This window comes from Arvicola amphibius, chromosome 7 (genome assembly GCF_903992535.2).
Source record: "Arvicola amphibius chromosome 7, mArvAmp1.2, whole genome shotgun sequence".
NCBI classification, from domain to species: domain Eukaryota; kingdom Metazoa; phylum Chordata; class Mammalia; order Rodentia; family Cricetidae; genus Arvicola; species Arvicola amphibius.
Window position 1 is genome coordinate 13,371,696 of NC_052053.1, and position 72,089 is coordinate 13,443,784.

The 72,089-nt window shown below is 40.7% G+C and overlaps 1 protein-coding gene across 2 annotated transcripts; it reads right to left on the reverse strand.

Annotated features, from left to right (window-relative positions):
* Nucleotides 1–689: 689 nt before the first annotated feature.
* Dync1i2 (dynein cytoplasmic 1 intermediate chain 2) lies at nucleotides 690–52,454 on the reverse strand. Of its 2 annotated transcripts, none has more exons than XM_038338152.2 (16): nucleotides 52,316–52,454; nucleotides 49,959–50,075; nucleotides 47,055–47,172; nucleotides 35,453–35,543; nucleotides 28,052–28,167; nucleotides 18,851–18,946; nucleotides 18,478–18,640; nucleotides 18,270–18,369; nucleotides 17,715–17,840; nucleotides 16,544–16,690; nucleotides 16,047–16,160; nucleotides 15,622–15,755; nucleotides 14,328–14,472; nucleotides 5,183–5,323; nucleotides 2,933–3,058; nucleotides 690–1,341 (listed from the first exon to the last, which is right to left on the reverse strand). In XM_038338152.2, the coding sequence occupies exons 2-16, from the start codon at nucleotides 50,064–50,066 to the stop codon at nucleotides 1,228–1,230; spliced, it is 1,839 nt and encodes a 612-aa protein (XP_038194080.1). In that variant the 5' UTR covers nucleotides 50,067–50,075; nucleotides 52,316–52,454; the 3' UTR covers nucleotides 690–1,227. The 2 variants fall into 2 exon arrangements, with proteins under 2 accessions (XP_038194080.1, XP_038194079.1); XM_038338151.2 differs by lacking the exon at nucleotides 52,316–52,454 and adding an exon at nucleotides 52,093–52,248.
* Nucleotides 52,455–72,089: the final 19,635 nt, after the last annotated feature.

The window sequence follows — 72,089 nt, forward strand, 5'->3', positions numbered from 1 at the left end:
AACTACAGTCTGGGTCTAGTACTTCTGGCCAATAATTCCTTACGCCACAGAGTACTACGAATGAAGAAGTTCTGTTATGGAGAACTTCTGCTATGTACAAGTTCTGTTATGGGTAAATCTCTCAATAAATCCTTATTATTTAATCAAAATTCAAAAGTTCAAATTCTAATTCTAATCTTTTAGTTCAGAAGGATCTAAAGGTAAGGACCAAGAGAAAGGACAACTAGCCTTCCCTTGTCCCGAGCCAGGTGACTCCCGCACCATGCAGACATTTGTCATCTGCCTTGCATATTTGTAAGCTGAGGATTTAAGGGCAGAGTGTGGGTTTTGAGCACAGCGCCTTCGTGGCTGCTGCATCCACAGGCAAGTGTCTCTCCAACATGGTTTACTGTCAAAGAGCTTACATGCACAGTGTCGCAATCAGTGCAAACAAAAAAACTGAGCATTTATCAGATGGAAGGAAAGTAACAGAGTCAGGCAAAAGCTAACCAAAATGAAAGTTTCCACTGACAAATTACCCAACACTGGTTCACAGTGACTAGGGAGAGCTACATTATCCCTGTATGGTGTGTATTTAAGGGCACATGGGAGTTAAGCTGGTTGTTTGCAAGTACCTTTAAAAATTTAACAAAAAAAAATTGTGAGAGAAAATTTCAAATTTCAAGAAGTAAAAATGAAAATTTGAAAAGTTAACACATATTCATTTTTATTTATAGATAACTACCATAGAACTATAGAGAAGGAAAAGGGCATCAAATGAAACTTGAAACAGGTAGGTGAATGCATGCTGGGAGAAAGAGTAATGTTCCTATACAGTGAAGGCAGTGGGGACATAACAGACGAAGAATTGTGTACTGTACTGCATGATAAGGAATCGTGGTTATTTAGAGATATGCAGAACTTACTTAGTCTGTGCTTTAGTAATAATTATATATAGTATTACAAGTTGAAAAGAACCCATAAGAATAATTAACAATATATACCTATGTGTTAGAATCCAGAAAAGGCTGCATTCTGTAAAGTCGTCAGCAGTATTAAAAATGACACCAATCCAAAACAAAATGAATATAAAAGGGGCATTGTAAGCTTTGCTTCCTGCAGTAAACCCAGTTTATCCAGGGAGTTTCCTTTTAATACTCATTTAATCAGAAGCATGCAAATAGTTTAGGATCTACTTAATCATCTTTGCCACATCTGCTAAGGTTGCATACAGTCCACTGTTCAGGGCTAGGCAGGGATTCGAGCAGCTGCCTCCTCCTCTGCATCAGCTCGATTTGCGTTAATTTCTGCGAGTGTTCGGCCAAATCTTGCCCATTCATCACTGCGGGGAACAGCGATCTGCTGTTAAAAGAAAGACAATGTTTGCTGAGCAACAAAATAAAAGATGATCTTATCTACTAGTACTCTGTTTTCAAATAACTTTCCCATTAAAAATTAATAATTGACCTAAACGGCCTTTCCACAATCACAGAGACTCTAACAACAACTTACAACATTTCTAAACAAAAGACAGTGTTTGTAAAGCAAGATGTGACAGCTCAGACACGAATGTGCTGTTCCCACCACAGTGCAAGGGTGGCAACAGCGGTGCTCTGTGATCCTGCTGGTAGAGAGGGGTCCCTCCCAAAGTCTGCAGTGTATTTCTTCTCTGAGTGAGAGTTTCTCTGTGTAGCCCAGGGTGCCTCTAATCCGCGATTCTCTCAGGGTTTTTGGGAATGTAAGGTACTCTGTCTTGAGTAGTTAACTCCTTTGTGAGAAGCTGTTGCTACTTAGCAGTGTTGAATCAAGAGCAAAGAAGAAAATCAAGTGCATGGTGCTGTTGCCTCCCAGGGGCAATCCAAACTTCCCTACAGCTGCTTTTAACCACAGAGACTAACACTGCCGTGACAGGACACAGTCATCCAATGCCGTCAGTGAACAAACCTGCTTCCCCATCTACAGTATCTAATAGGGCAGTTACCAGCCACGTGTGACAACTGACATTAACTTAGTTAAAACTACTTCACAATCACTCTGAGCTTGACGAACCACAGCTCTTCAACAGGAGTGTGCAGCTAGCAACTACCTATCAGTCAAGGCAGACACAGAACATCTGTGCACACTGTCCGACTGGCCGCTCTAAATGAGCCAATCTCTCGTCCCCAGGATCTGAGGATCTGACTGCTAGGCACAAAGTATCAGGACAAGATGGGGAATATTAACGAAGAAAAGGTCCAGAAGGCTCTGGTCAGAACCAAAAAAGAAAGAACTCAGCCCTGAGTGTTGTGTCCCTGGGTGCCGTGCCTAGTCCAGCAAAGTGACAATGAGCTCGCCTCATCCTGCTGAACTCTGTCTCAGTTACTGAAGAACTGTGGAAAGGGGCTGGAGAGACGGCTCAACAGCTAAGAGCACTGGCTGCTTTTCCAGAGGAAAAGACCAGCGTTTGGTTCCAGCACCCACAAGGTGATTCACAGCAGCCTCTAATTCCAGTTCCAGGGGATCCAATGCCCTTTTCTGAGCCCCACCCCCACCCCCCATCCCCAGGCTCTTGCATGCACACAGTGCGCATACATATACATAGGCATACATAAACACATTAAATTTTTTGGGGGGGAAAAACTATCAAAAGATGGCATCTTTGATTCCTACTCTCTGGCTCAAACAGATCTATGAATTTTATCTCCACACCAATTCTATAAAACTAAGTTCACTTGTAACCCACTTCTCCTTTCAGCCTAGAGACTTTCCAGCAGAGCAGGAGTCTGGAAGCGCGGTGTGTGTCACACAGCACCACCTTCACATCTGCTGCATGTGGGCTCGAGATGTTCAGTTAGAGACGGCCCCAGAAGCTGCCTCTGTGGGGAAGTGCACAATCACGTAAACTATCCAATGCACGAGGCCCATGACAAACTTAGCTACCACAACATCAATGTCAAAATTATAGGCCCCATACCTCTCCCACATCATAGATGACAATCTGTCCTTCAGAATCGCCCACGGCAATCTCTCTCCCGGAGTGGGTCCATCTCACACGGTTAAGAGCAGGGTTTCCTTCCACAGAGATGCTAGCAGTAGGTACCTAAGTTATTTAAAATACAGCACAGTTAAAAGTTTCATCAAAGTTTCTAAACACAAAGAACAGTAATTCTTCTCCAATCTGTGTTTTTAAAAAGCAGATGTTCGTAGATAAAAGATAACCCCAGCACTTGGGAGGCAGAGGCAGGTGGATCTCTGTGTTCAAGGTCTACAGAGTGAGTTCCAGGACAGACAGGGCTACACGGAGAAATCCAGGGTCGAAGAACAAAGCCAAACCCCCAAATCCCAAATCAACCAAACAACAACAACAACAAAAGCATTTCCCCACCTTCCCTCTGTTCAGAGATTTATTATGATAACATTAACTTCAACCCTTAAAGAGGAGTTGGGGAGATACCCAGTCTTATCTAAGAAATTCTCACACAGCTGCAAATATCTCATCAGTGGAGGGTTTTTGTATTTAACTTCTTTAAGTAGTCAAGCTGTTTAAAAATATGAGACTAAAACCCATTTTAAAATATTTAAAGGAAAATATTCCCAACGCCCTCATAAACAGATCACAATTCAGTTTTAGAGGGCAGGAAATTACCGCTGCCCAGCAGAAACCGGATGATCTGATGGACAGCAGCTCTAGGAATCAGTGCATACCGTTGGTACGATAAGCTTTCCCAAGCCCCATCCCAAAGAAGGGAGGAGATAACAGCAACAAGGGCAGCAGGCCGGCACTCAATTATAGTCATAAACCTTTGGTAGCAAAATCTAAACTAAGAAAGTAAACTTGGGTAGCGCACAGTAGTACATGCCTTTAATCCCCATACCTGGGGTGCGTGTGGAGGATAGAAGCAAGTAAACCTCTTAGAGTTCAAAACCAGCCTAGCTTACATAATAAGTACCAGGGTTATGTACTGAGCTTGCCAAACAAGCAAACACATAAACAAACTGGTACCATTATAGAAAATGTACAATCAAATTTAATTACACAGCTTACACTTTTCTCCTAGCAGCATCTGAATGCCCCCCCCTCCAAAAAAAAGCACAGAACCAGTAGATAACAGAATTAAAATTCTTCCATTTCCAACATATTTCTCCTTTCCTCATCTTTGTATAACCAAGCACCTGACTTTCAGGCACCTGGAAAGATGCCACCAGGAATCAGATGAAATGAGAGGGCTCACCTCCACAACCACTACTGACAGCTGGTAGCATCACTTCTGCTAACCAGTGACCTGTAACCAATATAAGGACCTAAGAACATTTTAAGCCTTTATCAACTGGCTAAGGATAACTCACAGATAAATTTGGCAGATAAGGATAACTGCCAAATTTGGTATAGCAATTAGGAAATATGATGGTTTCTACACTATCATTATCATTTATGGCACTGGGAATTAAGCCCAGGGTCTTGCACATGCTAAGCAAATGTTTTACCTCTGACTTACATGCCAAGACCTTAGGATTCCCACCCACCCCCAGACAAGGTTTCTCTGTGTAGCCCTGGCTGTTCTAGAACTCTCTCTGTAGACCAACCTGGCCTCAAACTCACAGAAATCCACCTGCCTCTCTCTCCCGAGTGCTGGAGCTACCACCACTGGGCTTCGGACCTTGCATTTTTGAGACAGGGTCTTGCCACATAGGTGGCCTCTAACTCATGATACCCTTGCCTCTGCCTCCCAAGTGCTGGGTTTACCTGTATGGCCACCATGCCCATCTCCACATTCACTTTAAGTTAATCTTAACCCTTCATGGAAAAAAAGTCATCCAAATCTATTTCCTTTCTTTCCAACAAGTCAGGCGAGCACTAGCATTTATGGGTGATACAAAACCCTTTCAAGGCTAACGGGAAATTCAGAATTACGGTTAACATACTCTACAATCTGTAGCTATCTTTGTCTCGCCTAAGAATGAAAGCGTACGCCAAGCCCCGTGGCCATCTCCTGGACAGCAGACACGACGATGCTTTTCAGAAGGAAAGAATGCCCCGTGCTCATGGCGGTGGCGCTCCTCCCTTCAGCTCCACACAGCGTGCTGTTTGTTGTGTGGGTACAAAGCTTACTCGGTTTCTTTGTGATGAAGCTACAATCACAGAGCACTTTTACATTCCTCGGGATAAAAGAAATTTCACAAATTATTCAATAAATCTCCGATTTTCTGTTATTTTTCTGCTCACCTCTGTGTCATTGTTGAGATTCCACAGATCCAGTCTCCCCATGCCATCCACACAGGCAAACAGGGCTGGGTGGGTGGGTGACCACATAACATCATAAACATAGTCTGAGTTATCTTCAAACGCGTACAAGGGCTTGTTATTCTGAAAAAGAAAAACTAATTCTTAGCATTGTCAGCATCGACACGCACACAAACCCTCAACTACTGATTGTTGAGACACAACAGATGCTGTGGGCGAACAGCTTCCCACCAACCCAGCCTGGAAGTGGTCCCGTGGTTTGTGCCACTACAGAGTCACCTGGCAGTATACACTAAGAGCCAAGTATCGGGTTGCAGTTCCTTTTAGCTTGTAGCGTAGTCTTACTGTTTTTAAGAGGAACAAAATATGCTTCAAAGCACCTGTCAGTGAGCAGCTGCGGAAAGATGACAGCCCTGCCGCTGCACTTCTTGGATCACCTGGAAATCTCCCCGCAGAAGCAGAGGAGGACACAGGACAGAGAAAGCAAAGCCTCACACACAGTCTCCAGCAGAAGGAAACAGACTCCAGCTGTAAGCAGGGGGAGCCAAGCTCTCCCAACCACAAGAGCTGCACAGCCCTAGCATCTGCATGGAAGAAGTGACTGACAGCTGCGGCACAGACGCTCACTTGGTGCCCTGATGAGCAGCCCGAGAACAGCAGAAACTAGGGGAGTTCGGCCTCTCCCCATGTGCAACGAACACCACAGGTGCTGATGGCGCAAGCTCAGTCTCCTGCTGTCGCCTGCGCCGCACAAGCACTTGAAACTGACAGCCTTGAGTGTGAGTGTGGAGCTGGAAGACACTGTGTGGGAGGCAGCTCTCCATCTCCTCTGTGGGTCTTGGGGCCTGAACCCAGGTTGTCAGCCTTAGTGGGAAGTAAGGAAAGCACCTGCTAAGGCCATCCTACCAGCTCAAAAATAAGTTTTAAAGTGTGAGTTTAAAATTTTAAGATATGACAATGTCAATAGCATGATTATTGTAATAGCCCAAAATGCTTGTTTTCAACTATAACAAACAAACAAAACCAAACAGAGAAGAGGATTTTCCCCCTTCTTTTAAAGGCACTGTTATAAGAGTAAGGATCCAGCTTGCCCAGCCTGGAATGGGCACACAATCACCAGCTAAGCTATATAAAGCCACCCCAGGGGTACACTTCAGTGGTATTTCTGGCACGCCAAAGATCCTAAAGCCTTTGACTACTGAGGTGATAGTATACTTCAAACATCGCATTTCCAGGCAGTTTTAAGGGTTATCATCAAAAGCCTAAAACAAAGCTGTTAACAATCACATTCATGCCAGGCAGTGGTGGCACACGCCTTTAATCCCAGCACTGGGAGATAGAGGCAGGTGGATCTATCTCTGTGAGTTCAAGGATAGCCTGGGCCATAGTCTATAACGTTAATTATAGGACAGCCAAGGCTATACAGAGAAACTGTCTCAAAACAACAACAACAAAAAACCCCTCAAACCAATCATATTCATACATTAAATAAAAATGTGTGTGTTGGGGACTGGGTTTGGGACTGGGGGAGTAGCTCAGTGATAGAACACTTGCCTTGCATTCTGGAGGCACTAGATTCAATCTCAGCACTGAAGGAAACAAAAAGAGTGATGGCCAACATGCTGGACATAGCTCAAGGGTAGAACAATTGCCTGGCATGCACCAGACTCTGAGTTTAAGCCCAGTACTGCAAGAAAGGGCAACAGAATGAACATTTCACAGCACGGGTTGTGAACGGTGCTCACGGAAGGGTGCTTAATCACAATGACGCAAATGAAAGCACCCAGGGAAGTCACTTCACGCACTAGAGATTAAAGGACAAACATCAGAAAACTCTTACATGCGGACAAGGGTGCAGAGCAATTGGACCTATACAGACTGCTACGGTGGATGAGAACTGTTTATGGACAGCAAAAGACAGCTATGACATGGCATGGTGGTACACACCTGTAATCCCAGTACTTGGGGAGATCCTATGTTTGAGGCCAGCCTGGGCTACACAGCAAGACTCTACCTAAAAAAACACAAGGGAGAAAAAGACAACTCTAACTGTGCTCCTAGCAGAATTGAGGGACACACACACCATCAGCAGAACAGACACATAACACACACACCATCAGCAGAACTGAAGGACACACACACCATCAGCAGAACTGAAGGACACACACACCATCAGCAGAACTGAAGGACACACACACCATCGGCAGAACTGAAGGACACACACACCATCAGCAGAACTGAAGTAACACACACACCATCAGCAGAACTGAAGGACACACACACCATCGGCAGAACTGAAGGACACACACACCATCAGCAGAACTGAAGTAACACACACACCATCAGCAGAACGGACACATAAACTATGTTTTATTTACATGGCTGAAAAAGGAATGATCTCTAGCTAGACTCAGCAACATGAAATTCACATCACGGTGTTCAGCAAGCCAGAATGAGAACCTACTCCTTTTTATAAACTATAAACTATTAAAGCAATATGCAAATTGGATTAAAACATTTATGATAATAAGAAGATTGCTAATCGTCTCAGGAATCGGTCAGATCAAGCATTTAACTTACTCAGTGGATTGTGACACAGTTTGGGTAAAAGATCACAATTTTACTTCACTTTTTTAAAAAAACTGTTTGTTTTTTTTCAAGCCAGGGTTTCTCTGTGTAGTTCTGGCTGTCTTAGAGTCACTCTGTAGACCAGGCTGGCCTCAAACTCAGAATCTGCCTCCCCAGTACTAGGATTAAAGGCCTATGCCACTACTGCCCAGTTGAAAAGACCACAATTTTAAAAATTATGTGGAAAAAAAGCAAAATGTCCTTCAATTTAAAAATGTGACATTTTAAAACTCTTTTCTAGTTTAATTTAAAAAACCAGAGTTATCTAAGGATTAGCCAGAGTTTTATCCCACAGAGAAAATGTACATATTTAACATCAAATAATACTTCATAGTAGAGTAATTTAGTATGTAATACTGCAAATTAAAATCCCAAGTGGACCTGTTAAAAGATCTTTGAAAGTGCTGTCTTCCCAGACTTTGAAGAGCACTTGTGTCTTACAGGCAGCAGGGAGAGCTGGAGACCCAGCCTGTTGTTTCAGTCCAGTCAGCAACCAGCTTCAAGGCTTTGAGAGAAGTCACTCATTCTTCTAAGCCTGTTTCCTTGTTTATAAAACAAAAGCTTCACACTGGTGGCTCTGAAGCTGGCTGCATGCACTGGCCACCTAGAGAGTTTCCAGTACAGTGTGTGGGTCTGTCGGGCTCTGGTCTCACAGGTCTGGATATCACAGAGCATTTTAAAGTCGAAAAGCTGCTCCAGCACATGACCAAGAATGAGAAAGTCTGAGCCAAATGATGCATAATAGGTCTCTTACTCTTACTCATAAACGACCTGCAAAAACATTTGCCAAGAAGAAATCAAGACAAAGGGCTTCTGTGGAAACAGGACAGACACGACCAGACAACTGAACAGAAAGAGCGAGCGCTGCACGGGCCGGGGACAGGAGCTCGAGGTCTATGGTGGGCTGAATGGCGCCGCCCTAAAATTCATATCTGCTAGTCCTTGTAAATGTAACCACGTTAAACAGGTTATACTGTTAAACAGGAGATGGGCCCCACATCTCCTGTGACTTGTGTTCTTAAAAGAGGAAATTTGGAGCAGAGACCTAATGAAGCAAACAGTTCAGAAGGTTATGTGGTGACGACAAAGGCAGAGACTGGAGGGACACAGCTACAGGCCAAAGAACACCAAGGACTCCTGGCAGTCAGCAGATGCTAGGAGACAGTACAGAACAAACTCCCAGGCCCGCCCAGGGTCAGCAGCCCACCCACACCCCTAAACTGTGCCGACAAATTTCTGTTCCTCTAGGCTGCCGTGTGGTAAGAACCCAATACAGATTTTCTTTTTTTCAAAGCTGGTAATTGTTAAGTTCTAGATTGGTAACAAGAGTCTCTGCAGTCAATATACCAGGATTAACAGTGAACTGGAAATAACTATGACCTCAATTTAGATGATGAGAGAAATAAACAAATTTCCGTTGACAAGAAATCATTACATGGTTGGAGAGATGGCTCAGAGATTAAAAGCACATAGTGTTCTCAGAGGACAACACCCATGTCCAGCAAACTGCCTGTCACTCCTGCTCAGGGAATCCAATGCTTCTGACTCATTGTTCATGCATACATACCCACATGCATACATACGCACACATACAAAAATCATTACAAGGTCGAAAATAACTTCCCATATTACCTGACTAAAGATAATCTTTGCAGAGTATATCTATTAAAAGTAACGAAAGACCAAGTCTTACAAAGCAAATGAAGATAGCACCATTTCAACATTGGTCATAAGAGAAGTAGTCTCAGACAACAGACTGTGAGAATCAACTACCCCATGGCAAGGCTATCTTTACTTGAAGATGAATGAATCAAGCTATCTTAGCTTGATGCCACTGAATATTCAAATGCTAGAACTTCTTTTGTTCTAAGTCCTTGTTCCCCAAGCAATCTTCTGATTATAATTTGGCTTCCCATGTGGGTAGTCTACAGGGGAACAATGAGTTGGTCAGGCCAGCAGGAGTGTCTGGGACTTGTGGCAGTTAAGTTTCTGGCAGTAAATTAATAAATTGACATTCTCCAATGTACCAGTGTCTTAGGATCCTGTTAGTTACAGTCGGCATTCCCCTGTCTAATCAGTTTCCGTAGCTGACAAAATTGACTTTCAAATAGGCAGAGGAGGCTAGACACGGGCCTGCAGCAAGTCACAGAGGTAAGCGCCACCAGGTGGGACTTGGGCAGACCATCAGTTAGCCTTCCCTCAGACATGGCCTCAATCAAAGCATCTTTTCATTTTAACTTGTCTGCTACATAAACACTTCTTTTTCTAAGCACTGGTAGGCTTCTTAACCCTCCTTAATGCTAGTGCTGCTGAGAGTTAAGCAATCGCGCTGCCAGATTAAAGATGGGCACTGAAACACTGGATTGTGAAAAGTTCAAGTAGCAAATGGATTATGAAAATCTAAAAACTATTTTAAGGTATGACCCTACTAACAATCCCAACTCTGCCATCTCATAGTAAATATGGTTCTGAAACTATAATACATTATGCACACATTAAAATACCATCTCCTGTAAATATACTTTTAAGAATAACTTATGACAGGTTTATTAAGATGTGCTTGGACATTCATCTAATTACCATGTTAGAACTGAAATTGCCATAGTTCAGGCCACCCCGAGAAACTGCCATTGGTCATTCGTTCTCCCTGCTGTTTTCCAGACCCACTAATGCATTTCTATTGTGAACTTTCAAATTTGGTGTTTTGAGATTTTAATAGTATCTTCTAAATATTTTATAAGCAACATCTTGGGGGAGGAGGAGGGGAGGAGATGGAAATCTTTAATAGAAAAATATGAGAAAAAAAAAGCAACATCTTGGCTAAATTTCACCAATATGAAAGAGCTGGGCATGGTGGTTCATGCCTTTAATTCCAGCACTTAGGAGGGAGAGACAGGAAGGTCTCTCTGAGTTTGAGGCTAGCTTGGCCTACCTGTGAATTCCATGACAGCCAGGACTAAGTAGAGAGATCTTTTCTCAAAAATCAAAAACAAACAACAAAAAGTTCATCAATATGTAAATTTTTTTAACAATGCAAATAGCTTAAGCCAAAACAGTCAAAGCAATCTGATAAACGGAACCATGGGGCTAGGTATTAAATTTTCCAACCAAGCTAAGATTAGAGACTTCTACGCTGAAGACTAAAGTATTTGAAGCATATTTGAGGTAGTGCCATACTGAGGTTTCTGCATGCCACATTTACAGGACTTACACAAAAAAAGAAAGAGGAGGAATCTTGTTTTGATATTGGGGCAGAGCCACATCTTAATGGACAGAGACACCACAGCATCTAATGATTCATCCTTCCCATTTACAGGGCTCAGTTCCTAGGGCAGGAAAGTACTAAAAAACGAGAGGCAGAGATGCAGGACTTGTGAAATCTGTTCAGTGCATGAATGTGAGCAACTGGTTTTAACAGCTTAAAGTGGTGAGCTGGGTGTGGTGGTGCACACCTTTAATCCCAGCACTTGGGGAGCAGAGGCAGGAGGGTCTCTGTGAGCTTGAGGCCAGCCTGGTCTACAGAGTGAGCTTTAGGACAGCCAGAGTGGTTACAGAGAATCCTGTCTCGGCAGCAATCCCCCCCCCCCCCCAAATGATTAAAATGGGGCCTTAAGAGAGGGCTCTGTGGTTTATAATATTACATCCTCTTGAAGAGGACCCAGGTTTAACTGCCAGCATTCATATGGTGGCTCACAACCACATCTAACTCTAGCTCCAGGTGATCTGATGCCTTCTGGCCCCCGCAGGCACTGGGCATATGTGGGCCATAGACATACAGACCAGCAACACACCACACACATAAAATAAATAAATTAATCCAAAATATTTAAAACTAAAAATTTAAAATGGGCCAGGTAGTGGTGGTATACACCTTTGATCCCAGCACTCTGGGGGCAGAGGCAGGCAGATCTCTTTGAGTTCAAAGGGGCCTAGTCTACAGAATGAATTCCAGGACAGCCAGAGCTACACAGAGAAACAAAACTGTCTCGAAAAACAAAACAAACAAAAAAGCTTAAACTGGAATTGGAATAATGTTTTTAAAGTGGTTTTTAGACACTGCCCACTATTCATTAGCATTCATAGTTCGTGAGCATGTATGTCTACTACTCATCATCCCAGCTCAGGCAGGGCCTCGATCAGATTATTTAGAAGGGTAGATACACACCAACAATGGAACTAGGAAGCGTAAGTTCAAGTCTGGCCATATATATAAATTTACCTAGCAGACTATTGCTGTTTGACCCTTCACAGAACAGAACTGTGTGCAGAAAGGGTAGACTAAATGGTACTGATTCTCATTCTTTTTATCTCCCACACTGTGGACTGAACCCAGGACCTCACGCACAGCAGACAGGTGCACTATCACCAACTATGTGACGACAACGTAGGCCAAGGCAATTCTTCTGGGAACATTTTAGGGGGGTTCCTGCTCATATATGATAGAAAACATACTATTCTATGCAGGCCCATGCACTAGGAAGGGTGTTAGAGGCAGGGAGAGGTATGTATCATATTTGAGAATGAATAAAAGAAACAATAAAACAACCTAATTAGCAAGGCAAAGAGCCATGTCTGCCTATTGTTCTCAGTCGAATCTCTTCTGGGACAGGGGAGATGGCTGGCTGGACAGAGGTGCCTGAGCGTAGGTCTGACGATCCGAGTGCCATCCCCTATCCTGCACAGTGGAGGAGAGAGCCAGTCCTGAAGATGTCCTCTGACATGTACTTGTGTGCAGTGGCACAGCACACAAATAAATAAAAATAAAAGAAAAACAAATAAATAAATAAAAGCAACATCTATGTTGAAACAAAAACAAAACAAAAACAGAAACAAAACTATGAACTAGTAATGAAGATCTGTGTAGAACGAGAAAAGCAAATGCCTTTTAGTCTGCTATCACAGGGAAGTTTGTTCTCCAAGAGGCAAGACGAGCTGAGCTCTTCTTTCTCAAATCCTGTTCATGTACATTCAAATTTCAAGCAGAAAGGAAGCTAGCAAACTGAAAATCTGGCATGTAAAAATCATTCAGTCAGTCACCAAATGAAGACTATTTCAATAGCCAAAAAAGGAAAGAAGCCGGCCAAGAACACAGCAACAACACAATATTTCTCTGGACTCTAATAGGTCTAGTACATGAGAAAGCACACCCAGAAATCTTACAACTTACATGGATATATGAGACCTACATCGAAACAGTAGGTTTTATCCATGTCATTCTGGATCTTGCTTTGTTCTATAGCAGGTTATGTGTTTTCTCACATAGGCAGAGCGCTGTAGGTCGTGGCTATGAGAACTTCTTTCTCTGACTTTGTGCAGTGTGTGACCCAAGGATGAAAGGGATCCTGATTAGATGCATTTAGGCTCTGACCCCCAATAGAATCATGCCTGTTCACAGGCTGGACACTGTGTCAAGCACTTTTCTAGACGTTCCCTTCATTAGACTTCAGGTAAGTGCTATTTTTGTGTCTGTTAGTGTCAAAGCTGGAAATGCTCAGTTTAAGGTAAGCTTTGCAAAGCTGTCTTTAAATCATTTCATGTGAGACTGGAAGGGGCCCCGAGACAGGACAAGAGTGAACTCTGTGAGTGTGCTCTGGACACTAGGCCAGAATTACTTAAATAGGACCTCACTACAGTACAGGGCACAGAACTTTTCTCAGAGAATGCCAAGAACCACAGCAAGTCTAAACTTTGTTCCATGGTGAAGGATTCAAAGAGTCAACATTAAGACAGAGTAAATGGACAGGAAAAATACAGCTTAGCATGAGCTTCCGTAGGCTTGGACACACTGAACGTGCAGTTTTCCTAGACAGCACTATGATCCTGCAGAAAAACTAGAAAGCAAGCAAGTTAAGTTTAATTATAAAACAAGGCCAAGCAAAACGACCAAGTCTATATCTATCAGGAGGTCATGTTCCGTAAGCCCTGTCTATGGGAACCACTGGAGGACTAGAAAGCATTTTCATCATTAAGTGGTATTTCAAGTAACTGGTTTACTAAGCCCCAGTAAACAACATTAGTTATACTAGAATAAGAAAACACACACAGGCCTTCTAACGACTCAAGTTCATTGTGTAGCCTTACTGTACAGGACTTACTGTATATTTCCCATCAGCTCTGTGAGCCACTGCAGTCCTGAATTAAGGCTTGTAGCTCTCCACAGAGCAAATGAATAGCTTTTGTGTGGGGCTGGATGAAATTATATGAGGGAGTAGGGGAGATACCCAGGGGCTTCTCCCCAACTCAGTTAAGAGCACAGATGTGTGCTTGAAAAGTCTGAAGTGGCCGGAAGACTGATCTTCAGTTTTTTGTGAGGTCACCCTGTTTGTTGGCACCCTAATATCAGTGCACTCACACGCTGTGTAACTTCTTCCCACACTCTCTGTACTGAGGTACAGTTCTAAGACAGTTAAGAGCCAAGACCCGAGTCTTCCCTCAGTATTAGAGCACCACCTTGTGTCAGGAAACTGGCCGAATACACAGAAAGCAGTACTTCAGATACCTTAGTTGTCCAAAGTTTTACTGTCCAGTCAAATGACGAAGTGACAAACAGATGTGAGAAGTCTACTGCTCCGACGGCCGCATGACAGTGGATTCCAGTGATGGGTCCCTGATGTCCCTCAAACATCTCACTGATTCCAGCTTTGCTAGTTCATAAAAGTGAAAATGTTAGGGAACTCTCTTGTAAGTATACCACATATTTTCTGATCATTTTTATTTATTTCTTTTTTTCTTTTTTCTTTTTTTTTTTTTTTTTTTTTGGTTTTTCGAGACAGGGTTTCCCTGTAGTTTCTAAAGTCTGTCCTGAAACTAGCTCTTGTAGACCAGGCTGGCCTCGAACTCACAGAGATCCACCTGCCTCTGCCTCCCAAGTGCTGGGATTAAAGGCGTGCGCCACCACCGCCCGGGCTTTATTTCTTTTTTTAAAGACAGGGTCTCACTATGTAGCCTGAGCTGCTCTGGAACTTATGTAGGCCAGGATAGCTTCACATGCAGAGATCCACCTTCCTTTGCCTCCGGAGTGTTGAGATTAAATGTGTGCACCATCACACCCAGTCAGTGTATCTATCTTACTGAGGGTTTATATACCAGATCTTGACTTAACTTCAAACACAATTCTATGTTCATAGTTCATCTGCATAACTTATGCCAAATATTATCAAATATTATTGGATTCAGATTTGATAACACTACCGAAGTAGTGGAGACATTTTGGAGCCATAAACACCATGCTGTTGACAAGAGAACTCAAAAGTTCAGTATGCGTGCTGGTAGAATAAGGACACAGATGCTGTGTAAAAGATAAGCTTTGAAGTGAAGGTGATCTATACTGGAAATGAGGTCCAGATGCTCAGTGGTTTTAAAGAACAGCTAGACAATTTCAGAACAGACTAAACGGCTGGTGAACCATTAGTCAGTTTAGCCCATGCAGTGCTGCCACTCCACTATTATCAGCAGGCTTGCACTAAGGCAAACAGAAAACAGGTGACAGTCACAGTTACAAACCTGAAGGCCAACTGTGGTATATGCACACTGCATTTCTAATTGCTGAACATGCCTCCTACCAGTAGCTTCTGTGAGCACATGCACACACAAATCCTTACAATGTACCGCAATCCACGCAACTCAAAACACATGAACTCAAACTACTCCTGTTAAACAAACTTAGATTTTAGGGGCCTGAATTTAATGTCACAAGTCTAGGACAGGATTCTACTTAAATAAGAATCAAGTGGCTTTAGTGAGTTGAATTGAGAGAAAAGTTTCGAATAGCGGCAAGTTCCTGCTGTGTTTACCTGCCATGGCGGCAAGCTGTATATACAGAACCTTCCTCACTGCCCACAACAAAGTTGTTGACATCTCCAACAGGGAAGGACATAGACGTCACAGCTACTGCCTTTGACTGTTTATGAACCAACTCCATGCTATCCTACATAGAAAGAAGTAAGAAAATAAATTATTTTGTAAAGCTTTAATTTCAATTCTTCAAAAAAAAAAAAAAGCTTCTACTTTTAATTGATTTGTAAGTTATTGCTTTACCTCAGCTAAATGAAAAAGGCTTGATAAAATATATTCAAACTATCAACACACATTCAGGTTTATAATCTGTATAATATAAAAACAGCTATAAATGATAAAAATGTTATAAATGAAACTGGGGTTATATACAGTTAAAACTTAACATTTACTCGAAAACTCCACATTCCTAAGTCTGACCCACCTGCGGGTGGGAGAGCATGTCCAAGCTCCAGGAGCAAATTTTCCCGTCGGTAGAGATGCTAATCAGGTTATGGGCATTTTGTGTTCCAACAACATTCACACAGTAGACAGGGTGCTAAAAATGTGAAACAGGGTTTTCAGAGGTTATTTCAAAACAAACAAACAAAAAACCCAGAAAAGATTAGTGTAATTACAGACATTCCATTTCTTATCAAAACAGTTTTGCAACCTGACAACTTTTGTTTTGTTGTTACTGGGCGCTGAACTCAAGACTCTGAGCTTTGCTGGGACAGCACTCAATCACTGAATTACAGCCTCAGCCCTGGGATCAGTTTTAATGTGAAATTGGCTGCTATTCCAACAATTAACAAAAAATGACTTCCTGACATATGCACCCCCACATACAAGGTAGCATGTTCGGAACCCATGCTGCTGGAGACTATTACATGGTCAGTAGTGAGGGCGCACAGAAGTTGAATGGAATAACTCTGTACTTACTGTGTGTGCAGCAGCTGACAGCGGAGTTCTCTGCACGGGAGTTCTTTTATTGCTGCGGTTATCCCAAAGCACAATTTGGCCTGAATATGTACCACCAACAACAAGATTCGGATGGAATTTCGCAAATGTAGCAGACATTACAGCTGACTGCAAAGAAGGAGAATTTTTGTATTTAAGATTTAAATGGAAGTCAGGCATGACTCCCAGCGCTCAGGAGACAGAGGTAGGCAGATCTCTGAGTTTGAGGCCAGTTTGGTCTACAGAGTTCTAGGATAGCTAGAGAAACCCTGTCTCAAAACAAAACAAGACAAGACAAAACAAAAAACAAACCAACCAAACAAAAACATTTAAGTGGGAAAAATCTGAGAAATTAGAAAAACAAATACAGTATTTAAAATATTTCCCTCTCTACTGCTTAAGGTATTAGAAGTTTTAAAAACAATCCATTCAATTTTAATTTTGTAAGAAATTAAGAAAATAAGAATATTTTGTGTTCAAAAGTCAAATATGATGTTTACATGTTTACACGGCTATCAAACAAAGCAAAAGTTGCTTCAGCTACAGTTCTGAAAGGAGAGCTGGCCTATGACGGCCTCTGACTGTAATATGACAGTAAAGAGCATGCTAGTTTGGGTTCAGAGTGTTTACTTTGGATTAGGACACTATTAAGATTTTAATATATACAACCAGAAAGAGTCACAAATTCTAATCTTTTGCTAAATCCACTTAAAAAAATCTACATCTGCTTCCTACTTCAAACCACATGTTTTTACTTAAAACTCAGAGTTGCAACTTGTCAGGCCATGTCTAAGTGATTCAGCGGGCCATGTCTAATTATACATTCAGCAATAAGTTCTTGAGAAACTCCCTGTGGGAAAGAGAGCTTCCAAAAGATTCCTTTATACGGTCAGTCACAATAACGGAAGTCGCAACTGCAAAGGCCCTTAGGTGTGATTTAACATGGTAAGAGGCATCAGGAGAGCTAGAAAAGGCAGCTCATATTGAACTGAGAGTGTTCAGCTTTCTGCTGACATCTGTTTGCAAATATGGAGTGGTTTGGTAAATGCCAATCCAATGAAATCATCATGTTGACAAGAGAAGAAAAAAGGCAGTTGTCTACATTCATGAATGAATTCTTAAACGTGGGGAGACGGCTGAAAGGCCATCTTACCTGGCAGTGGAACACATACTCTGGGGTAGTCTTTTTGTACTTCATATTCCACACAAGGGCCACACCATCAGGCTCATGTGGAGCCTCTTCATTGTTATTATAGGAAGCCACAAGCAACTCTGGATACTGTTCACAAGAATCAAATAGATAACGAAGTTGAAGAATAATAAGAACTATTATGCCCTTAACTATCATCAGATTCTTCTGAAAATTATCATTATAGTTAGTCTCACCAAGATATTAGCCCAAGTTTAAGTTAGCACAGTTGATTATTTAAAGTTTTTAAATGTTAAAACAGTTCATTAAAATGTTTAAATTTTATATAAAGTTTTCAGTGGGTAATTAAATTAGCAAAATTGGATTTGGGCATAAAGCCCTGAATTTTAAATCTCAAAGCAGTTCCAATTCTTCCTTCCAATGTACACAAATTAAAGTGATAATGATAACATTAGAACCATCACCTGTTATTATTTATTTTAAATGATACATACTGACTTAATTACAAAAGTTCTATATGCTAATTAGAATTAAAAAGTGAGCTTTGCTATACTTTACCTGGGATGACCAATCCAAACAGCTAACAACCCGATGCTTTGACCAACGCTCATCAAAAAACTGTCGATTTAATGATAGCTTAGCACCTGCTTGAATCTCTCTGTAGAAAAATATCCCCCCCCACCCCAGACAGTGTTATAGCGTGTCACTCTTCATATTAACATACTTTAAGACTGTGGCAGCAATGCTCTTAGGGATTAAACATTACCCTTCTTTGTCTTCCAAATCTCTCCCACTGTAGTCAAAGAAGATGTTAATCTGCTCAGAAAGGGCTCTTTCTACAATTCTTGTAGAATGGTCAAAGAAACTTAAAAATTCCTCTGAGTGTAAAATTTGTTGCTTTTCTTCTTCTGTTAGTTCATGAGGGGGAGCTGGAAAAAAAAATATATTTTTTTAAGATGGTTTCAGGCCAACCAAACCCTGTCAATTACAGTTTGGATCAAGAAATACCACCCATTCTTTTTAAATGAGACTCGCCTCTGTGATCCAAGGCATTTGATTCTACTTTAGCTCATAAACAGTAAAACAAGTTTTAAGAGGAATCAGCAGAGAAAACCAAAGCTTTAACTACGTTAGGGTACCTGTGCTATCATTCTCTTCGTCTTTTGTTAAGGTTTTCTCTTCTTCGGGTTCAACAGGAGGTTTAGGAGTTGTTACGTCATCTTCCTCCTCCTCATCTGAACAAGGATGGAACAATAACAAAGATTAGCTTAATACAAACAGCCGGCGATTGATTCTGAGGCAGTATCTCAGAAGAATCACAAGCCCCTAAGATGAAACAGACCGCTGTTATGACCCTTTACAAACCATGGGAATTTTACCAACACCAACTTAACGAATGGAATGGAAACTCTAGATTTTTAGAGATACCAGTGGGACCTCGTCAAGAGTTATCCTAAATTCTGTAACTACATAGAACATGAGCAAGGTATGTAAGTAGATGGATTCCTCGCGGAAGTCTTGAAAAGCTTACAAGCATTACTATTCTAGTCAGAACAACATGTGACTCCTACACAGCTCTGTAGAGCATGCTGACACATTAATGCTGCAGAATGAAGAAAATCAAACGTCTGAAACGGCCCACAGAGCTTGGCTGCTTACTTGTGAGCTGAAACCATCAGTGTCTGATGGGTCTTCCTAGGACATAAAGATGCTTACATTAACTCTCAGGTTGCTATCTGAGAGGCAGATTTTAAAGATAATAGCTTTGAGATCACATTTTCTATTCTGTCATTTTAAATGCAAGTCTCATTATCCATTACTGTATAATGTGGCAATAGTACTTAAAACAGTTTTCTTTAACTTGAAAAAATATTCGGAAATATATAATGCTTATAAGACTTTTAAAAAGTACCAAATCTCATAAATCCCCAAACCAGCATATAGCTTAAAATAGTTTATTTAAAAATGTTATAGTACATATAACCCTGTCTACCATCTCTTTCAGCTACAAACCAAGGTAGATTTCATCCAGAAAAGATGTATTTTTACTGCCTAAGCACATCTTAGCTGTCTATTAGGGAACGGCAGCAGGCATCTGCAACAGAGTGCGTCTCAAGTAATGAAGCCTAGTCAATAGGGGCTTTCCTTGTCTGTTACAGTCATTTCCCCGACCCACGTACAAAATGATCTAAGACACATACGCACAACCGACACAAAAGAACGGTCAAGGATGGGAACCAGCTGCCAAGTCACAGGCCCAGCAGTCAGGCCAGCTGACTAGACAGCAGCAACCAGATGGCACTGCTGGGATTGTGTCTTTCTGCTGCAAGGTGGCAAGGGGATGGCATAACATTCTTCCGCTTGACTGCTTCCAATCCCGTGTCTCTCCCCAATGGTGAGCCTGTGCAATTACCCACACTCCAGGAGGCTACAGACAAGCCTTTACCCTGCAAACAAAATGCAGCTTGTAGGCCACACCAGCTGCCAAACCACACACAGTGTTAGATTTAGAGAGCTAAGAAAATCTTTCCAACTCTATAGTATAAGCAATAAAAATATAACTGTACCTGTGCACAGAAAGCTTTAAATGACACTGTGTAACGCACACAATGATACAACCTCCAACTTAATCAGAATGATAATGACGTATGCCAATCCTACATTACTTGAAATTGAGCGATTTTTACGTCTGACAAGTTTACAGAACTGGGATAAATGGCACGAGTGATTTCAATATATGCTCATACTTTTGAACCAAATGGTGAAGGTTAAAATTTTTCCTTTCAAGGGCCTCAATCAGCCACAAAGGAAAACAGTAATCACTGTCTTTTCAGCCAGCCCGACCGCATTTGTCAGCCCTTTCTCCGTCAATGCAGCCAGAGCAATCAACCTGCCAAACATTCAGAATGGAAAAACAATCTGAAAATACAGGGTATAATGCACCTGCCAGTGAAAATGGCCATTTCAAGAAAAGCTAGTGATCTCAGTGACCCTGCTGAGGAGGCGGTGGCGCAAAGGGGAAAGAACACGTAGAAGAATTCTTAGTGATCGCCACTCTCCTGCACACTGACACTTCCTTACAAAGCATGCCAATTACAGCTTTTGTGCTACTTAAAAAAATGAAAGCTTTTTTTGGGCAAAATAATCACAGAGAGAAACAGAAAGACACTACTCCTTCTTAGATGAATTCTCATACACAAAGGATTATTAATCTGAAAACAGTGTGTCTGATGGTGACTCTACCCTTACTGTTCCAACATCAGGATGTGACTCCGCCATAAGATAATCTGCAGGGATACTGACGAAACAATTTAATTACATTTACATATAAGCTGACTTCTAGAATAACAGGAGATCATATTGTCATGAAAAATTTAGTATGGATGTTGCTCTTATAACGCTGTGGGTTTCTTTCTTTTCTACATTTAGTGTGAGAAAAGAATGAACCTCAATTTTTGCCAATACCTTCAGCTTTCCTAATCAATTCTATTAACTAGCGGGTTCACTGTATGTAAATTCTAAAATTAAGGATATACACTTTGAGTCACGCTGGACAAGTCATTCTCAAGCAAGGTGGATTATAAATGCGGGCTCCGGCCCACGTCTTCTACCCCTACTCTGCTGTGCCACCTTCAAGACAGGTGTCAAATTCCTGCCCTAATGCAGTCAGAACTGTAGTGCTAAATGACCTTCTAATTTGCATATTTAACAGAATGGCTCTTGTTTACAGACACTCTTTCCTTCTGAAATATTAAATATAGATCAAGTACATTAGCTCCTGGTCTGTCTGTCTGTACATAGCATTTGCTAAACCATACTGTAGCTAGATGATTAGCAGCAATTCTGTAAACACATCTCTTGGAATTTTATTTTAGAATCAATGAACACACATCCTTTTCTACAATGATTAAATATGGATTTAAAAACTATAATTAGTACTTAAATCAAGCTTCAGAAAGGTCATTAAACTAATTTTCCAGGAATATAAAAACAAACAATAGGCTGCTTAAAAAATACTACAAAGTGAATTATTTTTGTTATAAAGCATTTCCTACTCACATATATATGTGAAAGTTCCTCTGGAGCTAACTAAGAACTTCTACAGCCAAAGCTATCAGAGGACCACCAATATGGCCCTAGATCTAATACCACAGCTGTAAAGACGGTCTCAAGGCACTCCCTGTTATGTGGGAAGCTATAACATACTTAAAACTGGAAGACTGCAAGTGAACAGGAAGACTGCCAGGCTACATCAATTGGCTGATGAATATTCATGACTACATGCTAAGTGGTTAACTCCATGCTTTCCCTGACAGAGAAGCTAAGGTTACAGACTGAGCAGTAAAAAGTGCAGAGAGATAGCAGTTACTTTCAAAATGACACATCTGTCAATGCATGCTAAAGCTAGGTTTAATGAACCACTGAATTTTTACTGCGAGTTAACACCAAAATTGTGAGGCATTTCGGTGAGATGGAAAGAAAACTGTTCTGTAAATTAAACTGCACCTAGAGACAACACCAAGGAGTGAAGTTCTGGTTGCTAGAATAATCAGCAAAGCAGTGGGTTAATCAGTTAAATCATCTGTGAAATGGGTGCTTCTGTTAAACTGAAGGAAGGTGTCTTCTGAACAGGGCTCTCATTTACATGCCGTTCATACTTCAGAAATGTTTGAGAAGCCATATTCTTTTGAATAATTCTATAGTAACCACATTTAGATAGTAGTATGCAAGATCTTAGAATATCCATAATAAACAAACACTGCAACTTATAAATCCATCACTTATAGTTTTCAATATAAAGCTAATAAATCCCATCGCTAGTGCATTGCTGTTCAGGAAATATAATTGTTGGCAACCAGTTCATTGTTAGCATTATTATACTGACATGTATCCTTTTAAGATGATTTAATATCTTATGATGAGTTACTAACTTAAATCAGGGAATTTGTTGCTCATAAAAATGATTCAGCTTATAAAAATTCAACTAACGAATAGTGCTGTAAACATCTACTATCAGTGAGGATTCCCCAGTAATTAATTTAAAAATCCAGACTAGACAGGAGCAATTTTCCCTTAATATTTTCTAAATAACCTTAAGATTTATTTATTTACTTATTATTTATTTAATGTGGGCAGGTATGTGGGCAGGTACATGCCTGGGTTCATGTGTGCCACGGTGCCCATGAGAATGCCAGAGAATAACTTGTGGGAGTTAAGTCTACCATGTGGGTCCTAGGGATAAAAGTTGGTCATCAAAATAGGCAGCCAAGTATCTTTACCCACTGAGCCATCTTGCCTGCCCCTATACATCTGTCTTCTTACTCCTTCAAATCAAATGATTATTTAAAACAACCTGCAATGAAACAAAGTTGTATCAATGTACTGATAAGATTCATTCCTTCTTCCTGGGCGGTGGTGACACACACCTCTAGTTCCAGCACTTGGGAGGCAGAGGCAGATGGATCTCTGAGTGTTAGGCCAACCTAATCTATATAGAGTGAGTTCAAGGACAGCAATGGCTACACAGAGAAACCCTGTCTTCCTGTCTTTCTTGCTGTTTGAATAGGATCACTTCTATTTGCTTAATAATTTAGATTTCAACAAGGGAAATAGAGCTGGCATCTTAATAACAAATATTTTGAATTTAGATATGTTGGGAGGAAAAAAATATTTTAGTTTGTGTGTATGATTGTTTTGCCTGCATGTATATCTGTACAGCACATTTGTGCAGGACCTGTGGAGACCAGAAGAGAGTGCCGGATCCCGCTGGGACTGGAGCTAGACAGCTGGGCTCACGGGATAGCTGGAATGCTAAAAGTCAAACTCAGGTCCTCAGAAGAGCAACCAGTGTTCTTAACTACATCTCTCTAGCCCTCTCAACATAGCTTTTCGTAAATAGAAAATTTGCATTTTATTTTGGCTGAATTGGTATTATTAGTAATCCAGTTATCTGTGATCTCATTAAATATTACTTTTTCACCTGGGTCATAGATTTATTCAGAATTAAATTCTTCAATTCAAAATTAAGAACACATGACATAATGTCCTGCTCTATTTATATTCTCACATATTAAAGGTTAATGTTAATTCATTAAATAATTTACTTTGAAGCTTTTTAAAACTCCATTTCAGATAAGGCTAATACTAAATTATTAACTAGAAGACCCACAAATTTAGTCTACAAGTGGGAAGTGTGGATTCTAGATAATAAGATCATACAACAAAAGATCATGAGTTGTTCACATATAACAAGCTTCTGTGCATTATAAACACTAATCAACATTAATATCTGGTTCATTAAACCAAGAAGCAATCGGTGAGAAATCCCTCCACATATGAAGTGGAATGTAGAAAGGCTGCTCCGCTTCTGACCCCAGAGTTTCTCTCACTGCAGACTCGGGTTCATCAACTAACTTTCTGGGACCTCGGCTTCCAAAGACTGTAAACTGCTGGGTAGGTTAACCAGCCTTTTTGGATTTCTTTATACTTTAAATCCTTTTTGTAACTAAAAAACAAAAATGCAACAACAAAAATCCACACCGAAGAGGCAGATAATTAAAAAAAAAAAAAAAACAATGCTATCTTCAAAAGTTAAAACTTTTAAGAGGAAAAGGCAGAAAGAAAGAGTGTGCCTGAGGGCAGCGTGCTGCCTTCTGGAAGCTGCCTGCCTGCAGAGAAGGGAATTGACTGAGGTCACATGGTCTTAGTCAATTTCATTCACAGTAGGTGCTTTAAGGCAGCTAAGCACCTTGATTCAGAAACAGCACCATAACTCAGTGTAAACCTGACAGTAAGAAGATAGCTAGATAGAGAACAACAACGCGAAAGGAAGCCGCCTTTTAAAAGGGCAGGATCAGCCGCGTAAGTGAAAGGCAGGCTGTGAGGCTGACGGTTTTCATCCCGCTCCTCCCGCACTGACCACACCGCCGGCCTCTGAACTGGCTTGTTACACGCCAGTTGTGAGAGTAAAAATTTGTTTCATGGCGAACTTTTTTTTTTTCTCAGATAATTACAATTAAAAAAAATTGCAGTGCTGGGGCTTGAACTCAGTGTTCCATAATGTGAGGCAAACATGCTACCACGAAACAAGACTCTGAGTCCCTTAAGTAATTGTTACATGGTAACCGTCTGGCTCAGTTTGAGGAGTGCCGAATTAAAGCAATGGATGTGGTTAAACACAGTGTTCTCATTATAAAATCTCATTTAATGTTTCTTCGTCTTGCCTCTAGAATTTCTACAACATGGGAATGAAATTTAATGTCATGAAATTAATTGTAATGACATTAAAAAAACAAATTATCTAATTTTTGTAAGTAGTTGCAAAGGCTATGATTGGCTTCACATCGTGAGAATATGCTTCCCATTCTCCTTCTCTTGGATACTCCAAGCTCTAACTAAAGCACAAAACTAAGGAAAAGGTGATCTAGTGCCTTCATATGCAGATGGCAGACAACAAACTCCGTGAACACTTGTCAGGCTGCAAATAAACAAACATGGGTTTTTATAAAGTAAGCCTCTAAAGGTAGTCTACACTGGAGAACTCTACAGGATGCTGAAGTGGGCGGGTGCACCCTCTGCAGTGGACTCCATTCACCTATCTTCCCTTTCATTTCCATCAGCGAGGAAAAAGTCTATTTATTATCGGTGAAAGGGCTTCGTGCTTCCTCCTTCCCTGGAGGTCACACTAAAACAATGCTCCTCTGATGCAGACACAGCAATGCGCTGTCTGAGCCACATTCTCCTTTTGGACGAAGTGTTGCTAAACTACAGCTCTGCACCAATAAACTTGGCCCTTGGAGTTAGTATTTTTTGAAAAGGAGATACAGTGAGAAAAGAGATGGTTTTTTTTTTTTAAATTCATTATTTATAGCTGTTTGTATTGGACTGTAACAAAACTTAAAACTACTTAGTATAGGTTACTAACAAAAACACAAAGTTTGCTGCTTTGTGGCAACATGAGAGACAATATATATTTTAGAATTGGTTAAACGTGGTTTGAAATAGTAACTAGCTGGTAAGCCTTGATAACCACCTCTTATTTTTAAGCTTCTTTGTGTGTAAATAAGTATCAATGCTTGGGCTGGAGAGAAGGCTGCTCTTCCAGAGGACCTGAGTTCAATTCCCAGCAACCACACAGTGGCTCACAACCATCTGTAGTAGAGTTTGGTGCCCTCTTCTGGCATTAAATCATACATGCAAATAGAGCACTCATATACATCAAATAAATAAATAAATCTTTAAGAAAAAAAGAATCAAGGCTTAACATTTGGGGTTGTTGCATGTGTGTGTGAGCAGGCATGAATGTGTTTGTGTGTGTATACACACATGCACTACATACAGGTACCACCTGTGTATACATGACAACAGAAACCAAAAGAGGGCATCAGATATCCTGGATGAGGATTTCTAAGATATTGTAAATGACGCAATGTGGTAACTAGGATCCTCTGGAAGAGCAGTAAGAGCTCTGACCTACTGAGCCATGTCTTCTAGACCCCAACCTTCAAGATTGGTGACAGGGTTAGAAATACAACACCTAGTGTGTGGTGAGCACTGTACAGTTAGATTTTCAGCCACTGATTTAAACAGAATTTAAAAATTCTCAAGATTTAAGTATTTCGAGGATTATTATAAACAGATAGCTTCAATAATATACTTAAGAGATGCTGACAGATTCAACTGAGTTCAGATCAGAGAGCCACAAAGAACACAAAGTGAGCACATGCTTAAGTCTCTACAGTGACACAAAAATGGAATTCAAGAAGGCTGTCCAGGAGGCTATGTAACAGCTTCACTTCTGAGCCTAAGAACACACATGAAAGCAGGAGAATGAAGTACCCAGGTGAAGCGTATTCTCCTAAACACGTAACACTGATTACCGTGGGCAGTCAGTCCCTACCACATGCTACACACAGGCATCACAACAAGAAGAAATCGTTCCTAGGCTCAGGGAAAAGTCGGCAAAGTTAAAGTATAATACTGTTAAAGGCCACTCACCCTGCATAATTCCAAAATTGGGGAAAAACAAAATAAAAAAAGTTTTAATCTTGAGCTTGTGGTCCCTCAACTTATCTGTAATTTTTAACTGAAAATTTAAAGATAAATTAAACATTAGGTTACATTTACACACTTGATTTTCTATAATTCATTAGGAAAAATTGTTCCCTATACATGAGCCATTAGAAGAGTAGTTTATAATGTGCCCACAATGCCTTATGCAAAATTCCCAAATTGTCAACAGTTCCAAAAACCTAACTTACTTAGTGGCTAACACTGACAGATCATAAGAAAAGCTATTTGTAATTATTATTTATTTCATTTAGTGTGCTTCCAGCTTTTATTTCTGGAACGCCAATGTCCAAGATGCTGCTGGAATGTTAATGTATGGTAATATACTTTACCACTTTCCTGAAAGCTGAATTGTTACAAACCCAATACATATATTGCCTTAAAAGGTTTTAGATAGAGACTGTGGACCACTCAGAATCCTATTTAAGTCTCCTTTATGTGTAACATAAACTCATTAGTTTAGCTGGCTAAAAAACTTTGTGCTTGATCCATTAGCTTTTTAATGATACTTTAAAAATTAATCCTCATACACACAGACAGAATATTGTATACATAATAAATAAATAAATATTAAAAAAAATTGAAAAAAAATTAATCCTCTTAAAAATAAGTACTCTGGTTTAAGAGCTGAAGGATTCCACATTTAACATAAGGATCTGTCCACAGGGCTTTGAATCACACCTATATTAAAGGCTACTCAATAACCAACAGAATCCTTAAATAATAAAAGGAAGCTTAAGAATTAGGTCTATACATGTTCATGTATTACATTTAAAAAAAAAAAAGGTCAGGCAGGACCACGTGTGTGCAGTTAACTCCAGTGTTATGAAGGACAGAAACAGGAGGACAGCTGGGGGTTGCTAGCTGCCAGTATAGTTCCAGGTTCAATGAGGCAGAATCTGTGTGTCCAGGTAATGAGGCAAAGTGACAGAGGACACCATCCTCCTCTAGACTTCACGTGCATGCATATACCACACCTCCTCACCCCTAAATGCCAAACATTATAGATAAAGAAGAGGCTGGTGGTGGTGCCCGCCTTTAATCCAGCACTCAGGAGTCAAGGGCAGGTAGATCTCTGTGAGTTCGAGGCCAACCTGGTTTACAAAATGAGTTCCAGGACAGCCAAGACTACACACAGAAACCCTGTCTTGAAAAGCAAAAGCAAATACAAAACAAAACCAAAAACAAAAATAAAAGGTAAGGAAAAGAACAACCCAATCTACTCATTTAACACAGTCTTAACGACAATCATATTAAGGGCAGACACTCACCTTCTTTGGGTTGAGCTGCAACGGGGGTCTGAGTCTCCTTCGTATACGTGACGATTTCTCGAGGGGGAAAGTCAACTTGAGTAATTTTGGCCATTCCAAGTTTAATAGGTCCTCGTCTAAATGAGTGAATAGAAATGCTCTTAAACACAATGAAAGATAAATTTTACAACAATCTTGCTATTTTCAAAACTTAAGAACTGAACATTCACGTGTATCTAGTACTGAAATGTAAAACCCTGCGTTACTAGAGAAATGAGAGGTGATAGATGAACTGGCTTTATCTTAGCAAAAGCATTAGAAGGCAGCACAGACAAAAGATAAATCACTCAGGGCACCTTTTTTCATTTTAAAAACCAATTTGGTGGGTTTATTCTTATCAATAATTTATTTATTTATTATGTATACAATGTTCTGCCTGCAGACCAGAAGAGGGCACCAGACCCCATTACAGATGGTTGTGAGCCACCATGTGGTTGCTGGAAATTGAACTCAGGACCTCTGGAAGAGCAGCCAGTGCTCTTAACCACTGAGCCATCTCTCCAGCCTGGTTTTCATTTTCAAAAGGTGAGTAGTGCCATTTCTCAGGACACGGAGGGGTGTGGGGAGTGACAGTTTGAAAGGATAGGAGTTTCGGAATGGACTGCTAAACACGGTAGGTAGGCTGGAAGAACCAGCAACTATGATTCCAGACTTCCTTGAAGAGTCAAATACCTCACCCAGGCCTTGTGTAGTTCCACTCACCAGTGCTAGATTCTGACTTTAAGACTGAAAAGCAGGCTTCTGTTGAAAGCCTGTTCTCTTTAAACAAGTTTTTATAGTGTGCGTGTGCACGTGTGCATGCGTGTGTGCGTGTGTGTAGGTCAGAGGACACCTCTGAGAGTCACTTCTCTCCATCACCCTTATGCAGGCTCCAGGGACTGAACTCAGGTGGCCAGGCTAGCATGGCAAGTGCCTTTCCCCCAAGCCATCTCGACAGACATTTTTTCTACTTCTTACTTTTAGTAGACATTAAAATCACATCAGTGTGGATTTTAAAATAAATTATTAATTTTTTTCAAACTCTACATAGTCAATATTATCTGAGATTCATAGTGAACAAACTAAGGTTGAAATATTCTGAGTCTAAATAACAGGTTTCTTGAATATAATGAAACCACAGAAGTCACTTCTGATGGAGTGAAAGGGAGGGAAGAGCAGGACAGTTGAAATATAAACCAAAAGAAAAATATCTCTTTTTAGCTATTCAGGGAATTTTCACTTGGTTATTAGGCATTTAAATTATAAACTAAAGTATGCTTCCCAACTGCCAAAAGTTCTTAATCATGAAATTTTCTTGAAAGGACATCTAATACAGACATTGTTGCAACTTTCCTAGTATCTGAAATAAATGTCTCACATTTTATAAACATATCTTTTTCAATTTTTGTCACTGTTAATACATATAAATATTTTTCCATTTTAATGACTATATTAGATTCTTTATTTTAAAAATGGAATAAAATTAACACACTGAAAAAGTAATTTGTGAGCCAGGCATGGTGGCACACATTTGTAATCCTAGTACTTGGGAGACATGAGCATTGGTTTCAGTAGTTGAAGCCAGCCTGGGCTACCGAAGACACCATCTCAAAAGAAGAAAACTAAAAAAAAAAAAAAAAAAAAAATTTCTTGCTCTAAGGTACTCTATGTGAGCCATGAAACATTTTTAAAGTGTTTTCTACTTCAGGAATATCTTAGTCATAGGAGAAAAAGTATTCTCAAATACCTAAATGGTAAAATTTAAGAATACTTGAAGCAATCTAGAGTAGTCTAAGAATAAAGTTTGAAATAAGAATTTTATACTCTTGACTTTTAAGATGCAGACCATTAAAGAATAAAGCGCTCACTTACCTAGAAGGATAAGGAGGGCGGGCTAACATTATTAGGAACAAATTACTACCTTGAAAGCACAATAAACCTAATAGCAAAAGGAAACAACATTTTTTTTTTTTTAAATTCTAAGACTTTCTAGAAGAGCAAAGGTAATACCTCACTTCTCCAAAAGCAACATTTACTGAAAGTAAGGAACCAAGGGAAGGAGAGGGTGAAGACAGAGCAAGCAGACTTCCCTGTATTTAATCTAGGCTTATTTATTCTTTGTCAGATGCAATGTTCAAGTACATATTTCAGAATCTGCAAATCCCCAAGGGAAAAGAGCTATCTTAGTCAGGTACAATGGCCACAGCAAATACTTTTATTTATACTGGATTCCAGAATGAATGAATGAAACATTCAATAAGCAAACAAGCAGAATCCAGGGCCAGAGTATAGAGACTAACGTATCTTTTTCCTTTCAGGACTTTAGACTTTCTGATTTGTTTTATTATAGAAAAATTAATTTTCATATCACGTAACTCAGAAAATATTCAATTACAAGGATAAATTATTCAATTAAAAGGATAAATGAGGTGTCACAGTAAAACTTAACTCTAGTCTTAACTAGACACAATATTAGAAACTTAAGCAAAATAAAATTAGAACAGTTTAACAAAAAAAGCAAGTGAATTATTAAAGAGAGAAGATAATAAATCTATGCAATACCCCAAATCGGAATCTGAGTGAAGCTGAAGAACTGATGGATCTGTATCCCAATGCAGCGTCCTAAATGGTTGTAGGACAACCATGAAGCATTAGTGAAAAAGGTCAGAAGTTAGTCAAGCAAATGCATTCTACAAACAGCTAATACTAAAGCACTATTCACAACTAAGAACTACGTGTATTTGTTAGTAAGACTCAAACAAAGCCCTTACTCTAGGTATCACTCCAATGCTCTAGCGCACACAAAGAGCATCACGGTGGTTAAGAATGCAGACATATAACCCAGAACAATTCAATGTATCTTCACAACGTGGGAAATTAGTACTGCGCCAAAAGGGACACAAACAGCTATAGTACACAAACCAAATATACATTATTTATAGATGGTAAACAAAACAGGTTATGAAAGAGTTAAAAAGAGTTTTAAGATTCCTAATGAATAAAAGATTAGTAAAAATAGTTAACATATTCTTGCCCAAAGCTTTAAATGTGTGCAGGAAATTGCCATACTGGTAAAGGAAATGAGTCAACACATAAGCCTTTTGGTAAGAAAACCAAAACTATTCCACTGGGACACAAAGTATGACCTTGCTGTAATTCACGGGTTAAGCACTGCCTTGGGCTCACATGTCACTGCTTTAGAAAAGAACTAAGATTTCTTTATCTGGGGGAAAAAAAACAGATTTTTTTCCCCTTTCAAAAGGATTTACCTAACTTTTGGAGAATCTCAATCCTAAATAAAGTCAGTGCTGTTTTATCACTGCCAAATGGACAAATCTTATATCTGATCTTTTCCACCTAAGATAAATCTAGTCTTTATCAGACAAAAAGGCACTTTATCGCATTGGCATGTGTGTGCTGGCAATACTGTCAAGTCCATAGCTCCATATGGAAGGCAACGTGCAGCGCTACACGTAACACCAGCATTTTGTGGGGTATCTGCTTCTCATTTATACAAGTTATAAAATACACAACTAATTTTAGTTCTATAAATTTTAATACAGCAAATGGTTTCTCAGCTTGCCTGCATAATTTACCAATGAAAAACAATTAGAGGAAATAAGAGAACTCCTTCCTCTTACAAAGAAAGCACTTGGGTTTTAAAAGGGTTGTATGTATGCAATGAGAGAAGAGGGCACAGTGAAGACCGACTTTGTACTGAGCAAGGAACAGCAACAAACTTCGGCTTTGTTAAAAGCAGTTTGATGAGTTGGTCTCCAAGGAATGTTCTGTCAACAGCCTCTACATTATACAAGGGCTGACCAGTAACATAAACCTTCTTGTTGAGAATGTCATTTTAATCTAAAATTGAGCAAAACTTCATTTCAGAATACAGCAAGTACTAAAAAATACTCCATTCAAAATAAGTGATTATATGTATTAAAAGGTTTTTTAATCATATAAAGTATAATCCTAATTCTTAAAAATAAACTAATCAAAAGTAGGGGGAAAGGGGGGTGGAGAGATAAGTCTGGATTGCCTGACTGAATAGCTATTGCCTAAATTTTACAACAAGTGATGAAGACAGTAAACAAATGCGAAACTGAAAGTGCAGCCTTTCACGCTGCCCTGTAAATGACCAGCAGCAGCACAGAAACGCCTATCGTTTAAACAGCAGCCCGCTGCTGTGTCCACGCTATCTTTGCTGTTTGTGAGAACTAAGCTTGGCCTCCCTGGCCAGCGAGCGGCTGCAGGTGCGTGCACAGGGCCACTAAACAACTGCATGCATTGCCTGGGGCATTGGTCCTCACTCCTCCACCATCCCTGCTGCTCAGGGTGAGCTCATTTCATGTCACTTTCAGATCTGAATATTCTATTTAAGAGCCATGTATTTAGAAATGCATCATTTTACTACAGTTTTAAGCATCTACAAATTATCTTTCCATTATGGAACTTGGAGATAAATCAACAAAATTCAGGTTTCTATTTGTATGTGTGAAATGGACAAAGAGCCCTCTTGAAAGTTCTTTCAGGTAAGTCAGTGCTTTCACAGGACACTGAATTAGGATTTAAAAGTTCTTTTCTTTCCTGCTAAACTTACATAAAAACTATTTTCTTCCTCTAGTAAGAACAAATACCTTGAAAATTCTCAAGATACTTGCTTTCTTATATTATAGAAAGTCATAAAATATACCTTACATTAAGCCCAAGATACATAATCTCCTTCGAACATTTTGAAAAAGCATCTTTAAGCTAATGATTCAATCACTAGAGCAGCATTCTGAGAAAGCAGAGAATCTATCTTCCATGGTAACCTGCAGTAATTAAGATGAAGCTGGCAATTTTATGAACATCTGTTTGTTCAACACACCAACAGTTTTCTCACCAATACTTACCTCCCAGACCAATTACAACAGCCCAAGGCCTCTCTAGTTTCTAGGTTACTCATGGAGGATAACACTTTTTAACTCATAGTAACTTTAAAAATTAAGTAAATGTTACACACTACCTTTAAAAACAAACTTACTGACAATGCTTTAAAATAATCCCTCTATTCCTATTTGAAATGAGGAACAATGAGCTCATGAAGTATAAATTATTCAAATAAAGATAACATGTAATACTAAAGAATTTAGAAAATACAGTAACATGTGAGAAATATTTTCACTGTTATAATGTGAAAAAACCTTTTCACTTGAAAATATCAGCTGCTTATTAGATATTTAAAGGAATACTGACGTATTTGCATAGACGAGTGTGGAAATGCCAGGCATGGTGGCACACACCTTTTATCCTAGCACTGGGGAGGCAGAGGCAGGTGAGTCTGAGCTGGAGGCCAGCCTGGTCTACAGAGCAGGTTCCAAACCACCCAGGGCTACATGCTGAGGCCGTCTTAGAAACAAAAACAAAGAGCATGGAAGCATAAACCAAATAGCTGTAGTCATAAAAATTAATTTAGATTAAACTGCCTTCATTATATGTATTTTCTACATAGAGTAATATTACTTGTCAAAAGAAAGCTTTATTTTTTTCTTAAATAAAAGTTTTCATTTACCTGCAAAAATAGTACTGCTATATTGGTCACTTTCAGAAAGCACATCTCAAATTCAAGTTGGCAAGCTTTTTGTACCTTTTATTTTTAGATTTTATTTTTATGTATATGAGTGTTAGCCTGCATATTGTTTATGCAGCACATATGTGTCTGATTCCAGCTGAGATCAGAAAAAAGCATCAGACTCTCTGGAACTGGCGTTAGAGATGGTTGTGTGCCACAGTGTGCATGCTGGGAACCAAATCTGGGTCCTCTGCAAGAGAAAGATGCACTCTTCACTGCCGAGTCATCTCTCCAGCCCATTTCTGTGCCTTCGATTGTTAACGACAATCCGATATTTCGGAACTGAATATAGTGCTGACTTTTGGGGCCATCCAACCCCTTTTATTTGCAGAGTTTGTTGTGGGGTTTTTGTTTGTTTCATTTCCCTCTCAGAGTTAATTGTCTATTTTTATCTTTAATCAGAGATGCACACACACACATGCACGGGGGGAAAAAAGATGAGAAGTTTTAATAACCTTTTTTCTTCTGCAGGGGATCGACAGCTAGGGCTTCACACACGCCAGTTAAGTCCTTATTGGTGACTATAACTTGGCCTTTAAAAGGATGCTAAGATGTTTTTTCTGGGGAGGATATTTTACTTTGGCCCCAAATAAGGACTCTGAATCAACTGTAGATTTGACCTGTGGTGTTTACGCTTGTCTCTGCTGCAGCGCCGACTACGTGCACAAGCAGGGCACAGGGAGAGCTGACAACACTTTCCTCAACATGGCTTTTAGAAAAAGGATGAAATACTACTAAATTTCTGAAAAACAAATTTCAACATGTATGCAGAATCCTAAAAACAAACATGAAATAAAGTTTTTATTTTGCTTTTTGAACGTGTTCATATTTATTGTACATCAAAAGATTTCATTTCTTTGATCCCATGATAACATTTTGAAAAAGATCTGATAACTTCTACCTTCTCGACAAGGAAACAGAACCAGAGAGGCTAATGTGCTCAATGCCACCTGTAGTTTTGCTTTGAGGTATGGGGCACACACGTATACAAAACCCAGCTTAATTTACTCTAACTGCACAAATACAGTCTTATGAGGCAGACATAAGCTCAATACAACCTCTAAGTAAGCCAGTGTTTCCTTGGTAGTAATTCTTTAACACTGATAATTTATGTATTATTTTACAGTTTTATTTTATTTATGTGCATGTGTATGTACCTTGCTTGTCTGTATGTGCACAATGTGTGTGCAGTGCCCGCAGAGGTCAGAAGAAGTTGGATGCCCTGGAACTATAGTTACAGATGACTGTGGGCTGGCAGATGTGGGTGCTAGAATCTAAACCGAGTCCTCTGCAAGATCAGCAAGTGTTCTTAACTACCCAGCTCTGATATTTTATGTTATGGTTATTTTTATCTTATTTAACAGAATTAGCTACTTAATAAAACAAAATTGGGCTGCTTAATTGAATTGTTTCAATGTCTAATAGCAATTAGGAATGAAGCATAACAAAGATGTTCTATATTATTTGTAGTCAAAACAGTCACACAATAACCAGTACGTTTGTTTAAGTAGAACAAATTTAAATTCATGAACACCTCCATTTTTAATATAAATTATTATAAAAACCACTTAACAATTTACTACAAATGTGTGACAGCTAAAATACTGCTGCAAAAATTTACCCCAATTTACAAGAGTATTTCTATGCCGTTTAGATTTTAAGAAGTAATGAGTCAACATAAATATTTAGACTCCTTCCAAAGCACTGACAGCATGTGGCACTGAAGGCATTCTGTTTTATCATTAAAATATTAAAAAAGAATTATATACCTAGATCCCACGGCGCCATCTCCAGAATCTTGGCTTCCAGCTTCACTTGGCGTGCTCACAGATTTGGACGATGGAGACATAGGAGGAGGAACTAAACAGTGGAACAGACAGGTATCCGCTGTTACTACATGGGGAGCTTGCTTAGCTTACGGTGTTTCAAAAATAACTTAACATGAAGCAATTAACAAAAAGGAAAAATGGTAAGAAATCAAACAACAGAAATCTATGGGTGAAAATGAACAGCAGGAAGAAAGGGGAAAGACAGTCAACAATCATGCTGAGGACTCATGCAATTTCTCTGGCAAGATGCACATAGGCTTTCTATGTTTAAAGGGCACGATTACGGAAAGATGTTTCTTCATCCTGTCCATCACCAAAGGTGGCCACTAATTTCAAAGGAGAACATTCCTTCTTGCTTTTTTAACACCACTCTTATAAGACAATACAATTTTATGTGTTAATTTATGATTACCCTGCCAAAATTAAAACTTTGAAATAAGTACGCTTCAAGTAATTTGATCTCTGGTTTTCTAAGATTTGTTTTAAAATGTTAAACTTTGTCTAATAATTTTCTTTCAAACAATTTTAGGACTAGGGATGTAGCTCAGTGCTTGTTGAGCATGCGCAAGGTCCTGATTTGATCCCTGATGCCTCAAAAAATTAGTATTTAAAATCAATCCATTTCTCTCCGTTGAAAATAGGCAATTTAGAGAAAGGATTTAGATAAAGGAATGGCTCCTTTAAAACGTTCATTAGTTTCCAGCAATTTGGATGGAAAATGCAAGCAGGCCATAAAACAGCATGCCTTCTCGACATGATGCATAACATAAAGCAACACATGCAAATTACACACAGTAAGATGTATGGTAACTTCTTACCCCAGTACTCAGAAAAAACTGAACGTACAGACAAAGATACAGACACCCAAAATATTCTTAATCCCTTCTTAGAGAAAACATACATTCTTCATAGTTTATAAAACAATAGCAACTGTTTTTCTCCAATGTTTCAACACCTTGTAATAGCAGTTAAACGTGCACATTTCATGTTATGACATTTGGAAAACTTTTTGATTACCGTAGTAGACAGTACAGGAGGCTCATCACTGCCACCTTCTGGTTAAATTTTTTACCACAAATGTCCCAATCCCAATTATCTTTTTAAAATAATGTTTCAGTGTGCAACATTAAGTGACTAACACATTTCATGTTGTGCTGACCTCACTTAATATCTACTAAACAAAAGGTAAATTCATAATTATATAATCAGTAATATATGGAAAAAAGCCACAGCTAGAATGTTTGTTTTCTGAGCCTTGCTTGTATTTCAAACAGTATTAAAAACAAAACCAATGTTTCTAAAATTTTGATTAAATGTAAGAGAAGCCATTAGGCAACCTGTGGAACTTCTTACTATTCACTTGTGGCTGGCTGGCACTGTGCTATGTGCTGCACCTACAATTCAGCATAGCTGACACGGAATGGATCTAAAGTAAAGTAACGGTGTGAAAATCCTTCTCTTCTTGTCCCCTCACTGGGAGGCTCCTGTTGGTCTAAGCTCCGGCTGCACACAGGATGGCACTGTGTGACAGCTGCTTCTCTACTGTGCTATAAACACAAATATATGTTTATTAAATTGTAGTGAAGCACTGTATCTCCATACCAAACATCTCCAATATAGTAAGTCTATGTTCTTTAAATTGTATATATAATTTTATAATTGAGAAACAAATTTCTTTACAGATGCATATTAGAGAGACTGAGGAAAATAGTAAAGTTATTATTAATATATTTCTCAGAAAGCATCAGAAATATTTTTTCATTTTCATTGTCTTTTCCTCTTTCTGGTGATTTCAAGTATCAATGATTCTATTCAATAAGTTTAATCATAACTCACTTTGTAAAGACTGCATTAAAAATGTCAGCAAAACTCTTTAGAAATAGGTTAAGTGGAAATTACATGTACATAAATAAAATATATTAACCCAGTTCTGAAATGAATGTTTCAGAAAAAAAAAATCAAGAGTGACAGGACTACCAGAGTCTCTCGATGACTCAGCCAGGAGAACTATCACTGTGACTTTAAATGTGCACTCAGAAAAAAATCTCCTTCCCAACATCCCCAAACTCCATTCTCAGTGCTCAGAGGCTGCTGAGAGGACACATAACAAAGTCTGAGCTCCTATCTAGCTGACTAACTTCATCTTGTAACAGAAAGGGACTGTGCCTCAGAAGGGACTACCTGGAAAAGGCAAATCACTATTATCAAAGGGTGGTTTTGAAAAGCTAATATAAAACAAGGGAATGGTAACTAACTGACTACCACACTGTACTCAATTAGTCTCAGAAAAAAATAAAGGAATATGGAAATTATGCAACGAGGCAATGCCACTCCACTCTCAGACGTCAACAAATCACTGAAATAATGAAAGCATATTCAAGGAGAAGACTCTGAACTTTAGAGCTACTAAGTCTTAGAAAAGACTCACTTCTGGAACTCATTTTAAACGATGGCTTGTAAATATAATTGGCTTCAAAAATATCATAAGCCATTAATATGTAGTAATATGTAATCAAGTATTTCACATATGATTTGCTTAGTAAGATAGTGAGTGATTTGATGAGAATGTCTTTATTTCAAGTTCTGTTTATAAAATAGCCAATAAGAGGTTTTGCATTGTCAGAGCATATGAATATGCTAATGGATTTAAGCTACACAGAAGCGCCAGCAAAGAAGTATGGAATGAAGACAAAACACTGACCACATACATAACACTGAAACAAGGAACTGATTCAGTCTCTCGGACAAAAGCTTCATCAAGGCTTTACCCACCACCCCAGGATATAAAATTAACATTACAGAGTTTGGCCAGTGATGATAACTAGAATATTCTTAACCATAAAGACCTAAAAATGCACTCAGATTTAAAATGAACGCTAACTCTGGTCAACCACTCACAGAAGCCCCAGAGGTGAAGGACGGCGTGTAGAAGAGACTCTGGGAAAAGTGCGTTTGCCAGGAAGAGCAGAGAGAGGCAGGCAGCCATGGCAGGGGAGTGCGGAGACTGTGAACATTGGCAGAGATGGTGAGTGGACACACCCACGGCCGTGGGGTCTCCCGGCTACCGCATCAATACACACAACATTCATGCCTCATTCCCCTTGCGGACGGACACATGCTCCCAGCTTAAAGCTGAACATCTAAGCTGTTCACATCCTTTGTCCTATGAAACACTGCTTTAAATATTAACCTTTGAAATACTAATTTCTCCATTTATAACACCCTCTTCTGATAATGAATATTAATGTGTTTGCTATTGTTGTTGTTTAGTTTTTGAGTCAGGGTTTCACTGTGTAACAGCTCTGGCTGTCCTGGAACTTGATCTGTAGGCCAGGCTGACTTCAAATGCACAAGAGATTTGCTTGTTTCTACCCCTGGAGCACTGGTCTTAGAGGCCTGGGCCACCATGCCTGGCCAAGCATTAATTATTTAAATAAAGTTAATAAAAATAATTTTATAGTGTTAAAATACCATAAAGAGCTGGGTGGCGGTGGCACATATCTTTAATCCCAGCACTCAGAAGGCAGAGTCAGGCAGATGAGTTCAAAGCCAGCCTGGTTTACAGAGTCAGTTCTAGGACATCCAGGACTATGCAGAAAAACTCTGTCTCTAAAAACATAAAAAAACAAAAAACCATAGAGAACAAATATTCTTTGTCATGAAATGTTTTTTTTAAAAAAAAAAAAAAATTAAGCTACACTTGAAAAATATGACCTGGCAACATGGATGGTGTTTTCTCTAAAAATTTGATTTTAAATATCCAAAAGTTACAAGAAAATTCAGAAGAGGAAAACTATTGCTTAATTAAGCAATGCTGTGCTTAAACTTAGCTCTTAAAAGTTAAAACTTTATTTTAGGAAATATTCAAATTTCAATTTCTGCTGTGTATTTGCCCACAACATCTTAAAGAAGGGTGTCTTTTGTCTGGTCTTTCCAAGTAGGTCTTAAAAACTGAACAAATATTTAAAGTGTAGCCTGTGTTGGCACCAGGGATAAAAATGTGAGCAATCAGACAAAAACAAGCCAAATGGCCAACTAAGTAACAATCTACCAGCAAATATGATGAGAGGTTTTATTAGTGACATTAAGAAGAAGAAAAAGGCCGGGCAGTGGTGGCACACCCCTTTAATCCCAGCACTCGGAAGGCAGAGGCAGGAGGATCTCTGTAAATTCAAGGCCAGCCTGGTCTACAAGAGCTAGTTCTAGGGCAGGCTCCAAAGCTATACAGAGAAACCCTGTCTCGAAAAACAAAAACAAAACAACAACAACAAAAAGATTAAAATAAAATAAATAAATTTTTAAAAAATACAAGAAGAAAAAGATGTAGAAGAAAAAGAAGAGAAAGAAGAACTAGTCAGGCATGGTGGTGCACACATTTAATCCAGCACTTGGGAAGCAGAGGCAGGCAAATCTCAGTGTATTCCAGTCCAGCCAAGACTACATAATCAGATCCCCATCTCAAAAGAAAAAAAATCATTTTTAGTTGAATTTAAAAAAAGAAAAATCATATTAAAGAAAAATATATTTGATAGTGATTCAAGAAATTTTTATAGAGAAAAGAAAACAAATATTCATACATTAGGTCACGACACAAACTGGACTTTTAAAAAAATTATCACGTTTGTCTGGTATCCTCAGAGGTCAGAAGGAGTCCAGTCCCCTGGAACTGGAGTTAAAGATGATTGTGAGCCACCATGTGGGTACCAGGAACTGAACCTGAGTCCTCTGCAAGAGTACCAACTGTGCTTGACTGCTGAGCCATCTCTCCAGCCTCTGGGTTTGCTTGTTAGTTTGTTTGTTTGTTTGAAACTGAATTATTGAAAACAACAACAACAACAAAAAACCCCAGTAACAACTTTATCTGTATTCTGTACTCTTCATGACAAATTATAAAGAAGTGCTAGGCATTACTATTGTGGTTATAAGTGTATGTTTTAAGGATTATGAAATGCATTTTGCCTAATTGTTTTTTAAGATTTATTTTTAATTATGTGTATGTTTCTCTGGCCACAGTAACAGGAATGCAGGTGTCCTGAGAAGCTAGAAGAGGGCATCAGATCTCCTGGAGCTGGAATTACAGGAAGCTGTAATCTACCTACATGGGTGCTAGGAATCTAACCCACATCTTCTGCTAGAGTATACAGTCTTACCTGCTGTACCATCTCTCCTGTCCTCCCATCCCTGCCCCCACTTTGGCCTAATTGTTTAAAGGCAAAAATATCACCATAATGTGTTTACCCTTTATTGGTTTCATTATGTTAAATCAGCTAAGAGATGGAAAATAGTTTCGAAATAAGAAAGTGATCTGACTAGGACTTGGAAAGGCTAAAATCTTAAACAGAGTCCAGGCCACAGCTGCTATTTAAAGATATCCTTAATTCTGTGTAATCAGCTTATGCTCTGTTGTGAACATGATCTCGTGTGCCTTTACATTATTTATAAGTACTGTAAGCTACAATAAAGCAATGACACTTAGCTTGTTTCTCAAATCCTGCTTACTTACTAGTGCACTAAACTGCTCCTTTTAGACAGATCTAACTTTGTACTCTTACAGGAGGCTAAAAATTCTAAATATTTCCATGTCAAATAGTAAGATTATACTTAATTAAGATCCTGGGGCTGGAGAGATGGCTCAGTTGTCAAGAGCACTTGCTGCTCTAACAAAATGTGCTGGCTAGTTTATGTCAACTTGACAGAGGCTAGAATCATCTGAGAGGAGGAAGCCTCATTTGAGAAAATGTCTCCAGAAGATCAGGTTGTAGGCAGGCTGGCCTGTAGGGCATTTTCTTAAGCAGTGATTGATGGGGGGTGGGGCAGCCAATTTATAGGTTCTATAAGAAAACAGGCTAAGCAAGCCTTGGGGAGCAAGCACCCCTCCATAGCCTCTGCATCAGTTCTTGTCCCCGGGTTCTTGTCCTGTTGAGTTCCTGTCCTGACTGACTTCCTTTCATTGAACAGTGCTGTGGAAGCAGAAGGCTTTAATAAACTCTGTCCTTCCCAAGTTGCTTTGGTCATGGTTTTTCATCACAGCAATAGTAACCCTAACTAGGTCACGGAAGATTCCCAGTTCAGTTCCCAGCACTAACATGGTGGCTGAACCCTCTTCTGACCTCCACAGACAGCAGGCATGCTCATAGCTCACATACATACATGCAGGGAAAACACATACACATAAAAGAAAAATATTTAAAAAGTTAAAAATCTTTCAGAAACCACTCACATTCGTGAGCATTTTCATTAAAAAGAAAAAGCACAGCTATTTGCAGTCTTTCCATAGTTTAATTTAGCAAAAACACCAAACTAATGGCTTGAAGATCAGCAATACTTTGCCTTCCATCCCCCACCTTTCTCTCATGTCTACACTTAGAACAAAACAACTGAATAAAGAAGAGAATTTTTAAGACATTCTGGCCAGTAAGGATGAGTGCTGTGCAAGCCTGCAGGCCTGAGTTCCGTCCCTGGAACCCGGGTGAAGGCAGAAGCGAAGAGCTGACTTCACAAAGCGTTCCCCTGGCATATATGCCACCCCTCATACAGTGATAGGATCAATGAAACTACTAACGGAAAAGCAGCAGGGAAATGATCTCTACCTAAGCATGCCTGTGCCTCCTGAATACAAAATGACACTCCATGTGCTACACTTGCCCAGCAAAAACCCGCTTCTTTTTCAGCTTGTTATTGGCTAGGAACAGTGACTTAGAGACATTTTTATTTGACTCAACTTGCCTCATACTTTCAAACTCAAGTGTCACCTAAGAGAGGATACAAAATCCACAGCTGAAGGCCAGTTACAGTTCTGATGAGTACAGTTTCTATTTAAGGAAGTCTTGGCTTGAAATCCTTACAAACCCTCCAGACTGTCAGCAGGGCTCCTGTTGCTAAGCTACCAGTAACTCTGCAGCTTCTGCCGTCAGAGCTTGTGCACAAGTGCATAGCATCAAGACTTCACACAGATGAAGAATAAAAATGGAATTGTTGGTATACTTCTAAGATTTGGAGTTTTTCAATATGATGCTGGACATTATCTCAGGATTTGAAGCTATAGTGGACGGAAGAAGGATTACTAAATTACATCAGATTCTACTAAATGGCAGTAACACAGCAATGCTGGTTCTTGGAGAAAGACCTTAAGTACAAATGGATTTCCTTGACTTATGCTAAATTCTGGATTTTTTAAAAGACCTTTAATGTTTAGATTCTATAAGCATAAGTCTCTGTTAAAGGGAAATACTTTAAAGATGTACATCTGTTTCCTAAGCTAATCATAGTTATCTTGTACTTTGTTTTTGCTTTGTTTTGTTCGTTTTCTAAAAGACTAATAAAGGTTTTGATTTTGTTACAAACAAAACTCTTGTATCCTACTCCAGGCTTTAAGTCACCTGGCCTCTACCCACTTCGCCCTTTCTTCTCTCTGGCTTCTTACACTGCAGTCACAGGACTAGCTAAGCCTGGATCCACCCAGGGACTCGGACTCACTGTCCCCTCCACCTGGATGGCTCCTACTCGCAGTTTTAACATGCCGGGCCCTTCTGATCATTCCATCCTCTCTCACACAGCTTTTCCAACACCCTATCTAATGCAGCCTCAGTCTCACTCTGATAGACCGCCCTGACAATCCAGCCCCACCACAGGAACTCTGCCAGGCTCTTGTCTATACTCACAAGTCTGTCCCCGAGACTGGCTTATCAAAAGTTCTTAATATTTTCTGAATTAATGAGTGGATGAACAAAATTTTTCTTAAAAATCTGTAAAAGTAAATATTAGAAATTTGAATTTCAAAAATCAATGTTTCAAACTTTTCACAGTTCAAAACGGAAGTCAAATTTATGGGAAGTCTAAATACTATAAATTTATACCATATTAACTTTATAATGAGATTATGATCATGTAAAATGTTTACTAAGCCCTCATTACAAAGAAAGGAGCCAGCCTTTAATCCTAGCACTTGGGAGGTAGAGGGAGGCAGATCTCTGTGAGTTTGAGGTCTGCCTGGTCTATATAGTAAGTTCCAGGACAATCAGGAAGATCCTGCCTCATTAAAAAAAAAAAAGCAAAAAACAGACAGACAACAACAAAAGCGAATAGGAGATATTGGTGAGACAGCTCAGTGTGAAAAGGTGCTCGCCACAAAAGCCTGCAGGCCTAAATTTGATCCTCTTTGTCCACACGAAGGCGAAGAGAACCAACTTCCCAAAGCTGTCCTCTGACCTCTGAACACAACATGTGGTACATACACTAATAATAGCAAATATTTAAATAAAAAAGAAGGACGCTTCCTCTTATTCTTCCAGAGAACCTTGGTTCAGCTCCCAGCACCCACATGGTGGTTCACAACCACCCCTAACTCCAGTTCTGGGGGAATCCTACATCCTCTCTGGCCTCTGAGGCACATGTATAGTACATATACATACATGTAGGTGAAACACTCAAAGACATTTAAAAAAATCTAAAAGAAGAAATCCTCCAAACAAACCCCCACAACTGCAGCTGATAAGAAGAGCTGACCATACACTTTCCTGGTAAACCTAGAACTGCCTCCAAAGCTCCTCCACAGCTAGCTGGGTCCTTCATTTCCGACAGCCTCTCTCTGCCTACCTTGTCACCCAGCAGAGTGAGCCATGGCTATTTCTCTCCACACTTCCCTGTCTTGGCTCACATTTCTTCTATGGAAAGGTTCTCCTTTTCCATCTATACACACTGAAAGCCTACAGACACCGGGTAGCCAGGTTTACATAGCAAATTCCAGACGGCTATACAGCGAGATCAGAAAGGAAGGTAATTGGTAGATGTGACTATATAAAATGGAGGACTCTTTTCAATAAAGATTAAGGAGTCAACAGGTAACCAATTAGGAGAAGGTTGTTTGTTTTCGTTTTTAAACCATGAAGACAAAAGTTCTACAAATCAAAAGATAAAAACCTCAATAATAAACAAGCAAAAATAACACACATGTAAATCCCAGAGGAGACAAGCTGAATGGGAACAGTTATATGAAGAGACAGCAGTCCCGTCACTGCAATCGGGTATGTGTGCACTGAACACGTTGGGTTTATCACTACCTGTGACTGTTAGCTTTAACTGTCAGCCAGGCACAGGCTGGAGTCCCTGGGAAGAGTCATAATGGGGGATCGTCTACATTAGGTTGGTCTGTGACGTGTCTGTGGGCGATGTCTTCATGAAGTTAACTGATGTAGATAATACCACTCTCTAGGCAGGGGCTTCTGACCTGTGCGGCAGCAGAATCGCACAAGCGATCAAGCGAGCAGCATGCATGCACCCACTTGGCTCTGCTCTTGCTGTGGCTGGGATGTGACTAGCTAGCTCGAGTTCCTGCCACCTGACTTCCCTTTGACAGTTGATCGGGAACTGGGAGCTAAAGTAAACTCTTCCTACGTTGCTTTGTGTCAGGAAATTTTATCACAGCAACAGAAATGCCCATCAAGCCAGCAGCTTGGACACTATTCAGTGAAAATACAGACGCAGGAGGGTTAGTATTTGTAGACACTTCTGAGACGATAAGTAGAACCTAAGTAAGCCTGCATAAAGCATCACAGCCAAGTCAGTTCCTGGACATATCCCCAGAGAAACTCTTCTGCTTCCTTCAAAGGAAGGAAATACACTCTTTATGATACTAAAACAAACAAGCAACCCGAGTAAATAGTACCAGGGAACTGGGGAAGTGAAATATAATGCATAATAGAATATAATACAGGTCAAAAATAACTAACTAGCCAAGTAAGTATGTAGCAACATGGAATAAATAATTAGACAATACAATGTCATCAATGTTAAACACACACAAATATGAAAGACATTAGAAAAACAAGCACTCAGAAGACAGACCCAAAGAACCTACATATTCTAAAAACTCAAGAATGGTTACATTGTACAACCACTAGAACTAGAAGTGGAGAGAGGGCGAGCCTCTCCACCCCATCTCTAAAGAGCAAGAATCAACAGCAGAGGCAGGCTATGAATTAAGACAGATGAGCAAGTGACAGAGAAGCCAAGGGGGCAAAAAGAACAGGGAAGGAAAAGAAAGAACATAATGGCACAGAAATAAAAAACAAGACCCCTCAAGAACTGTACAACTAATAAGTGATGTGATTCAATTACTAGGATAACAAAAAATCTAATTAATTTGTTTTTAAAATCAAAGTATATAGCACAGAATTATTAAAGATATAAAATTAATGTGCTATCGTCTTCAAATTCAAATGAGCAGGAAAAAGTAACAATGAATAGATCCTAAGAATAATGAGCCTTTTCATCTTAAAACCTTTTAGAAACACCAGCTTCACTAAGGACAGGAAGCTCCACAACAGGTAGACAGGAGCTACTGCCTCTGGTATGTGTCCCTAGGCTAGATGAAGTCAGCCTACAGTCTAGTGATGGCACACACCACACACAGGTAATCCCTGCACTCAGAAGGCCAAGGCAAGAGGGCTGAAAGTTCAAGGTCAGACTGGGCAGAAAACCCTGTCACAAAAACCAAACCCAAAACCCAAAACAAAAACCTCAACATCTGGAAATATGGACCAAACCCAAAACCCAAAACAAAAACCTCAACATCTGGAAATATGGCTAAGGAGGTAGTTCCGATTGTAAAATGCTTGCTACACAAGCATGAGGACCTGAGTTCTAGCCCCAGAGCCAGTTTGGTGGTACATGACTATAGTCCCAGCCAGGGAGGTGGAGGCTGGGGATCCCTGGACTCAGGGGCCAGCAGCCTACTCTATTCCAAGCCGGAGGTCAGGAAGGTGGGTAGCACCCAAGGAATGAACCAAGGTTATCTTCCGGCTTTTACATGCATGGGCACTTGCCTGCATACACACAAACACAAAAAACACACAAAGATATTAGCTCAAAAACTAACCTTGAAATGCCAGGTCCCTAAAGGATAAAGGCCATCGTCACACTTAAATACGTTCTCCATAGCAGCACCCAACACAGAACTATATTACTGAAGTAAGCACTGAATGCTTTCTGATGTATAACTAGATCATTCTCAGCATCTCTATGTGGCCTACTAGTCTAATATAATCATCACAATGAATAGCCCAGGAAAAGGACAAGACCAAGTGAAATGACTGCCAAAAGAAGCAGCCAGTATTATTATGCCTCTGACTGCTTTGAGAAAATACTATAAATTTCTCTTCCTGCTCCTTTGCTTTTGAGTACTAGTGCTAGAACTCTGACTTGGATACTTTTCCCTAGTCCTTCCCTAGTCTACGAAAACAAGTACACAGTAAAGATTAGGAAATTCTCACCTTTAAGTTTAGCATAGTATTGTGCACAGTAAATTGCCGATTTAAATAAGAAAATTCAATTTGTGTTAGTAGATATTAATCTTGATCTCTCAAACAAAATATATACTAATACGTCTGGGGGAAAAAGGAATTCCAAGTAAATAATAAGATTAATGTTTTTGAGACAAAGACCATATGTATATGGTATCACACCAATGCACTGAGCTCAGACATGTCTGCGCTCAACAGAACAGCAGCCTGTCTTCCATAAGTAGATAGATTCAGATCCTTACCGATGGGGGACTCTGTAGTCAGCCCCATGCTTTGAAGCAACGCCTCGGCTTCTCTTCTCTTCTTCTCAAGATCGGATTCCTCCTGCACAGCAACAGCAGCTTCCTTCTTCTGATCAGTCTAAATGTTTTCAGATAAAAACATAAGTTCATGGATAATACAACACATTTCTATTTATAAAATTATTTTATTTAAAAATTTTTATTTTCATTTATATTATGTGCATGGTGTTTTGCTTGAACGTTGTGTAGTGCACCACATGCTTGCCTGGTGCCAATGGAGGCCAAAAGAAGCTGGACCCCCTAGAACTGGATCTATCAGTGTTTGTGAGCTGCCATGTGGGTGCCGGGAATCAAACCCAGTCCTCTGAGAGCAGCGCACACAAGCACTGAGGCGTCTCTCCAGCCCCATATACAAATATTTAAACAAAGTGACAACTGTAAACTTTTAGGATAAAATTTGTTTTTAATATAAAGTTCTTTTTATAAATCATTCTCTTTGGATCCAAGGCACCTCCACAAATATATTTTCAAAACAGCTAGAATGGTAGTTCATGCCTGTAATGCCAGAATTCAGTGGATAGACAATTTCCCCGAGTTCAAGGACAGCCTGGTCTACATAGTAAGCTCCAGGACAGCCAAGGCTACATGGCCAAGAGTCTGCCTTAAAATACATAACAACTCTAAAAAACAATCAAGTTCAAATTCTTTATAGGTTGAAGCTAATGACCAGGGGCAGGAATTATGGAAGTCTCCAACTCTAGGAGTACAAAAGCTTAGATATAAAAGTGACAGAGGGGAAAAATTAGAGTAATTTAAGACCTAAGAAGTAAATAGATAACTTGATTTGTTGGGGAAAAAACTTTTTAAAGTTCTACATAAGATTTTCAAAGAATTTACATAAAGAATATTTATCAAAAACTCTTCGAGAAGCTGAGAAGATGACACGGTGGTTGGGAGTCCACACTGCTCTTGCACAGGACCCAAGTTCAGTCCGCAGCACCCGCATCTGGCACCTCACACTACCTTTAGCTCCTCCTCCTGGGGCACCACACACACACACACACACACACACACACACACACACACACAAACAATTTAAAAAAAAATCTAGAGAAAACTCATTCTTTTAAATTCTAGACATTATCATTATTTTATCTGTTTTTTTCATGTTACCCATGTTGGCCTCAAGTCTGCGGACTTGCAAGAACTTCCTATCTGAGCCTCCCAAGTAGGGAGGGTTGCAAGCAAGTGCCACCAAGGCTGCTTTCAGGTCATATTTCAGTCACAAAAACACACAGCTGGGACAGGTTAAAACCAAAATTTGGTTTGTTTTGTTTTTTATAATAACATACAACATTTTTGTTAGAAAAATGTTTTACCAACTTTTTGTTGTTGTTTTGTTTTTTCAAGACAGGGATTCTCTGTGTATCCCCAACTGTCCTGTAACTTGCCCTATAGACCAGGCTGGCCTCAAACTCAGAACTCGGAGATCTGCCTGCCATTGCCTCCCAAGTCTTGGGATTAAAGGCACGTACTACCAAGTCCAGCTGCCAACTTCTATTTTAGTTATTTATATATAATTTTAGAAAAATCTTCTAACCACACTGGACAAATCTCAACATCCTCAGAGCATATAAAATATCAAGGGAAGCTTAAGCTCTCAGTGAAAGCTTGTCAAATCGACAACCACACTCATATTGAGTGAATTTTGTCAGTCACAATATTTTTATGTCATATTAACTTATTTTCATCAAAATACAGTGGAAGAGATGCTGTTTGCAAGCGGACCCTCACCGCTTATTGTCTCAGAATGTTTTAAAGATTTCAAGTTAGACATCAATCATTAATAATAGTAAGTAATTGCTCCTTGGAGGCCACTTATGGCTTTAAATCAAGTTTGCTCTCACTACTGAACAGGTTAAGGTTTATAAATACTGTTTGGATCGACTCTGCCAGTCTCAACCATCCAATCAAATATCCAATGCACAGCATCAGCCCTTTTCCATATAGCACAGAAAGGTTTGGGAGACTGGAGAAAAGAATTGTAGGAAACTCTTCAATCACAGTCCTTTAGGTATCTTAGCAACGCTGCACATAACTTTTGAATCACTGTGATAAACTCTGTTTTTTTCTGCCAATGCTCTTTCTCCAGCTCCTGAGAGCTGTCTAATAGTCTTGCTGTAGTCCTGGCATTTACATACATGAACTTGGTACAACAGGCAATGTATCTGTGACGCAGTAAATAAAGCTGCCCGAAGAGCTGCAACCGGGAATAGTGTGCTCATGTCAATGCAGGACAAGCAAAGTATGTCCAGCTTAGAGATCGTGCATATTTGGAATGTTTATATCTTACAGTATGTGATAAACAAAATCAGAAGATAAAAGTACCTTTTTGGTACTATTAAATCCATTGTTCATTAATATATTTCAATGACTAACTCATAATAATCGTTAAGTACATGCAAATCCACTATTCAAATAAATGGTTATGTATAGCTCATTTTGCCAGTAATATCATTCTTGTGAACTATCAAAGTATATGAATAATTAATTTATTATGATAAACATATATATCAAGTATTATAATGCAGTGATCCTACTTTGCATAAAACATATATCCCTAAAAGACTACATGAATAAATTCAATTTCTATAACTCAAATCTTAGAAATGCATCAAATTATATGAAATACTTTCAGCTTGTTAAAAATATCATACTATACCAGTTTCGTCATTTTCATATACCTAGCTTTAAAGTAAGATTCCCTGATAATTGCTACACTGACAATACCAACTGCTGGATTTGCAATTATTCCAAAGTTCTTACAGAAACGCCTAAGTTCTTGAAACAGAATGTACTTATTCATACTAAAGGGTTTTGTTTGTTTTACTGAATTAAACATACTTCCTTTTTTTTCCTTTCCTCTTCTTTTCTCTTCTTTTCTTCTCTGATTTGGGCCAACCGCTGCTTCTTACGTTCCAACTCAGCTTTTAATTCACTTTTGTCCGACATGGTTGTGACCTTAAAAATCATACCAACATTTACAATAATCAAAATAAGTAGCAGACTTTAAAAAATAATACTTCAAGAAATGTGACAAGAAACTAAAAATTTCAATGCTACCTAAGAAAAGCACACGTTATATTTTTAAATAATAAAAACATAGATACTTATACTATTAAGACATAAGAAAAAATTATGAACAAGTATTAACCAAAATTTGAGCACAATAGCTAGCACATAGTGGGTGCTTTAATGTTCCTGAGACCGAAATTAAAGATGTCTTGCTCTGTAGCCAGGCTGGCCTTGAAATCATGAAGTAGCCTAGGCTGTCCTCATGGCAATCTTTCTATCTAAGACGCTGGTGAGCTGGGAGTCAGCCAGCACACCCAGATCCAAAGTTTTCTGATGACTCTGTATTTGATCAAGTCATAACTAGTGTTTAAAACAAAAGACAGGGTTGGCATTAAACTTGTCTCAGAGTATGACAGCTCACACCTGAAATCCCAGCTCTGCAGAAGCGGAACAGGAAGATTCTGAGTTCTAAGAGCATGGGCCATACATAGCAAGAGAGGTTTTTAAAGAATGTCTAGTCTTCAGCATGAATCCAAAAATATTAACAGATATTTCTGCATTTGTTCCTAAAAATTTGATTAAAAAGGCTGAATGGTTAAACAGAGACGTCCTAAAAATCCTGTAAGTTCCATCGATGTTCCATAACAATCAAACCAAATGGTATTTTTCCACCCTTGCACCTTCTCGTGGCATTACGTGATTGTGAACGGACCTGAATGGCCCACACTGAACTGCCATCTATTTGGGCCTGGGACTGTGTTTTGTCATTTTTGTTACCTTCGCAGCGTGGCAACCGTAACAATGAAATGACAGTGGCTAAGTGAACCACGTGCGAAGTGGATGGAATTACGACCGCGAACATGACTTCATAGCGTTACGAAGGAGTCTGATGAACTGGGATCTTTCTGAACTAGAAAGTAACTTATGGGCTGAGCGTAAGATGGGAGCCAGGAATCTGTTGCCTTAGCTACATTACCGGTTTAATCTCTGTCAGTGTCTCTCTTGGTACAATTTCAAGAATAAATATTTTAGATTTAGGAAACTGGGCGGAAAAAACCTCAAACAATAGATCTGGATTAAGTGCAAGTTGGTAAGGAGGCAAGATTCACCCACTGTAAACGCAAAAGGGGGATTTGATTACAGTATTCCAGAAGGACTGACAGGCCAGTGGACGAAAAATGGTGAGCAGGTGACAGGGGAAATCCCTTTAATGTAATCATATAATATGTACCTTACATATACTCCCAGCCAAGTCACAAAGCAAGAGCCCGTGTTTCTTCACCCACCCTTCCCAGGTCTCTGAGAAGCTTCACACTGTTAAGGGCTGTTGAAGGAAGCTTCCATACACATTACTCTGTATGCTAGGCTGGACGTATTCTTTTCTGTTTACGGTCAACTGTCAACAAGTATATCAATAAATACTACCTGCTACCTAGATTAAAGAAGTAATCTCTCCAGTCAGCTGTAACTAGTCTGTCCGGCTTTAGCACCGGTGATCAGCTAGCTCCTTCATCCTCAGACAGGCCAGGGCCACTGCTCCGTGACTGACAGGTTCGTTTTCTTAAAACGCCGGCAAGAGGAAGGTGTCTAAAATGGTGTTAAAACCTCTCAGTGTTCAGCGACCTCCAACACACACGCCAGGTGCCTGGACAAGCTACCGACCCAAGTAGTAGCGACCTTTATTCATACAACCAAGCAAAACTTAAGGAATTAGTTTCTCCTGGGCTTAAGGCCAAGAGGACGCGGTCCGGGCTGGGTGTGTCCCGGAACCGCGGGACCGAGGCGAGGCAAGCCCCGAAGCATCGAGGCTCCGGCCCGAAGTGTTGCGGGGCCGCGGTGGCCTCCCCAGGCCTTCTAGAGTCACCAGGGCCGGCGCTGTCAGAACGATCGGCCGGCCGGCCCTGCGAGCTCCGACGCCACCGTCGGAGGCAAAAGGGCCTTGAAGGAAGCGCGGCCGACCCACCTGTCAGGTGGCGGGGTGGAGAAAGCTTCCTCTGACCGGTAACTTCCCGGGATCGTCCCTCTGCAACAGTCGCCACCGCAGATCCGTGGCGTCCCAGACACACAAAGAGGGATGGGCGGCGGCCGCTACGGCGAGAGCCAAGGGACAAACGGCTGCGCCGAGACGCGGTCGCTCGCAGAAGCAGAGTCGCGACCGCCTGGTGGGGCTGGGCGGAGTTACTTACCTTTTGTAAAACAGAAGCTGACGGGTGAAACAGATCTACACCGGCCTCAGGACCCGAAGTGTTTCCGCTTTGGCAAAAGCTGGACAACTGCACCTCACATCCTGAGGCGGAACCCACAACACCCCAGAGAACTACAAGCCCCGGCAACTAGGCGCATTGCTCGGTCATGGGACTTGTGGGCCTCCAATAGAGGCAAGGTATGCTGGGATATGTAGTCTGTCTTATCTTTTTGGCCCTTAGAACCTTAAAATTCCAGTAGGAACTTTATAGCATCCGTATTGAAACTATTTTCTTTGGTTGTACAGTGTCCACAATGTTGTATGTCTTGTTTCTTAAAATCCGTAGCCCAACATTAACAAAAATCTTAAGAAATGTTGTTTTCCATATTGAACCGGAGAAAGGGACACCTTTAAAATCGTTTATAAACATGTACCTTACCTGTGGACAGAGTTTTAGCGAGTTTCGAGCACGATTTTAGGTGTATGTGTTTATTGAGGCTTCATGTAGCATGTGCACAAGATCTAAATAAACATATATTAATTAGCATATAAAATCTTTCCTAGTTTCTTATAGCAGAATGCTTTTCTCTTAAAAGTATGTTTGGTAGGAAAGCATTTTATTCCTAGTGGTGGTGGTTCAGTCCGTTAATCCCAGCACTCCGGAGGCAGAGGCGGGTGGAGCTCTGTGGGTTCAAGGCCAGCCTGGTCTACCAAGGGAGTTCCAAGACAGCCAGGGCTACACAAAGAAATCCTGTCTCAAAACAAAACAAAACAAAAACAAAAACAAAAGCCCTAGAAACTATACTATTGTATCTGATTAGATTTTAGATATGCAGAAAATTATTGAAATATAAATTATCAGAAGTGTATGGGCTAACACAGATGGTTTGAAAAGTGTGTTTGAACAATTTGCAGCATTATTTGCCAATTAGTAAAGCTAATGCCAAAACATGATATTTCTTATCTTCCAGACAACTGACAAGAAGCACATTGCTTAAATTTAGATTATCTCGAGTTTTAAGTTCTAAAATTTCAAAGCGTGTTTATTTAAGCAACCTTTGTTTCCATCTTTCCATTATAGCTTCTGTCTCTTCACCTGAAAAAGCTCTTCTGAGTGTTACTCATCATGTACCGGGGATGGAGATTCATTCTGTAAGAACTAAAACCCATCGCCCTTCTTCAAGGAAAAAGACTGGGTGCTCAGTTCAATGAACTGTTAAGACAAGATTGAGTAACTAAGCCATAGAAACAGGTAAGAGAGGAAGGATTTCACAAAGAGATGATTCCAGAGACAAGTCTTTGATTCCAGAAGGTTGATTAGAAGTTAACCATGTAAACAAGATGCAGAAAGGTACCAGGGTAGGAAGGAAGAGGAGGAGGAGAGAAAATAGCACAAAGATGAGATGGTAGAGAACGGAGAAATAATTCATCATGGCAGCAGGCTAAGAACTGAAGATTGAAGTCATGGGAAGGCAAAGTCGCATATCCAGCTTAGACAGAGACCTACGGTGGTAAATGTAAGAAAAGATTTTTAAAAGGGGAAAAGATGATCATGCTCATATTTTGGGTAGTTCTTTGAAAATGTTCTGGAGAAAGGCCGGTTTACTGGTGTTTTCTTTGTCCCTCAGATTCTTTCCTGCAGGGTGTGGTGTCAGAGGCTTGTATTCCCAGCTGGGGGGTGGGGAGCAGGGGCAGGCAGATGTCTGTGAGTTCAAGCCAGCCTGGTTTACATAGTGAGTTCTAGGACAGCCAGGGCTACACAGTAAAGAGAACCTGTCTCAAAAAAACAAAACAACAACAACAAAAAAAAAAAAACCAACAACAACGATTGAGCATCCTTTGGGTATATACCCAAAAGTGGTATTTCTGGGTCTTGAGGAAGGTTGTTTCTGATGTGGGATTTCCCTCTGTATGCTGTGATTACCATTAATGAATAAAGAAATTGCTTTGGACCTATAGCAGGGCAGAAGTTAGCTAGATGGGGAAAACTAAACTGAATGCTGGGAGAAAGGAGTCAGAGTCAGAGGAGAAGCCATGTAGCCCCACCAGAGATAGACACTGAAACTTTACCCAGTAAGCCTCGTGGCAATACACAGATTACTAGAAATGGGTTAAATTAAGATGTAAGAGTTAGCCAATAGGAAGCTAGAGCTAATGAGCCAAGCAGTGATTTAATTAATAAGTTTCTGTGTGATTATTTTGAGGATAAATGGCCAGGGACCAACAAGCAGCCCTCCTTGCAACATGTTTCCCAATTTTCTGAGAAATCACCATACTGATATCCAAAGGGGCTGTACCAATTTGCACTCCCACCAGCAATGATGTTACCCCACATTGTCTCTAGCATAAATTGTCATCAGTGTTTTTGATCTTGGCCATTCTTACAGGTGTAAGTTGGAATCTCATAGTTGTTTTGATTTGCATTTCTCTGATGGCTAATGATGTTGAGCATTTCCTTAAGTGTCTTTCAGCCATTTTAGATTCCTCTGTTGAGAGTTCCCTGTTTAGGTCTGTACTCCATTTTTTTTGTTGGATTATTTGCTCTTTTGATGACCAATTTCTTGAGTTCTTTGTATATTTTGAAGATCAGCCCTCTGTCCGATTTGGGGTTGGTGTAGAACTTTTCCCATTCTGCAGGCTGCCGTTTTGTCTTGTTGACCATTTCCTTTGCTTTACAGAAGCTTTTCAGGTTCAGGAGGTCCCGTTTATTCATTGTTTCTCTCATTGTCTGTGCTACTGGGGTTATATTTAAGAAGTGGTCTCCTGTGCCAATGCCTTCAAGTGTACTCCCCACTTTCTCTTCTATGAGGTTCAGTGAAGTTCTATGTGGTTTCAGTGATGGTTTGAGGTCTTTGATCCATTTGGACCTGAGTTTTGTGCATGGTCATAGATATTGATCTATTTTCATTCTTCTACATGTTGATATCCAGTTATGACAGCACCATTTGCTAAAAATGCTTTCTTTTTTCCATTTGATTTTTTTGCTTCTTTGTCAAAAATCAGGTCAAAGGTATGTGGATTAATATCCAGATCTTTGATGAGGTTCCTTTGGTCCTCCTGTCTGTTTTTATGTCAATACCAGGCTGTTTTCAGTATTGTAGCTCTGTACTAGAGTTCAAATTGAGGGATTATGCTGCCTCCAGAAGTTCCTTTATTGTACAGGATTGTTTAGGCTATCCTGGGTTTTTTGCTTTTTCATACATATACGTTCAAGATAATGCCGAGTTTCAGACCTCTTCCTGTTGCCTGCAAGATGTAGCTCTCAGCTACTTCTCCAGCACCATGTCTGCCTGCACACTGCTGTATCCCACAGTGATGATAATGGATTGAACCTCTGTACTATAAACGAGCTACCCCAATTAAATGTTTTCCTTATAACAGTTGCCATGGTAATGGTGTCTCTTGACAGCAATAGAAACCCTATCTAAGATATAGAACTCATGAGGGAAAAGGTCACCAAGGTAAGAGCCAACCAATATGGCAAGTAGGGAAGTAAGGTCCACAAAGCCTGTTTTGAAATGATCAGACAATGTAAAAAAAGATGTGATCAGCATACTGAAAAAAGAGGAGACAGCTAAGATATGACTAGAGCAGCAGATACGAATGGTTATGTAGTTAAACTGCTATATAAATACTTGTGTTTTGCTGGGCAGTGATACTGCACACCTTTAATCCCAGCACTCGGGAGGCAGAGGCAGGCGGATCTCTGTGAGTTCGAGGCCAGCCTGGTCTACAAGAGCTAGTTCCAGGACAGGCATCAAAAACTACAGAGAAAACCTGTCTTGAAAAATCAAAATAAATAAATAAATAATAAATACTTGTGTTTATGCCCCCAGACTGGTGCAGCTCTCAGCATTAGTCAGATAAGCCTCTTTTAGCAGTGGTGACCATCAAAGCAGAGACTCAGACTTGGGAGAGTGTTGAGAATGCCTGCATCTACACTACCTATTCAAACCTGGGAAAAGATCAATATCCAGAATTTAAGTGGAATTTTCTAGTGAATGCATGGTACTTTTGCACCATCATAAAATTAAAAACAAAATCTAGGTGAAAATCACATAGAGTTTAGGATCAATCTGCATATGACAAAAAGCATCAAAACTCATAAAGACGGAGCAGAATAGTCTCTTTTGGTGTGTAGGACACCGACAAGAAAGGGGCGTGGGAGTGCTGGTGACACTTCATGCCATGATCTGGTGGGGTAGCACATATTTACATATCTCTGAAAATTCCTCCCCTTTTAATATGGATGTCTTTTTTATTCTATTTTATCAATAAAGACTTGGGACCCAGAGGCCGGGGTGCAAACCTGCGAGCGCAGAGAGGCAGAGAAAGCACCCAGTGGCTTCCTCCTCCACAGAGAGAGCTTTCTCCTATGCCATCTCAAACAAAAACTCCTCCAACTGGATGTCCCTCCCTTCTACTTCCTGTTTCCTGTGCATCTCTCTTTCTGTCCTCCTGACTTCCTCTTACTCTCTTTGGTTATTTCCTTTCAGCTGGATGCTTGCTCCAGCTATGGTTGATTTTATTTAATTCTGTTTACAGTAATCAAGCAGAAAGCTCTTAGATTAAAGGTGTGTGCTGGGGCTGAGCCACACCACAGCTAGAAGCAGGTTTTTCTGGTAAATAATGCAATCTCGGGGTTCACAGTGAGATAAAATATCCTGCAATAGATGCACCCTCCTTATTATGCATGCATGGTAAGTGATCAAGACATTAAGAACAAAAAGGGTCGGTGAAGCAAACTGTCAAAAGGAAGAGGGAGGGTTTCAAGGGTCACAGGTGTATTCTGCCACCCAGAGGTTCAGGATCTCCAAAGGGTCATGGGACTCACCAGGTCTTTTTTGAACAATCAACCTTAGGATTTATCACCAATTACCAATAACCTTATGATGTCTATCTTCATCACACAGACTACAGAAATTATGTCATTGTGGAAAAGAAAGATGTGGTCTGTTTGCAGTGTATGAAACTTTTTAGCAATGGCTCTATCTATCTATCTATCTATCTATCATCTATCTATCTATTTTGGGTTTTTTGAGACAGGGTTTCTCTGTGTAACAGCTCTGGCTGTCCTGGACCTCATTCTGCATTCCAGACTGGCCTGGAACTCGCAGAGATTCACCTGCCTCTGCCTCCCAAGTGCTGGGATTAAAGGTGTGTGCCACCAGCACCCAACCTTTTAAAAGATTATTTTTAATTATATATGTGTAAGTGTGTGGGGTGTATACTTGTGAGCACAGGTGCCTGTAGAGGCCAGAGGCATCATTTGGAGTCACGGATGGAAGTGAGTTGCCTGATAAGGCTTCTGGGATGTGACCTCTGGTCCTCTGGAAGTGCCATAAGTGCCCTTAGCTGGTGAGCAGTCTCTCTAGAGCCTAGCAATGACATCATTTAGTATGTATCTGTATTGTCACCTGGTTAGATAAACTTTGCTAAAATGAAATCTATTAAAGTTGAAGATACACTTCAGTGACTTTCTCACCAGGCAAAGAACATGTTTCCCAAGATCTTTGCATAAGTGTGTGATCTTTATTACTTCCCCCCCCCCGTATTAATTAGGGGGTCGTCTAAGATCTCACTTTGCTTATCCAAGTTCATGAGGCTCTGCCTCCGGGACTTAAAGATCATTCATCTTTTAAATGTTAATAGCTCCTCCGAGCTGCTCGCGTTTTTAATTTTTTTTCCTAAATACTTCCACTTCACCTTCAGGAACTATATTTGACCCTTTCAGAGACACTGACAGAAAAGAAATGTTTTCTCCCAACTTTGAAACTATCTTAACTTTCCCATTTCCTCTCATGGTAAGAAATGCTCCTTAAGGAACCCTCTGCACTCAAGGGAATGCTCATGAGCTGACCAGCAAGCCTCTCATAATATAATAGCATTACTTTTCTATTATCCTTATTATTCTTCCAGTCTGTATTTTTTTCCCTTCAGAGTGTTTGCTGCATTGTTAAGTTAATATGGGTTTTTCCCCCATTATTTCCTCTACTTGTCTTGATGCACATATTTTCTCTCTTAGTGTCAAAATAAGGTGATGGTGAATTAGGAGTCCTTCCCGAGCTGAGGATACTTTTGTAATCTGGTAACCTTTGGCATGAAGCACATAGCCTAGTGAATGATGGAGCACTTAAGTGTGATTCACCACTGAACATTACAGAAAATAGGCTGAGGGGCTCGGAAATTCAAGGCAAGTTCCTTCTACTCAGCGTGGTGTATATACTGTGCTCTCACTTTTCCACCCCCTATTATGTGGTTAAGAGAGAGGAGATAATGACGGCTTCCTAAAGTTACCTATAATGCTCTCAAAACTCTGTGAGGTGTAATGGTTTTAAAAGGCAGAATGAAAACACAGCTAGGAGATCAACACAAAAGGAATCATTTTCTGATAGCGACAGTGAGCCTCCATTCTCACACACATACATACATACACACACACACACACACACACACACACACACACACCTCCCATTAACTGTAATGGGAATTATGAGTGCCCCATTAAAGGAACTTACACCCTCCAGATGTGGTGAGGGGATGCTGATTCTCTTCTTGTATTGATTTAGTTTCTTGAAGTAGAATAAAATCATTATTTTTTTCCCCTCAGAACTACTCTGGATGCTAAGTATGTTCTCTTTAGAACATGGGCATGTAGGACAACAATTACTAATCACCAGGCAAAATGCAGTTAACCACAGATAATGTGTAAAATCCGAGCCATACCCAGATTGATTAATTTTCATGTTAGAAGCATTGGCCTGTCATCTTCCTCTTTGAATAAATATTTTTTCAACATTTGACCTTTCTGGGTCTAGGCAAATTTCAGAGTGGCTAAGATTTTCTTCATTAACGTGGAAATGATCTTTTAATTATTCCGCATGTTGATTAACAACATGCCTAGATTTGCATAAGAGGAAAGAAACTTAGATTTACTTAGTGTGTTTCCAGCCAATATTTATCTCTATATGAATATGGAAACCTCCATCACTGGAAGATACATGGGCTGCTTTGAGAATGTTGTGTTGGCCTGTGTCTAAATATATGCATGTGTGTCTATAGGCTCACACCCTCACACACAGAGAAATATTTACACAAACATAACATGGTCTCCTGAGCTTTCAAGTGGTATATCCTGATCCACACTGGGTATCTCTGTAGGCCCATATCTCTCCATGGTGTGGCAGCCAGTCTCTTAAGCCATAGTTCTCACCTAAGGTGGTCACCGTAGCCTTCCAGACAGGCTGTCGCTACCTTCTTTGTAATTTGGATGCCTGAAAAGAGACGTTAATTTAGCCTACATGACAGAGCTGGCCTACAGAGCAGGAAGATAGGAAGACGTGACAAACTGGGCATAGAAAGGTGTGGACAAAGGTGTGGATGTGACTAAAGCCATTCACCTGGTTACCTAGGAAACGGAATGCTAATGAATCCCCCCCCCCCACCCCTCATCTTACATTTTGGTGTAAAGGCTGTTTGGAGAATAAACACAGAGGTATTTTCAGGATGTGAACTCAGGATTTCATGAGGGATCACTGAGAATCTCCCTCCCGATAAAACCCTGTGAGTTGTGTCTTTAATCCCACACCTCCCCTCTGATCTGGAGAATTAATTTAGGGTCCTGGCTGGCACCAGACCCCAACATATCTCTTGCAGAGTCCACAGGCTCCTCACACTCAACCTGCACAAGGCTTCCCAGCAAGCCTCTTCTATTCCCGGTCTCACTGAAGGGATCATCTATTCCTCAATTCCTGAAGCCACGGGGCATTAAACACTATCTTCCCAATTCCACATCGGCACACTGATCGCTGTGGGTTTCGTCACTGGTACCCTCACCCATTATGGCACCTCATTTCCAGAGGTTCCAGCAGGGCCGCTGTGGTGTTGTAGCAAATATGAGTCAAGTCGTCCTGAGACCATCTCGAGCACACACAAATCCAGCGTGCTGAGATCCAAGGTAGCTCCAGAGTCAGAGACACCATAGGCCAGGGGAAAGCAAAGCATTAGTGGTGATAGGGTGGGGGTAGAGACGTAAGATGGCGAATGTGTTCCTAGGATTAGAAGTACAGGCAAGGACTTGGTCACACATGGCAAAAAGATAAACACGGAAAATGTGAAGTGATGCCCAATATATTGTTTTCAAGCCACTGTAGAACAAAACAGTGGGCTAAAATAAACAAATGTCCTACTTAGAAATTATTCCCGAGCCAGGCAAGGTGGCACACTAGAGGAGTCAGATGATTCTGGGAGGAAATGTTCTCATCAAATGGGTAGACACCCCCCACCCCCAACTACCCCAAGAGACCAACACTAGTGGGATTACCTCCAAGACAGACATAAGGATTGTGGTGTCAGGGATTTCGGGTCTTTGGACACTGAGGGCTGAGACTGTATCTGTCAAATTTCCACAGAACTTCAAATGTGGAAGAAATTAGAAAATCCTGAAGCAAACTGTTTGGATTTTATCAGCGCTTAAAGTGCTGTTAAGATTGAAGTCACCAGGTTAAGGAGAAGGGGATCAGCAGGTGATGTGGGATTTCCCTCTGTATGCTGTGAATACCATTGGTTAATAAGGAAACTGTCTTGAGCCTACAGCAGAGCAGAATAGAGCTAGGTGGGGAAAACTAAACTGAATGCTGGGAGAAAGGAGGCAGAGTCTGAGGAGAAGCCGTGTAGCCCCACTGGAGATAGACAGCGGAACTTTACCCAGTAAGCCATAGCCTCGTAGCAATACATAGGTTACTAGAAATGGGTTAAATTAAGATGTAAGAGTTAGCCAATAAGAAGCTAGAGCTAATGGGCCAAGAAGTGATTTAATTAATACAGTTTCTCTGTGGTTATTTCGGGTCTGAGCTGCCGGAAACAAGCAAGCAACCTCTTACTACAAGCAGGGGTGGAAGAGGTCTAGAGAGGGTCTTGGGGTGAATATGATCAAAATGCATCATACACATATATAAAATATAATGAAACCCATTATCGTAAATAATTAATGTGTAATAATACAAAACTTTAAAAAAAGGCTATAGTCAGTGAACTGGGGAAATAGTTGAGTGATGTAGCATATCTCAAGCATGTTCAAGACCCTGGATTCAACTCATAGCAAAAAACTAAAGAAAAAGAAAAAAAACTATAAAGACCCACTCAAATGTTTGTGTCTATCAAGTGGGCTATTCAACTAACTTTATAGGGAAAGGTTTGCTGTGAAACAATCTTTTATACATGGTGAATATGTATTATTCTCATTGGTCAGCAAAGAGTTGACTGACCAATAGCTAGGCAGGAAAGGTGAGGTGGGACTTGTGAAAAAGAGAACATGGGTTAGAAGAGGGCAGAGTCACCAAGGGACATAGAGATAAGCAAGGTGATGCCATGCTGCAAAAAGGAACTGCCACATGGGAGAGCACAGATATAGGTCAATTTAGTTTGAAAGAGCTAGCTAGTAACAAGCTTAAGCTATTAGCCGAGCATTTATAATTAATAAGTCTCTGTGTGATTGTTTGAGGGACAAAGCTGGCCAATGGTCCTGACGAAAACTCTGCCTACAAATATTAGATGTGAAATTGAGTGCCCCACGTAAAGCCAAACTTATAAAATTATGGCCTTATCTACTTTATATACTGGGTTTTTTGTTTGTCTGTTTTGTGGTGTGGGGGGGGTTGTCTTTTGTCTTTTGGTCATTCAGGACAGGGTTCCTCTGTGTAATAGTTCTGGCTGTTCTGTAACTCTCTTTGTAGGCCAGGCTGGCCTTTAACTCACAGAGATTCTCTTGCTTTCTGCCTCCCACGTGCTGGGATTAAAGGCGTGGTGCCACCACCACTCAGTTCATCCTGGGGTTTTTAAAGATAGTTTCATTAGAGTAAAAGTTCTGCTGTCCATAAACAGCAGAGAACACTGCTTTCTACTGGTTCTCAAGGACCCTTGTCCACAGTCCTGGGGCTTCCCAGGTACCTATCTGAGGCCCTGTGTCCTGAGCCCATCCCACCACATCCCTATTGATTTCCTCTTTTGTAGTCAGATGATTTTCAGATGTCTATCTCATTCTCTGAAAAGCTGTCCTTACTTTTCATTCTATCCCTTAGGTCTCACCCTAGTCTCTGTTTGTGTCTCCCTTCCTCCCTTCCTCCTTCTTCCCACCTAGGTTAGCTAAGTCACATACAGGATTGTGACGTTTAGAGACAGTATTCCATTCGTACGGTTCTTCAGTCAATGTTTATTCAAAAACCGTAGTAGGACATGACGACACACCCCTGTAATCCCAGCACTGGGGAGGCTGAGCAAGGAGGCCCACAGGTTCAAGGCCTGCCTGGGCTGCTCAATGAGACCTTGTCTCAAACAAACAAAAACACGTACTAAGCATGTGCTAACAAGTTTAGAGCCATGGGAGTATTGCACAAGGTGCCGTGAACAGTAAGCAGGGTAGGTGTTCTGAGAATGAAGGAGTCAAGGCTGCTTTGCAAAAGCAGCTAGCGCAGGCTTGTGCCCACGAGGTGTGTAGATGTTAGCGAGCATTCGAGATGAAAGTGGCTGGTAAAGGGCAGAGCTGAGTATAATACGGGCAAAGCTGGTCGAATTGAGCCAGGGCCCACGTTACAAATGCTGGAGAGTTTTATATCGTTGGCGACCGGGAATCCCTGGTGCATTTTACAGCGCTGAGGTGCTCCAATTCGTAGTTTTTTTTTAATATTTATTTATTTATTTATTTATTATGTATACAATATTCTGTCTGTGTATATGCCTGCACGCCAAAAGAGGGCACCAGACCCCATTAGAGATGGTTGTGAGCCAACATGTGGTTGCTGGGAATCGAACTCAGGACCTTTGGAAGAGCAGGCAATGCTCTTAACCTCTGAGCCATCTCTCCAGCCCTCTAATTCGTAGTTTTAAAATATTTTGGTAGCTGAGTGAAAGATGAACTGGCGGGGACTTAGAGCAGGGGTAGGGAAACCACTTAGCATCTTAAGTGAGAAACGATCAGATGAAGGAACACATGGGAGAGTCGAGGATAGGCTCGAGGAAGATTTTAAAGACGGTGAAGTAAGATCGATGACTAATTTAGGGCATGGGGCACACCTGAGAGTTCTAGGAGGCATGATAATTTGATTCAACATTCACTTAATGGGCTTGGAAGCCAAGCGATTTTCAATGAATACAATTTGAATATAGGAACAACTGAATATAGAGATTCTCATACTGGCTCACGCTCTGCCGCTAAAAGAGATGACACAGCCCAGTGAGGTGGAGCCCAAGGGAAGCTAGAGGGCTCAGGAGACAGTAGGATAGGTGAGGAAAGGTGAAATTGCGTGTAGACAAAGGGAAGACGAAGGGCAACTCAAGAGGTTTGGATCTGATAATAACACATGGCACTTGATTCTGCTGGAAACCAGGCGAGCTGCTTACTTTTTTTTTTTTTTTTTTTTTTACCAACTTGACACAGCTGGGGTCATCTGGGAAGAAGGAACCTCAATTGAGAGAATGCCTCTATCAGATGGGTGTGGAAGCAAGTCTGTGGGGCATTTTCTTGATTAATGATTGATGGGGGAGGGCCCACACCATTATGGGTTAGGCTGTCCCTAGGAGGGGGTCCTGGGTTGTATAAGAAAGCAGGCTGAGCTGATTAGCAGAGCAAGCCAGTGTTCCTCTGTGGTCTCTGTTTCAGTTCCTGCCTCCAGGTTCCTGTCTTGAATTCCCACTCTGGCCTCCCTCCATGGTGGACTGTGATCAGGATGTGTAAACCAAATAAACCCTCTTCCAAGTTGTTTTTGGTCATGGTGTTCTATCACAGCAACAGAAACGTAACTGGGCCACCAGTCAAGATGAGCCCTGGATTTCAACTGACTACACTGTTGACCTCAATAATTTAAAGCTCACTTCAGGGGAGCTACGTGTGTGTCCCAAAACACTCCATAGAGTATTGCAAGTTGCTTATTTGTTTGGTCTTAGATTTTAGAGGATGTACCTCCTGCATGCTACCAACAGGGCTATATCCCAGCCCTGAGAATCTATTTTCTTGTTTTTCTAAGAGTCTAGGGACTGCCCGATATTCTTTGGTTCGTGGCACTTTCGATCTTCAAAGTCAGTCAGGAGCAGTAGAGTATTTTTTCACAGGATCACGGCTCTCTGACCCCGACTTCTGTCTCCATTTCCACGCTCTAGGACCCTGTGATTTCTTGAGTCCGTGTGCTAAGTCATCATCACCATAAGCTACACACTATAAATGTCTTCTGTATCACACCTTTCTCCGTCTTTCTCGTAGCAACAGGCGTATGTAAGTGCATAGTTTTAGTTGATGATTATGTTAACAGAGCGGAAGTTCCTTCTTCCTTCAGCTTCCAGCCTGCGCTCTCTCTGCCCAGTCTCTCTTCAGAAGAGGTGGCGGTGGCCTTCTCTCCTCTCCGCCCCCCCTCCCTTCCATAACCCACTGAATAAACGATACCCACTTTCTCTGCATGGCCTCTATCTGTCTCTCACCCGCCGCCTCCCACCCTCCTGGGACCCACAGAGGCCTTGGGTGGTGGCACCCTGCTGCTCCTCGTGGCCCGTTGCCACCCCTCAGGGAATGCCGCCTTTTTATCTAAACCATTATAGTGGGTGCGTGTATGTGCCAGTATGTGCGGAGGTCCGAGGACACCCTCAGGTGTCATTTCTCAGACACTATCCACCCACTTATTTATTTTATCTATTTTGGGGGGGCAAGGTCTTTCACTGGTCTGGAGCATTACCCAGTGGTTTAGAATGGCTGGCCAGTGAACCCCCAGGGAGTTGCCTCTCTGTATCTCCACAGCTCTAGAATGACCAGCATGCAATTGCTATGCCCGGCACCAAATTTCCACATGGGTACTGATGACGTCACTAAGGTCCTTCCTGCTAACGCCTCCCTGCTCCCACCTTTCTAAGTCATTGTCCACAAAAGTGTATTCCAAGCAGGGATTTATTAATTATGTTTTGGTCCTCGAAAGATTTTAGTATGAATTAGTCTGTTGATAAACATGCCAATCTGCGACGAGCCAGGCCAGGTAAAGCCCTTGGCTGGCGCCTAGACAGCATAATCAGAAAGCTCGTCTTAGGACTGCCGGGATGTTTCCGGAAGAATACAGATAGAGACGAAAACCGTTTTGAAAGGGAAACCATCTTGTTTGCATTTCCGTCAGCCAGCCACACCCAGCTCCTTAAACGTGTTCTTTCCTTAGCTGCCATTCTTCCTTTACACTTCTGAACCAACCATGATTGTCTTCATCTGTCTTCAGATTTGGGAGGAGCTGGCCACGCCTGATGAAATCACTGCGATTTTCAATAATCCATGGGATGATATTTCCAGAGGAGATCGTTTAGTTTAATTTAGCTCTGCCTTGGGAAGAGGCCCTTTTGTACCAACCATTCTACTTAGCATGAACCCATGGTTAGGCAAGGGCTTCGGGGACAGTGTGGAAACATATTTAAATTTCAACTCTGAATGTGGTGGTGCAGGCCTATAAACCCAGCAGTTCCGTGGTGGAGCCTGGAAGAACAGGCGTGTAAGGACATGCTCAGCAGTTTGTGAATTTGAGGCTAATCTTGGCTATATGAGAACCAGTCTCAAAACCACAGTAATACACACACAAAAAATAGAATAACGTTAGAGATTTGGCATATTTGGTTATCTCAGACTTTTGATTGTGTATCTGAAAACATCGAGGTTGTTTGGTAAAATTATAGATTGAAAGATTTTTTTTTTTTTTTTTTTTTTTTTTTTTTTTTTTTTTTTTTTTGGTTTTTCGAGACAGGGTTTCTCTGCAGCTTTAGAGCCTGTCCTGGAGCTAGCTCTTGTAGACCAGGCTGGTCTCGAACTCACAGAGATCCACCTGCCTCTGCCTCCCAAGTGCTGGGATTAAAGGCGTGCGCCACCACCACCCGGCAGATTGAAAGATTTTCATTCCACTTGGCTTCTAGCTTAACGGGCCCCTCCCTGTCCTCACCGTACATTTCCCCAGCAAGCAGCACTGTTTGTCTAGCTGAACTGGGACTCAGGACTTAGCATCTGAAAGCAGGAAGAGCTAAAGCAACCAGCTCAAAGGAGTCAGTCTAGGACTGGGTAAAGAACACGAGGCCGAAGGACCTTTCTCCCCATAGCTGAGCCATGGCAATGGCGCCTCTCAACTCCCATACTGCTGGACCATCCTATCGCCCAGCGCTTTGCGGCCCACCGGGGACACAGCTGTGCCTAACTGAGAGGCAACCACGCAATTTAAGAAGAATACAGTTGATTTTTCCCCCCCACCCTCTCATCAAAACCCAGTCCAAAGTCCCGACTTGAAGGAAGTAGTTTCAGTTTCACTTGAGACCTGCTGAGGACTCAGAAATTCCGATCCCCGGAGGAAAACGCGCTTCATCTGTACTGCAGTTTGCCCTGTCCGTTCGTTCCCCCAGCAACTCCCTGCCAGATGGAGAACTAAATTCCACAGACAGCCACCCCTTCCCCGCTGCTGAAATCAGGCTCCGGTGATATTAGGTTTGCACGAATTGAAATGGGGCTAAAAGCTCAGATGTGAATTCTCCGATTTCTTGCTAAGCTGGAAGCTTTTACGAGGCTCCCTTTAAATTGAGAGGCAGGGTTTAGACCCTTTTGTTACTTAAGAGACGGAGCAAATTAGCAAGTCCGAGGAAGCAGATCTTTTTTGATTACTGAACTATTACAAATGCCCCCTGGCCAAAGGATAACCTCTCTCCAGAGGGAAATGTTCCAGTGGGAGCTGCTTACATTCATAAAGTCTGTTAAAGCAAATCTCTCACGTTTCCATTAAGTCGGTAAATTACTTCTGAGGGCAGAGAAGAAAATGCTGGTAGGAAATGACTGGACCATATTAATGATGGGAGGTGGGTTTGCAGAGGTGGGAGAATTGATGCGGCCTTTAAGGTGGGGGGGGGATTTTTTTTCAGCTTCTCTCACGTGTTGGGCTAAATGTAAATGATGTCACCTTCTCCTCCTTGAGCGAGAGGCAAAGTTATATCAGGCCATGGGGACTTCACAGAGCGTGTTGTGTGGCTGACATTAAAATGACTATGGGGTTATTTCTTTTCCATATCTAGTCTCCTGGAAATTTTTGCAAGATTTTATTGTAGATGGGGGTTGGGGGGGATGCATAATGCTATGGGAAACAAAGCCCCGGCTTGCATCTTGCTCCTGGATTATTGCCATTCTATCTCAGCTCAGATTGAAATCCAAGACTTTGTATCGAAGCCTTAATGAGATGCTGGCAAATATCTTTCTGGCCCACTGGAAATGTAACCTTTCTATCGGACACTGTGTCCTAGTGAATTTCCCTGCAGAGCATTTTACATTTGAATCAGAGAGGTCACCGCCTGGGAGCAGAACACAGGCCTGGCTCCATTCAGTCCTGGGTGAAATGGATCCCCAAAGGTGTGGAAAGTAAACCAATGGTTCATAACAACTAATTAGGTCATTGTTTCATTGAGAAGATTAAAGTCAGGGTACCACTCTCCAATGTGCTGTTTCTAAATACTGGATTTCCCCACGTATGTGCAAACCCTGAGAATCTCGTGCCCACAATGCCTCCCAAGAATGCTGACCTACGATCCTGGCTTTTAATGCCCTTTGCATGCTTCCATGACATTGACGTAAGGAAACTCACACATGCCATAACAGTTGTTCCTAAATAGGCATTATTTCCCTCTTTTTTTTTCAACTTTGTGTGAATGACGTAGTCCATGCTGTGAACTGCTTTCTCCCTCGTCTGGTCATCAGCATTTTCTGAGCCTTTGAACATAGTTAATCATTAAGTAAACTACCAAATTATACTCTCCTTTGCCCAGGTTGAGGTAGCAGAAAAGGAAACATCTAGCTAGTGATCTCGTTCAGGTAAGAAACAATAGCCAAACGTATTTATTTGCATGTAACTTGGTCTGGTAGTTAAATAACTGATTTCATGTCTGTAAGCAATAAAGCAGGCCATAGTAGAAAAGGCATATACATATGTATGCATACTAACGTATGCGTGTTGTTAAGGGAAATGTATTCTTGCAAATATAAAAAAAACTGTTGCTTTTCATGCTGCGCTAATATCAGAAGACTGAGCATTTAACTGCCATGTGGAGTGGCATTTACATGTAGATTTGCAAATCAAAAAGGCCTGGCACAACCCCCTTTGAATGCACTTGAATACTGGCAGCTTACTGTTCTATGCAATATGATCAATTTAATCAAAAGATGAATAGAACTACTAGAGAGATTTGCCTTTATTAATAAACCAAAAGATTAGGGTACAAAACCAATGATTAGGACGCCGGGTATGGAAGGAATTCAAGGAAGAGAGCAGATGGATGATTGATTTTTTTTATTTTAGTTAAAATAAAACCCATTACATTTCAGAGTAATAAATGTTCTGCCAGCCTAATATAAGCTGGTTATGAGGCTAAACATGGAGAAAGAAGGGGAAATTTTTCTGTAAGTATATAACATATAAAAATGTTTTAAAGTGCCTGTTGAAATTTGCAATATTTACTTAAAACTTAGCATAACACAAATACATTGAATCCTCAATTCCACTAAGGAAGTTAGGACTTTAGTGAGAAGGTTTACAGGAATTGGATCCCAAATATCATGAAATTTTATTTATAACAACAAAAATATTGAAGAAGTCTAAGAATCTCATGCTTCTGGTTGGGCTGTGCAATTGTTTATCCTATAGAACTCACATGCTTTTGCTGCTGTTGTTAGCCTAGGCTAGCCTCACTCTCCGCTGTCATTAGCCTAGGCTAGCCTCACTCTCTGCTGTCGTTAGCCCAGGCTAGCCCCACTCTCTGTTGTCATTAGCCTAGGCTAGCCTCACTCTCTGCTGTCGTTAGCCTAGGCTAGCCTCACTCTCTGCTGTCATTAGCCTAAGGGCTGAAGTCACAAGCATGAATCTCCATTCCCCAGCAAACATACATATTCTATATGGTGGAGTAATAGAAAGCGGTTAATAATGATGCTGTAGAAATATAACCGAAGACATACATTTATTGAAATGTGGGAATACATATTTGAAATGTTGCACCGTGTAAAACCAAGCACAGTATATGCTTAATACTTATTTTAAAGAGATTACCATTTAAATTTTATTTTCAAACTTGTAAGAACAGGAGCTGGAAGGTGGCTTCACTGGTGATGGGGTGGCATGTTGACTTGAGCTTGGCTCTCATCACCCATATAAAGGGCAGCTGTGACGCCACACACCTGCAATCCCGGTGCTAGAGAGGCAGAACCAGGCAGATCCCTGCAGCTGGCTGGCCAGTCAACCTGGCTGAAGTTTGAGCTCCAGAATCTATGAAAGACCCTTTCTCAAAAAACAAAAACAAAAACAAACATACACACATACACAAAACAGAGAAGCAATAGAAGACACCTCATGCACACATACATTTGCACACATATAGTGCACACTCATGTATACATGAACACATGCATAGTGTCTTAGGTTGGCTTCTGTTGATGTGATAAAGACCATGACCAAAAGGGACATGGGGAATAATGGGTTTATGTCAGCTTACACTTCCACATCAAAGCCCATCATGGAGGGGAGCCAAGGCAAGAACTGAATCAAAGACCATGAAGGAATGATGCTTACTGGCTTGCTTTCTTATATAACCCAGGAACATGGGTCCAGGGGTGGCAGCATCCACAGGGGGCTGGGCTTTCCCACGTGGCTCACTATCCAATGAAATGCCCCACAGACGTGAGCTTAGGCCAGTCTGACAGAGGCAAGTCTTCAGTTGAGATTCCCTCCTCTCTAGTGACTCTAGTTTGTGTCAAGTTGGCAAGAACTAACTACTGAGTGTGCACAAGTGCAGTGTGCACCACACATACAAAAATCATATGATCAGAAACTACCCCCAGAACATTCAACAACACATGAGTGCTATTAAGGAAGACATAGTCCTTGTTTCCAAGAAGCGTAATTAAATGAACCATTTTCTCAGAGGCCGTGGAAGTTGCAGCAGGTGACAACTCGTGTTCAGATGCCAACCCACCAGGGGAATGATTCTCTGATGGAGGAGAATCCCATCTGGGTAAGGCCTGTGAGACCACTGACTCTGGAAAGTGTTGCTGCTGTCTGTAATCTCACATGTGCAAAAGCATCTATGGTGTCTCCCCAACACCTGCATGGCAGTGTGTAATCTCACGTGATCTGTATATGGAATCTCATGATTGCACCTAACATTATGGGCACGAATATTATGGGTGGTCAGGAAGATGACTTCTCATTAGTTTGTGTAATTTTTAACATATATAAAACGTACTAGGATATGCTTCATAACTATATCTATTGTCCCGTGAGGACTGTAAGATATTTAAAAGCCTGTTTTGTTCCTTTTACTCAGGCTAACAGAAGAAAACAACAATTTCTCCCCAGTGTGAGGCAAGCTACATTTTCACCTCAGAGTAAGTTCAAACCAGACGGAATGTTTCTGTAAGTGGATCATAAGTTGAAAACTTTACAGATATGCACAAGGTCAAAGTTACAGATGTCTAACCAAGGTTATTAACACAAATCAACCTAAAAAAAATCATGCCAATTTTTCACTTGCCAAGTCTGGCTGATAAAGATGGATGTCTCGCAGCTTGTCTCACCCGGCACTCTTCTACCGGAAACCTTGAAACCTTTCACTGCCATGGTAAATAGTTTGGCTCCTTATCATTCACCCAAGGAATGTGCTGTGACCAATGAGATGGTTTTTTTTTTTTTTTTTGAGACAGGGTGTTTCTATAACTTTGGAGTCTATCCTGGAACTAGCTCTTGTAGACCTTACTAGCCTTGAACTTACAGAGATCTGCCTGCCTCTGCCTCCCAAGTGCAGGGTTTAAAAGCGTGTGCCACCACTACCAGGTGAGATGTAATTCTTACAACTGTTTGCCTATTGCCCCAAGCCTCCTTTAAAAATATACTTAAGCGGGGGCTGGAGAGATGGCTCAGAGGTTAAGAGCATTGCCTGCTCTTCCAAAGGTCCTGAGTTCAATTCCCAGCAACCATATGGTGGCTCACAACCATCTGTAATGGGGTCTGGTGTCCTCTTCTGGCCTACAGGCATACACACAGACAGAATATTGTGTACATGATAAATAAATAAATAAATGAATGAATAAATAAATAACATACAGACAGAATATTGTGTACATGATAAATAAATAAATATTAAAAAATATACTTAAGCTAGATGAACAGAGAAGTGAGGGAGAGTTGGAGCAGAACTGAAACAAAGGAGAGTTTGAAAGAATTAGAACTTAGAAGAAAATCAGAGGACAGACAAATAGGCAGAAGAATAAAGAACATGACAGTAATAGCACATGCGTGAAATTGTTCTGTAACCCCTCAGATTTGAAGAACCCGAAGTCCAGTTTTGCTACGCTGTGGAGTTTTTCTTCCAGCCTTGGGAGCAACCTCGAGAGCTGGTCTCCAAGGCTGCTTAATATAGTGTGTGCTTCTTCCTAGAGAAAGGTAGGAAGCAGATATAGAAAGAGACCTGAATGTGGTCAGCCTCTTTCTCCTACCATGCTTCCCTCCTCCCTGAGCCACCTTCACCCCAGCTTCTTAACTGAGATTCTCTTCTGACTGAATGGTCAGCGCCCAATACTGGGTGATCACCGCGCTGGGTTTAGATGGTCTAATGACAAACTGCCTCAGCCCCGTATTGTCATAGCCTCCTCAAGACTGGCTCTAGGTAGTAAGAAGTATTCGGTTCTGTCAGATGTGAAACAGAGCAAGCTCGTCTACAGAGATGGAGAGACAAAGGAGCTGACCCAG

Excerpts from the sequence above, each read along its gene's own strand:
- Dync1i2 (XM_038338152.2), bottom strand. The coding sequence starts at position 50,066 with ATGTCGGACAAAAGTGAATTAAAAGCTGAGTTGGAACGTAAGAAGCAG. Across the intron at positions 16,161-16,543 it reads TGTCAGCTGCTGCACACACA|CACCCTGTCTACTGTGTGAA; the intron begins GTAAGTACAGAG and ends TCACATTTTTAG. Across the intron at positions 5,324-14,327 it reads TAAAACTTTGGACAACTAAG|AATAACAAGCCCTTGTACGC; the intron begins GTATCTGAAGTA and ends TTTCTTTTTCAG.